The sequence below is a fragment of the Papilio machaon genome, chromosome 28, assembly GCF_912999745.1.
Source record: "Papilio machaon chromosome 28, ilPapMach1.1, whole genome shotgun sequence".
Lineage (NCBI taxonomy): Eukaryota > Metazoa > Arthropoda > Insecta > Lepidoptera > Papilionidae > Papilio > Papilio machaon.
The window spans coordinates 4,514,937-4,575,000 of NC_060013.1; the positions used below are offsets into that span (position 1 = coordinate 4,514,937).

The 60,064-nt window shown below is 37.3% G+C and overlaps 5 protein-coding genes across 5 annotated transcripts; 3 read left to right on the forward strand and 2 right to left on the reverse strand.

The window, feature by feature from the left end:
- The first annotated feature begins 17,913 nt into the window (after window positions 1-17,913).
- LOC106711720 (E3 SUMO-protein ligase ZBED1) lies at window positions 17,914-20,207 on the forward strand. Its single transcript, XM_045684894.1, has 3 exons — window positions 17,914-18,231; window positions 18,530-19,087; window positions 19,281-20,207. Exons 1-3 carry the CDS (start codon window positions 18,055-18,057, stop codon window positions 20,205-20,207), a joined length of 1,662 nt encoding a protein of 553 aa, XP_045540850.1. The 5' UTR covers window positions 17,914-18,054.
- A 2,667-nt stretch (window positions 20,208-22,874) lies between these two features.
- Window positions 22,875-25,322, reverse strand: LOC123722619. Its single transcript, XM_045685016.1, has 2 exons — window positions 23,944-25,322; window positions 22,875-23,823 (listed from the first exon to the last, which is right to left on the reverse strand). The coding sequence occupies exons 1-2, from the start codon at window positions 24,933-24,935 to the stop codon at window positions 23,079-23,081; spliced, it is 1,737 nt and encodes a 578-aa protein (XP_045540972.1). The 5' UTR covers window positions 24,936-25,322; the 3' UTR covers window positions 22,875-23,078.
- On the reverse strand, window positions 25,049-26,378 carry LOC123722604. Its single transcript, XM_045684895.1, has 2 exons — window positions 25,300-26,378; window positions 25,049-25,178 (listed from the first exon to the last, which is right to left on the reverse strand). Exons 1-2 carry the CDS (start codon window positions 26,376-26,378, stop codon window positions 25,049-25,051), a joined length of 1,209 nt encoding a protein of 402 aa, XP_045540851.1.
- A 3,015-nt stretch (window positions 26,379-29,393) lies between these two features.
- LOC123722636 lies at window positions 29,394-30,813 on the forward strand. The gene has a single exon (XM_045685074.1). The coding sequence runs from the start codon at window positions 29,874-29,876 to the stop codon at window positions 30,573-30,575; it is 702 nt and encodes a 233-aa protein (XP_045541030.1). The 5' UTR covers window positions 29,394-29,873; the 3' UTR covers window positions 30,576-30,813.
- Window positions 30,814-37,400: 6,587 nt separating this feature from the next.
- On the forward strand, window positions 37,401-42,178 carry LOC106711678 (eukaryotic translation initiation factor 4 gamma 1). Its single transcript, XM_045684896.1, has 11 exons — window positions 37,401-37,587; window positions 37,826-38,070; window positions 38,496-38,678; window positions 39,453-39,583; window positions 39,886-40,033; window positions 40,687-40,889; window positions 40,970-41,173; window positions 41,265-41,408; window positions 41,477-41,561; window positions 41,650-42,124; window positions 42,175-42,178. The coding sequence occupies exons 2-11, from the start codon at window positions 37,884-37,886 to the stop codon at window positions 42,176-42,178; spliced, it is 1,764 nt and encodes a 587-aa protein (XP_045540852.1). The 5' UTR covers window positions 37,401-37,587; window positions 37,826-37,883.
- The last annotated feature ends 17,886 nt before the right edge of the window (window positions 42,179-60,064 follow it).

A 60,064-nucleotide genomic window follows, 5' to 3' on the forward strand; every position in this document is an offset into this window, starting at 1 on the left:
CCTCAAAGATAAACGAGGCGATCACTTACAGCGCAGCAGCGAGTTCCGACCTAAGGGTCGCGATCGTTAGCGCTCCTACAGGACTCTTAACAAGGGAAGTCGCGAAGAAATTCCTGGAAGAGCTCCACAATGAAATGATCAACTTTGCTTGGCAACCAGAAGGTGCGGGCGAAGAACCGGACATGCCAGTCTTCGCCGGCAAACCAACCTTCGTGGAGGGAGCCATAAGGATCTGGTGCGAAGACCACTATACAGTGACCTGACTCAAGAAAGCGATTGAAAATCCGAAATTGAACCAGGGCAAAACACTATCTGTAGTCCGTCAGGCTGATCTCCCGCGGCGGATCCGTTGCGGTATTTTCATACCCAATGGTGAAGCCAAATGGAAAAAGTCGCTGGACATAGGACGGATGCTATACCGTCAGAACAGATGGATATCCATCAAGGACTGGCTACTTCTCGAAGCCGAACAGCAACAGGAAGGATGGTTCGTTAAGCTTACAATCCCTGACAACCACATACCAACTTTACTAGCCAGGGGCAGGCGACTGGGGTGCTGCCTTGGCAGTGTATATGTAAAATTATTAGGTAAAGGTGGTAGGTACTATGACACACTCCAACATAACACACAACAGCCCTCTGGGAAACCTGCACAAAACCTACCAACAGCCACCGATGTAAAGACGTCAGGAACAAAGAAGGGCCCCGTTGAACCTACACCAGGTCCATCAGGACTGCAAACAGGGTCGGCGCCGTCGGTTGAAGAATCCACTGACTCTCTGTCAGACAAATTTGTATATTGTATTATTTTACACCAGTCCACTTTAGAACGTGAACTTATTAACACGCTTCTACTGTACTTTAAATAACTTAATAAAGGTGCTCAAATAATATACATCTTTGGACTCTACAAACCTTACCCTTGGATTCTAACATTATTTTTGGTCCTTCGAGCTTATTATCGCGTGTTTTTATGTTTCTTACAACAGTGGCGAATCGGTTCGGCTGGCCTCTCACAAGCGAGAATCCCCAGCTAAATTGAGACAAAGGCGCAAACACTGGGTAAGATTGCATCAACATAGTGAGAAGAACATTCAGCGAATTTGGATCTTCGTGTCGTGAACTACATCTAACTGTACTTGCCACCGTCAACATCGTTTCAAGTTTGGTGAGCTATCACTTATAACATATATTTTATAACATGGATAAACTGGAACTTCAGTCAACTTGTTTCTATAATATCAAGACTTTGTGTAGAAACTACCGCAAAGATTCTGCTTCTCGAAAAACTGAAGAGTACCTTAACATACGTTTGTCGTCTCTGGAGGAACAGTGGAGAGACTTCGAGGCGAGAAATGCCTTGTTATTACTAGAGCTAGAAGACAAAACAATAAATTATTTCACTGAAGACGTTTACAGCAAAACGAAAGAGATGTTCTTGGCAATTAAAACAGATATAGACAACAGGCTCAAATATTTGAAACAGCAAAAACATACAGTGAATTTTGATTTAACTAACATGTCTGTTGACGACACCTAAGGCTGCGAGGACGGTAATTCCGAGAAAATTCAACAACTTTTAAATAAACAAGAATGCAATTTTAACGCCATTTATCGTGCGTTGTCCAAAATTGATATCACCAAAATCAGTGAAAAATGGGAACTCTAAGATCATTTGCACATTTTGAAAGCGAAGTGGGAGTTCATCGACAAACTGCACTGGGAAATTGACTTTCAGCTGAAGGGGTCTAACGATCACTACTATCAGATGTACACAGGTATCGAAAAAAAATATGATGAATTAAAAAAACAACTTCAATCTAAAATTTGGGCGAATGCACACTAATTGTGGAATGGAATTTTTTAATATTGATAGTAATCACTTTTACTATATGCCAAAAAGAGATATTGTTGCAAGATGTGCGTATTCAATAAAGATCAGAAGTTAGAGGGAGATGGACGATGTTTATTATTAAATAACAGTAGGGCAGGTAGAAAAGTGCGCACCTGATGAGACAAAACATATCCCAACATCAATTCTAAATTAACTCATGGACAGGTATATTAAATGGAAAAGTAATTGGCCCTTTGAGTTACAAGGGAACTTAGATTGCAATAGTTATTTAAACTTCTTACAAAACGAAACTGGAAAACTGTCAATTGTACTTCTTTCCATGAGGATTACAAGTGTACTTTGAATTGCTACTATTACATAAAAGAAGAATTCTATTAAATATATGATATCCTGCATAATATAGACCATCCGACACTATTAAGCCGTTTGAAGTTTTCTGCTCCAAACCGACGTACTAGAAATATAAGATTGTTTTATATTCCCTAATTATGGCCAAAAATCAGGAAATATATTCTGATAATGGTAAAAACTTTGTTGCAGCTGCCAAAGAAATTGCTTTATTCTTAAAACAAAAAAAAGAATCTTTATCTCAGTTTGCTTGTTAGGAAGAAATAAAATTTAATTTCATCCCTGCTTACGCTCCTCATTTTGGTGGAATATGGGAGGCTGGGGTGAAATCAGCAAAATTTTACATTAAACGCGTTATGGGAAACGCCCACTTAACATTTGAAGAAATTAGTACATTACTTGCTCAAGTGGAGGCTATCTTAAACAGCCGTCCTTTATATCCCATGTCTTCCTCTCCCATTGACTTACAACCCAGGGCCGGCGGCCGCCGGCGCCATCTTTCACTTCAATTTCAACGTCCAACCTTACAAGAAGCAACACGATCAAGTAAGATCTTCCAATGTTAACGAACCTGCACCAACATAATTTCGAGCCGGATTCGAATAATTCGATTGGAACTCAACAATCAAAAGGGGCCAAGAAGAAAAATTTCGAAGCGGTGCGGTCGAAAAAAGAAGATTGATCGACATGGACGCGTGTTAATAATCAAATCTTCAATTCATCAAGCCAATATATACCTAGAGAGGTTTGCGGAGATGAGTGAGTTCGTTCCAATTATTTTCCAACTATTTACGTAAATCTCACTATTGCAATTTTCAATCTATTTGTTCAATCATACCAACTATCTAAAGGTGTGTTATTTCATTTCTTTTGTTAGTAATCATTTCAAAAAACATAATACAATTTAATCATTTCAAAAATTTTAAATATGGCGTAGACAAAATTATTTAAAAATTTATAATTTTTAGTTTTAATTGAAAATTGTATTTTTAACTTTAAGTGCTAATAATTTTATATAAAATGCCAACTAGAAAACGATTTCTGAAATGCGACATATGCGGTTTTCGTTCAGTACGGAAAATAGGCGAAAAAGGGACTTTATGGCGAAATTCCCTTTAGATGAAGACCGGTAACAATTTATTCAGGATTTAATTATTAAAAATACTGTAGATGTAATCATCATAGTACTTATAATTAGTTTTATAAAGTTAAATTTGTGAATTTTATTTTGTGACAGTGATGTACAGTCGCGGAAATTCCCGGTGTTCCACTTAACGAAAATATGCCTTGCACCGTGCAACGAAACAAACTCCGCCCCCTTTTTACGGATAGCCAATGAGTTAGCAATGAGTTGCGCAAGCGACTGGATAATAGTAAAAACAATCAGTTGCGTACTGCTCTGCATCCCTGCGTGTTGTAACTGCCGCTGTCTTTGTTATGCGTTTTAAGTTTTACGACCTCTGCTTGTTTTTTGGACTTTTGTGATTTGTGCCTATTAGTGACCTCTGCTTGTTTTCCGGACTGATAGATCGCCTTACGTTTACCTGTGCTAGAACCCTGGACTTAATTTGTAATCATTTAACATAATGCCGCGTAATCTTCTTGCTGAAGAAAGAGAACAAATCATCGTTTTGCATCGGGAAGGTTTCAACATCTCTCAAATAGCGGATGAACTTAATGTTGCAGTAAGTAACATGTTTTTATAGACAATGAAACGTAATTGATTAGTTATAAATATGTAACTCAAAACTTTTGAATAAATAAGAACTGTATTTATTACTTTGATTCATTGTAGGTTTTTTTTTTGATTAGCGTTATTACTTTGAACGCGTTTATATCTGCTTGCCACTTAGTGTTCTCTGATTGTTACAAATTGTCGTTCAAAAACTAAAAACTACATGTTTTTGAATATGCCATATTAGACTATATACTATATGTTTTTGGAAATACATAATGTAATAATAGATTGATAATATCGATTTTTAATTAAAAGCCATAATATCAGCAATTCCGTAAGTTCGTAATGTAAAGATTACACAGCGTAAATATTTCAAATTTATATGTGTATACAAATATATTTATAACCTTAGGTTTAGCTTAACCCAAGGTAAATTATAACCGGCAACGCAAGATAAATTAAAAAATCTTAAAAGAAAAAAATATCACAAACCACATTGACTTTTTTATATACTTAAACACTTCTTATCTAAAACTATTTTTTAGCCTAGACTTAATAACAAGGCCTTTCTCTATTGTCTGATAATGGCTAAATATAAAAATATCTGTTTATTTAGTTAACTTATTAAATCAATTTTTAAACATATTATCTAAAATAAAAATCAGATGCAACAGTTGGAATTACAGATATATTACGCTACATATGTTTTAATTTAAATTTTTCTGTCTTTCGTTTAATATAAAAGTTATTTTACAGAGAGCTACAGTACGCCGGTGGGTGGAGCGCTACGAGAACGAAGGCTCGCTGTTAGATCGAGTACGAATCATGCCGTTGCGTGTTGCGCAGCAGCCCCAAATAAATCAGATGTTGCAACACTACTCCGAGCAGCCCTTCACTGCTACAAAAGTTTTTGCTCAAAAATTTGAGTGCTCGGTAAAAACCATTCGCAATTATCTACACACAAACGGTGTCCATAATAGGACACCAGCTAAAAAAATTGCATTAACAGAAGAGCATCGCACCGCAAGACTACGTTTCGCTAGAGAGTTTAGAGATTTCGATTTTTCAAACGCCATATTTTCTGACGAAAAATGTTTTAAGTCCAATCAATGTGGACGTCAGAATTTATGGCGAGCAAATAATACAAGGTATGCTCCTCAAAATGTAATTTCAAATACCCAGTCGGGCAGAATAACAGTAAATATGTGGGGTTGGATGAGTTCCGCGGGACCCGGGGAGCTAGTTTTTATACCCGGGCGATCAAATGGCCACGTATACCGAGAGATTTTACAGGACGTAATGTTACCAACAGTGCGCACGGTGTATCCCGTCGAAGATTTTCCTGCAATTAACTTCATACAAGATAATTGTCCGATACACCGTGCGCGCGTGGTCAGGGACAGGTTTGAGTCTCATAGCGAAGTTCAAACGATTTCGTGGCCATCAAAGTCGCCGGATCTCAACCCGATTGAAAATTTGTGGGCGCTCATGGTCCAAAAGTGGGACAGTAGAAATGAGCGCTGCAAAGAAGAGCTAGTAGCCCACTGTGAAAAAATTTGGGAATCATTTAGAGGATCAGACTTATGTCAAAACATAGTCCTCTCTATGCGAGATAGGTGCGATGCCGTCATAGCTGCGAATGGTGGACCAACTAAATATTAGAAACATACGTATAACATAGGAGTCGTATGTTTCTAATATTTATATAAAAAGTACTCGTATAGTAGTATAAAATATTTTTTATTTCAATTTTATTTATATAGATTCATGTTATAATTTATTTAAATGTTAATGTTAAGAACCTAAACATTTTGTAAAAACGATGTCAACCCAATAATACACTTTATAATTATTAACCATATTTATTATATAATAAAATGAATGATATACGAATAAGCTTTTTATTTAAATCTAAATAAAGAAAACCTTAAAGGCCTTACCATTACTAACAAACTTAGTATGTAGTAACAGTTAAGCTTAATCATATGTTAACCTTTTATACTTTGACTCTTTGCTCGATCTTTAGCTTAAGTTCATCTTTAACTTTGGTCCGAAATTTTGTCCGCAGGGAATTGAGAAAAAAGCTTGTTATTAAATTCTACATCTAGGCGGAATTTAATCGAGTTTCTTTAAGATATCTTTTGTAAATATCCATCCATCCGTCCCAAAACTTTTTTAATTGAATGAATGAATTAGTGAGATTAAAGAATTAATTATTTTTGTTTTATTTTTATACTTAAAAATATGTATTTAATAAATTAAAGTATAAACGCGATGATGCGAATTACAGGATATCAATATTAATATTGTAATTTGCGAGCACATCTCTTAGCGTAAGTGTTTATTTTTTTACAACTAAACTAGTTGGAACATTTTTTGTGAATTCTAAAATCCCCCGGACAGATGGTAATTACAATTATTATTCTTATTGTTTAGGCTTAGCGCACCTGAGCGGCATTACGGGTGCTTCATTTTAAAATTGTTTATTGTTTTACGATAGCAGTTAGGACAACACAACCGCACAAAAAATAAAAATCTATTACAACTTCTTGTATACTTTTAATTTTATTCAGAATCATAACAAGTTCAAAATCAAAACAACTACAGTTTATACTTTTTACAGATATTGACATGTTCTTAAATATTGTTTATCTTTTTTTATATTTCCAGTTTTCGCAGCACATGTATGAAACACCTATTATGGCTATAGTTTGCAAATTATCAAAGATTTTGACAATGTGCTGAAGACGCTGAATCAATGTTACTCACATTTTATGTATCATTCTTCAAAAACAACCTTTCTTTCCTCTTTAAAATGTTAATATTAAAGTAGAAATAAATGATTTGAAAAATAATTATATTTTTTACTTAACCAGGAGTCAATACCATAGTTTACTCACTGAAAATTTATAAACGCTTGCATTTATAGTAACAGTAAAATTATATACTATAATGATTTTTTTTTAATACTGAAATATATTTATATTAACTGTTCAATGTTTACTTGGCATGCAATATTCATACATTGGCAACCCGGCACGTCTATTTTATTTTATTCCTTGAATCGGTTGCACTTTGGTAAAAAGCCGCCTCAACAGGTGCAAGTAGTAAATGCTTCTACAGTAAACAATGATACAAGCATGCCGCAGCAATAACAAGATAGTAATCTTTTGTTATTGCTGCGGCATTCTTCGAAAATTTTGCAAATATTTTTCTAAATAGTAATTTAGACTGTCATAAACTGCAAATAGCAAAATATTCTTCTTCGAACACCTATAATATTTTTTGTAGTCTATCCCGTAACAAAAACATCATAATCCGATCCGTATTCTAATGATCACACAGCCGTATAAAACATAATTTGTTGCATCTGATACCAGGAGAAATGTTTCTTTGTAAAAGATTTTATTATCATTCAGCGGATTCGGCTGATCAGACACGATAGGCGGGTTTTAAGATAAAGGGTAACTGTCGTGATATCTAAATTGCAACATAAGGGCAATGTTAGAACAAAGTAAATGGGACTTTCTTCGCGGAACGGAGAATCAAAAAAGGTTTCTCTTATATCATATCATATATTTTTCAATGTTATAGTATGGTCTACATATCTTTGATAAAATAATCATTAAACATATTTTATTAATGACTTGACTTTTATGAATGAAGACATTTTGAAAATATCACCTTTTGATAGGCATGCGCTAATCATGGGCGATTATCAAGTCGTGAAATTATAAATTTAAATTATAAAGCTGCTGCGAGAGCGCTTATTATGATTTTGGTATTAATTGTTAGCGTGACAACATCAACAAGTGACACGGCTCGATCAGTGAAATACCACAACCACACAGAAAAGAGTCTCTAAGTATGATTTTTTATTATATACTCGAATACTATCATTCCTTAACAAAATCAAACATATTCAAGTTTATTTTATAGCGTCTATTTAATGTTTTAAGCTCGTCGTTTCATTCGACATGACACATGTTATGTCACTAAAAATAATATAATTTAATTGAACTCAAATAAATTTATTAAATCAGGTTAAATTTTAAATCATAATTATGTTTCCAAGAAAGATAACACAAGGAAAATTATACAATATTATGTTGCTAAAATGATAAATATTTATTGTTATTTATAATTCTAAAACATATTTTATTTTTTTAATTTATAATTATCATATGACTAAGTAAAATATTGGTAGAAAAAAATTAAAACTTCCGATGATTTACGTTGTTTATTTTAAAATAGAATAATTTTAAAATGAATTAATGGAGTCCGAAGTAACGCTGCTTTCGTTTCGAACGACAACAAAGAAAATAATATTTTTATTGAGTCTATTGTTACAACGCTGACCATTCACAGACCGTGTTCGAACATTAGAGTTAAAGGCTGCACCCTATTGGTTATTGTTTCCGCGTCGTAGTCTCAATGCGTACGAAACGTTTAAACGACTATAGCCCTAGAGGTGGAACACCGGGAAGTTCCGCGATTGTACCTAGTTTACAATTGATATTGTTAATTGATCGTACTATCGATAATTTATTTTACTTATTGAAAATCCTGAACTAATTCAGGCAAAGAGTTACATAAAGCTTAGGAAGTGGTGGCATGACAAAAAAAGTCTTATATACCCGACAATGCATGCTTTGATGTAGATTTTAAACATATTATTTATCTAAGACACATTTCTAATCAGGCTATCACAATCATATTGGCAAAACTTGCTTATTTATCTTGGATATGTGAAGACCACAGAGATCGGCTCCTCCATATAATACTAATTCGTTTAAGTCACCTTCTAACAAGAATTGAGTGTTATCGCATTAATCATTCCTTTGCTTGAAGTAATCAATTCTAATACAAATAAAAAGGCACAGCAAAGTAATATTTTACGTATAATGTTTTTGTAAAATAAACAAAGGATACGTGCACTTCATTGTCATGTCACTTCATTTTTGTCTAGCAAATAAAATAGATTGGGCTAGCACCAGATACTGATGACAAGGCAACTGCCAATGAAGTAATTATTTTATTTACTTTCACTCAAAAACAAAAAAAAACGTATAACAAGCATAATATAATATATGTTGGTATCCATGTTTTTATTGCGTCAGAAAATTGAAGTAAAACATCTATATTCAGTCGAACTCAGTCGAAGTGACGTATGGTTATCTTTAGTGTCAGTTTATCAACTTTAAAAAAAGGTGATAATGCGATTTTTTGAGTATAAAAGTACATATTTTTTAAGTCTTTTTACTTGTTATAGGCCACGATAAAATACCATAATGACGTCACGAATTCGTGTAGACGATGCAGAAATCAGTCGCTTGTTGAATGAAACGAGCGATGAAGAGATTCAGGGTTCCGATAGTAAAACTGAAAACAATTTATTAGAAGATGACGTACAAAGTGATACTGAAGACTGTGATGTGAGTGCTCAATCAGTGGTGAACCCATTGAATGCTGAAGATGTGTCAGAAAATGAGTCTGTACCTTCTGAAAGTGCGTCGCCAAGTGTGCCGAGTTATATTATCATGCCACAGCGTCAAATTCTTAGAGGCAAAAACGATCATCGTTGGACGGCCACTAAAAGCAGAACAAGTGGCAGAGTATCATCTGCTAATATTATACGGACATCTAGGGGTCCCACTCGGATGAATAAATTGCTTTATGAGCCTTTAGAATTGATGGAATAAACATAAATCGTGTCTGTTATTGTGTAGTTACTCTATGACTTTATTTAATGTATTACTCTTTGCCTTTTTGTGTCACTTCCTTTCTGTATTTCACTCTGTTAATTAAAAACGTCATCAAATCTATTCCAAGGTGATTTATTAAATTCCAACAGGTTATGGGCCGCCCCTTATACCTAAATAGTTTTGTGACGACTCGGTATAATTTAATTGTCGAGAAGAAGAAGACTGCATCAATATTTGTAAAACGCATTAATTTCGTCGTGAAGTATTCACCCGCCGACGCTGAGAACAATTGCCGCTCGCAACCCGCAAATAGAAAAATTAGCCGGCCGGGAGAATTACACAACTTGGAAGTTTGCAGTCAGATCTTATCTCGAGCATGAAGATTTATGGGATTGTGTCGAACCGGGTACCGAAATCGACATAAACAAGGATGTTAAAGTCAAGTCAAAAATCATTTTGTTGGTCGACCTAATAAATTACGTCCATATTGAAACGCAGCGGGGGCCATTGATGTGCAGTACATACAAAGCTACACCTTACCCTAAACTAATTTATTGTACTTCCAAGAAGGGTTTTATTTATGTTTAAGGGAGGATGATGGAATAAACATAAATCGTGTCTGTTCATTGTGTTTTTACTCTATTGACTTTATTCAATGTTTTACTCTTTGCCTTTTTGTGTCACTTCCTTTCTGTTTTTCACTCTGTTAATTAAAAACATCGTCATCAAATCTATTCCGAGGTGTTTTATTAAATACCAACAAGAATGTTTCAGTATATTTATTACTGATGACATTGTGGAGGAGATAACAAAATGGACCAACGCTGAAATCCAGCTGAAGATTCAAAGGCCTGATTCATCAAAATGCAAATCAAAGAAAAAATCAAACCACGAGACCTCCATGCCGAAACTGCAAAAAAAAAATTGTTCCGTTAAAATCTCAGAAACGGACAGAGATCATTCACAATCAGTTCTGGAGTATGGATAGACAGAGACGACGTGAATTCTTGTCAAGGCAGTTGCACAAAATGCCCACGGCAAGTAAAACTGCTGGCCCTTAGGATTTAGCAACGATGATGCAGTCCAGGCTGTTCTTAGGCAAAATCACTTGACTCAAAATAAAAATCCGAAAATTAGTGCTGCTCCTGATCCTAGAGGTAACACCACACCTTATAATGCTTATCCTACGGAATACACGGACCTGCTCGGTCCGACTGCTCGACGACCTGGCCGGAGAGGTGAACTCCGACGTGGCGCGTCCCCGGGTGGTGGATAGGGGAACGCCCCGGCATATTGCTCGGGTAGGGCTTTTTTCGCCCCGCGAACCAAACACCAACAAACCCGTAAGTCCGCACTGAGCGGAAACGGGAGCTCTGCGCACTGAGCGCGGGGCCGCGAGGAAGAAAACCTCTATAAAAAATTACCCTGAGGAGGAGGAGGATGTTCCGTAGGGCTATACCGGATAGGGCCACCCATACCGGGCAGGCCTGCGGAACATCGGCGAGGGCGTGCGGCAACACGTAAAAAGGCAGCGGACTTCGGTCGGAGTATGGCGGCCTCCAAGGCCGCGCGTCAGGACTAGGGGACCTCACCCTGCAGTACAAAGGCGGTTTCCGGTGTCCGACAACACCGGTCTTCATGACAATGGCAGACTCTAAAAAAGTATTACCCCAGGAGGGTACCACTGGTTACACCAGTGGAGAATCCCTCCCAGAGGTCACTCTGACGTCTGGCCGGCCCTCGTATTCTGGGGGGGCCAAAGGATGCCACACGACCACTGCACGCAAAACGGAATTGACCTCAGCAAGCGATATGGATTTGTCGATCGGGAAAGGAAAGAAGGAGTGGACGAAGAGAGGAGGAGGAAAGACGGGGAAAGACCAAGTAGAGGAAGATGAGTCGAGCGACGCCGAGTTCCAATCGGTGTCCGAGATTTCCGGGATGTCCGGAATATCCGGACTATCTTCCTCAGACTCGGATAGTACCGTCGAGGGAGTAAAGGACGCAGAGGAAGAGAAGAAGACTGCCTCTACAGCCCCGAGGATTGCCCTCCGATTTGCGGCTAAAATGCCGAAAAAGAGGGCACTCAAAGATGATGAAGCGGCAACCCCGGTTGCCGTGAAAGTATCTACGGCGGCGAGAGGCCGTCCCAGAAGGCCAGGGGCCCACACCACCTATCTGCAGGAGGCAAGAGTACAGATGGCGGAGGAGAGGGAGAGTGGAGCAGGCGGCTCGAACCCCCCCCCCCTACCGTCCTCCTTGCCTCCCGCCCAGGGACCCATCGGAGCCGAGGTGCTCCCAGCCGGCGGCGGCAACTATCGAGGCCCTTGCCGCAAAAGCCCTCCTGAATGTGGCCACCATTCAGGGGGAGGTCAAAAAGAGCGGCAATATAAAGGGCACAGTGCTGGGGCACATAAACCGGGCCACAAAGGAGGTGATCGAGGTGGAGGAGCTCCGCTCGATCACCCCCCAAGAGGAGCAGCGACGGCTCCGCGCGGAAAACGCCAGGTTGGCAAAGGAAGTCGAGATCATCCGCGCGGAGCTGAAGGCATTTAAAGAGGCATACTCGGAGTCGCAGAAGAAAGTGGCCGCGACTCCGAGGGAGGCTCCTCAGGCCCAGGAGGGAGTGGAGACAATGCTTAGGGGCGCGCTTCACGAGATGAGGCGCGAACTTTTAGAATCCGTAGGCGGGATGGTGAACGCCCGCCTCGGAGACCTGGAATCGCGCCTCCCCCCTGAGCCGGTGGTCAGACCACCCCTCCAGGCGGATAGGCTCCACCGGACCGGCCACGAAGTCGAAGAGGAAAATTAAAAAGACCGGACCGGCCGCCCCTCCCCCCCTCCACCTGCTGGCGGAGAGGGGAGCGCAGGGAAGGCCGCAAAGGCCAAAGCTGCAACTGCCAATTCCGCCCCCCAAACACCCGGGGGCGAGGAGACACCGTGGTCCCAAGTGGTCGGCCGGAAGAAGAAGAAGAAGGCTCCGGCCGGGGCCCCGCCCGCTGCACCAGTTTACCCTGGTAGAGTGCAGCGGGTTCCCCCCCCCCCCTCCCAAGGCTGTAAAGATCGTGGCCCCCAAAACGGCGGCCATAACCGTCACCCTTAAACCGGGGGCCACGATCACAAACGAAGCAGGACAGGTCTCTGAGGCCAAATACGTCGACGTCTTGGCCATGGCCAAGGCAGCGATCTGCCTCAGGGACCTAGGCTTGGAGACGGTGAAAGTGAGAACAAGCATGACCGGCTCCAAGCTAATGGAGGTAGGGGGGGACCACCCCGGAAGAGACGGCCGACCGCCTGGCTGCCGAATTGATCAAAGTCATTGGCGGCTGGGCGGACATCGCGCGTCCGTCCAAACTCGCAGACCTTCGGGTCTCCGGTTTGGACGAGACGACGACGCGCGAAGAGGTGGCAGCCAAACTGGCGACAACCGGGGGCTGCCACCCCGATATGGTCAAAGTGGGCCTAATCAGCCCCAGCTTCTGGGGTGGGGGTTCCACTCTGGTGCGGTGTCCGGCAGCGGCGGCGAAAGCCCTCGCACAGATAGGGAAGGTGGCCATTGGATGGTGCATGGCCACCGTCACCGCGGTGAGGGCCCGGCCGCTACGCTGCTTTAAATGTATGCAGCTGGGCCACACCCGGGCCCTATGCCCATCGGAGGCAGAGGATGGTCGCCTCTGCTTCCGATGTGGCCAGGAGGGCCATAAGAGGGCTGCGTGCGAGGCGCCTGTCAACTGCGCCGTGTGCAATAGGACAGGCTGCCCTCACGCACATATAATGGGGGGAGCAAAATGCACCCCCCCCCCACTGTGAGGGGGAAGACCCGCACCATCGGAACTCCCCCTGCGCCTCAAGTGCAACCGCCGCCCAGGCTGCAGCCGCAGCCTGAAGAGGAACGCATGCAGGTGTCATAACCATCTATGCCATCACACTATAATATAAATCATGCGCCAAATAGAAGATATATTCTAGTAGGTGTGGATTTTACAGTAATTTACAAAGAATTTCAACTATACTGCAGCAGCTTACAGAAAAATTTAAAAGTTTGTAGTTGGGCACATTTTCACCATATGATAAAACATCTTAATCTTTCTACAACAGAACCAGCTCAAGATATTAGCACAAAATGTAGAAACGAGACATGCTTTATACTGTAGATATGCAAAAAGCTATTTGTATTCCTCTGTTGACTACAAAAGAATACTTTTTCTCGAGAAAGCTCGTACTTTTCAACGAATCTTTTGTGCCCCCAGGAAAAAAACAAACAAGCTGTCTGTGCAGTTTGACATGAGGGAGAAAGTGGTAGAAAAGCTCATAATATTGCTTCTACATACACTCATTTTCTCAGAAAATATTGCAGAGACCTAAAGTCTGTTACATTTTTTTAGATAACTGTAATGCGCAAAACAAAAAAAAGATACTTTTGTCTGCTGCTTGATAAAATGACAAATTTAGACAAAATTACTCTGGAATACTTTGAGCCAGGACACACTTTTATGGCCGCCGATGCTGTACATTTATGTCTACGATATAAATGATTTTATATTCAATGTCAAAACTTGACGAAAAAACAAGCAAGCCGATTTATTAAGTCACAAACAAATGATCATATTCAGTAATGATTCCAAAGCAGCATTCCCCAAAGGGTATAATATACATAACCTCAAAGTCATAGAATTCAGAAGAAACAAATTAACAATATTTGTCAAGAATGATTATACGCAGATTTTAATGTAATCTCTTTTTTGAAAAAGAAAATAGAAATTGAATCGTGGAAAATAATTAGAAAGGGTGTAACTGATCTTTTGGAAGGAATACCTAAAGAGACTGAACCTAGAGGTATTAGCGAGGCAAAAAAATGTGTTCAAATCAATGCCTCAAACAAGAACAATTTTTTATGAAAATCTTGTTGTCTCGGAATCACCCGATCTTGACGTACACATTGACACAGATTTAATATAGTAGTTAAACTTAAGACCTCAAAGTAGTTATGCAGCTAGTTCCAGACTCCATAACGCCGTCTTCATGTTAAGCACCGAACCTCACGGGCGGGCGACGCTGACACAGCTATTAATTGTTTAGACTAGAGCTGGGCGGAATGGAACGGATGCTACTTTAATATATTTAATGATGCCATTGCTAGAGAGGCTGTGGAGTGTGGTGATGTTGTACCATTTATAAATTTCTGCCACGATTTAGCAAATATGCCGAGAAAAGCCTATATGAGGAGTGTAATAAATATTGGCAAGAAAGCCAAAAAACAAAAGGGAAACTATATTCTGTGTTAGCTAAAAATATCAAACAACCAAAGATCTTGGTTTTTACATTAAATTAAATAAACAAGAGACTAGTGTAATTATTAGAATGAGACTGGGACATCATTGTGTGTTGACACCTGTCCACCTGACCAAACTCAAAATTATAGATACTGATGTCTGTTCTTGTGGTACTGGAGTGGGGGATTTGAATCACATATTTTTTTCCTGCCCTCTTTATGACAGATCTTCCTTTTCGAACAATTTAATTTTGAACAATTACCCACCTCTGTTACATGTCTATTATATAAATGCAACAAAAGTATTTACAAATTATTATCAAAATTTATAAATGAAAATAATATTAAAATTTTATATTTATAATGTACTTAATATGTTTATCTTGTATGTACATGTCTCATTTTCTGATAATTTATTACAATTTATGTTTTAGTTTGGTTATAAGTATTATTGATTTTAATTTTTTTATATATGTATGAAATATTCCTTACTTCCTGATCCTCTTTCCAAATTTCTGTTTCCATATACAACTTTTGCGCAACTTGGTTCCAGAGTTTTTATACTTCTCAGTTGCTTTTCAGAGGCTAAATACACTTATGTGTGAAAGCCAAGAAGAAAAGAAAAAAAAATGTTACCCTGAAGCTATAAAATGTATAAATGTTAGGATTCCTACGTCAAATCTCACCTGTGTCAAAGTTACCCATAAAGGGGGTATAACTTTGACATACAACAAAATTGCCAGTTTTGGATGTATTTTATGATTTTTATGGACATTAAATAACTTGAGAGTGTAAAAATCAACCTCAGAGCACAGATGTAACGTTCCCTTTTGTCTCATATTTAACATTGTAAAAGTTACCTAAAAAAATATGGTGATGATCTATCAAAGTTACCCTGAATATGTTTAAAATGTGTTGGCAATGAGTTTTGCCGAAGACATATTACATCAAGTGTACTCCAAATGCTTGGAGCAGAGGCAACAAATTTTTTGCCAGGGATTAATATTCTCTTTGTCTATAATCACTATCCATTTTCCTTCAAACCTTCGTTCTTTGGAAATCAAAAATATAATAAACATTAATATATAACATAATTTTGATATGACACAACCCTATTAAGAATTATATACAAACAACATATAAAATAATGAAAATAATGTTTGTATCACAAAAATCAACTAGACTCTGCACTGTACTTATATCATGTTGACGACCATCCTGACTCTGAGATGATGGCTGCAATTAGTCCAGGAGTAAGTTCTGCTAAGCATCATTTCAATTGGGTTGATTCCAACTCTAGCCCAGATGATGATGAGTAAGAATATTACTCAGACAAACAATCTCCTAATCCATCCATCGAACATCTAGATCCAAAAGGACGAGATAAACTCTATTCTTCGGCAGGTAAGAGATATTTTCAGACCTGAGCTTCAGAGTCCAGTTTCAAGAACTCCTCAATTGGATCAACCAAACATCATGACAACAGTATACTATGTCTGAGTCATATGACCAATCTGTAACAGTGACAATGTCCATGGATCTAAAAGGGGCCGGTACAGATTTGGAAGGAAAGTCACCCTGGCGAATATAGGGGTTTCTGAGCACAAAATAGTATCTATCTTAGAAGATAACACCCAGATGAAGATGGAGATCTTGTTGAAGAAGGTGTTCATCAAGAAAGGGAGTTGGATGCTGGTACATAATCTCTACGACGTCAGGAACCTTCAGGTAGTAGGGTTCTAGAATTAGGAAATAAATTATATATGAAAAATATGACCTAATATAGGATCTCTTTTATATTCTTTTTTATTTTTATTAATGTCTGGCATTATTTTAAAATGAGTGAGATTAGAACAGTACGACGGAGGACAGAATGACGAAAAGACGAACGACGACATATGGCAGTAGGAAATAAGTAAGAATAAAGAAAAAGTACCTACGAGAGAACGAAGTTTTAATACTAGCCACTCCCTACACTAATGTGAACATTTGTGACATCAATACAAGATTGTGTTATGTTTTTCTTTTCGATCTGAGTGATTTAAGAGCAATTTTGCTTTAAAAAACGCGACAATAACCTATGAGACGTCAGTTGAGGTTGATTTTTGTTTTTTCTTGCACTACACATCGTAATACAACATTTAGTCATTTTTAGAACTAGTTTTTCCATAAAACGACGTATTTTGGCACATATTTTCTAGAAATAAAGTCTTTTATCTCAATATTTCCAAATTGTAAACAAACTAATGCAAAACAACTACCACAAAACTCGTTGCATAGAATGGCGGAACTGGCACGGGCCGTGCCGGGCCTAAAATTTTGACAGATTTCTATGAATGTTTTTTTTTTTTTTTAGCAGTGAGTGGAATATGTTTTTCTCTTTCGTCATACACAATTGTACTGTGGAAAGAAAGAGATGGATATATTTTACGCTTTCTGCCAAAAATGCTTCGAATTTGTAAAAGTCAAATTTCTTATAAATTGACAAGAGCTTATAATTCTTCATCTGAGTTCTCCATAGACTTTGTTGCTAGGCTTGTTGAAAAAATATCGATACATCGGTATATTCGATATTTTTAATTCGATAAATCGATATTTTTTGCCGATATATTGTTAACCGATAAATCGATTATCGATAGATATTTCGATATAAAATATCCAATATTGAAAATTGTATCAAAAACGATATTTTTATTTTATTTATGGATCTTGGCTTGGAAGTGCCTCCACAGCCGACGCCGGTTACCAATCCAATTTTAAAGTCGCTAGAATCCAAAGCCGTAAAACAAATGGAAAAATAACTGTATAGTCTATGACTTCTAGGTTGCTTTGCGTCCGTCACTCACTTTACACCACACTTCACTTTAGTTCTAGGGAAGTGAATAAATAATCGATTTTTATTTTAATCGATTATTTTTTTCTTACGATCTATTTTTTGTAATCGATTTTATTAATTGTAAAAATCGATTTTTAATAAATCGATTATATGAATTAGGCATTTTAAATCGATTTTTGTAAATAATGCCATCTATGCGTTGAATTAACAAATGGGTAAGTAAGTTTACAAAACGTGAACAAGTCGATAAAAAATCAGCGCCATCTTTACGTACAAATATATAATAAGTTGTGATCTTTTGTGTCTTTTTTTATTTCTTCGAAGTTTTGAAGTGTGAAATAATTGTTGTTAACCATAAAAATGTCTTCCACTGGTAAAACACCTAGAAGCTCCTGGCGAAAATATTTTGTAATAAAGAAGGATAATGCCACCGCAAAATGTAAATACTGTCCAAAAGAGTTAAAAACATGTAGTAATACTACAAACTTGAAACAGCACATTGAAAGGAAACATTCTGATATCTTACAAGCTGACGAGGTAACACTAATCATTTGATGTAATAGTTATTATTGATTATGATCCTTATGACAACATTATTCTAACATTTTTAGAATATTTAGAATTTTAATTGCAAACACAAACCAACTGACATTATAATTTTATATTCCATTGCTCATTCTAGTGTACTTTATTATTTTAGAGGTTAATAACGTTTTCATGTTATCAAAATTTTCCCAGATTCCTTATTTAAAAAAAAAAAAATTTTGTAGATAGTAATTTTGATGGTGATGAAAATATTTTTAATTTTATTTTGTTTTTATTTTTATCGCTGCAGAATTCACATGAAGTTGATATTCAGGATACTACAAAGTTGGGGCATAATAATTCATTGGTGCAATCTTCAGCGACAGAAAGTGAGGCTTTATCTTCAACACCAAAACGAGCTAGATCAGACATCGGAGCGGCTTTTTCAAAAATTTCAGCATATGCTAAAGATGGTGACAAAAATAAACAAATAACTCAAAGCATCGCGGAAATTATATGTCGAGACAGTCTTCCTTACAGTATGGTAGAAGGAACAGGATTTAAAAAATTAATGAAGACTGTGGCTCCTCTGTACAAGGTTCCATGTCGTAAAACTATTACAGATCTTATCGACACTAAATATGAAGAAAAGAAAACCCTTATCAAAGAAAAATTACGGTCTGTTAAAAACGTCTGTCTCACAATAGATGAATGGAAAGATATGCAGTTAAGAAGTTTTATAGAAAACTTTGAAATGAAATCAATAAATATTGCGTGTGAACCGCTGCATGATATTCATACAGGGGAATACTTATCGGAAGTGATTCTTAAGGTTTGTGAAGATTGGGGTTTGTCTCATGAAAAAATTGTGAGTGTTACTACAGACAATGGCAGTAACATAGTTAAAGCTATTGAAATTACTTTTGGACGAGCAAAACATATTCGATGCTTAGCCCATACATTGAATCTAGTAGTTAAAAATTCTGTGAATTCCTCTGATGTTAAACTTTTTTTGGATAAAGTCCGAAAAATCGTAACTTGGTTCCACCAAAGTGGTGTAGGTGCTGAAGAATTGCGACAGATGCAAATGCAGCAGTGTTCCCGAAGGAAAATTAAAGCATTTGGTTGGAGACGTATCTACAAGATGGAACTCACAATTATTCATGATTGAACGTTTTGTGTTAATGAGCAGTACAATAGGATCTATTTTGATAAACCATCCGAATGCACCCCAAATGCTTCAAGCAAATGAAATTGTTGTGCTGAAAGAAATTGGAAAAGTTTTAAAGCCTTTTCACAATGTTACTGAAGAAATGAGCGCCGAAAAATATGTGACAGCTAGCAAAGCCATACCCATTATCAAGTGTTTAAGAACATTGTTAGACGCAATACCGATAACCAGTGATTTGGCAAACCAATTAAAATATTCACTACAAACTGAATTAAATAAAAGATTTGAAAATATCCAAAAAGTTCACCTTTTCTCGGTCGCAACGTTTTTGGATCCTAGATTCAAAAAAATTCATTTAGATGAGCCATTATCTCTGTCAAAAACAATTAATTATACCAATCGATGTTTGAGTATAAATACCAGAAATGATGATACTCTAGCAGTGACCCATTCTGAATCATCTCTTTCATTAGAAGTGGCCAACGACGGACAAGATATATGGCAGGTACACCAGCAAAAAATAATGGCTGCTCATACGTCAATGACCAAAAATTCAGAATTAGACTTATATATTGCGGCACCATTATCAAATCTTAAAATGGACCCTCTCGATTTATGGAGAAGCTCTGAAGGAACTTTCCCAAGGTTAACTGCCTTGGCTCTGAAACACCTCTCAGTTATGGCCACTTCTGCACCAGCTGAAAGGTTATTTTCGAAAGCGGGAAACATTGTCAGAAAAACTAGGAACCGCATTTTAGGAAAGCGATTGCCAAAATTATTATTTTTAAACTCTTTGACTGAAGACTTATGGCAATAATTTTCTTAAGTTTTTTGATTTAATTTCATTTAAAGTGTGAAGAAAGCTTTCTTTTCTTTTTCAATATTTATACCTAGCAATTATCGTTTCATTTACTACTTAAACTAATCGGTTTATTTCACTTTGATTCTAGTCGATTGTTTAGTGATACAAAACATTTGTGACAATTATTTATTTTAGTTTTTATATTATTTAAACTCAAAGCTTGAAGAAAACTTTTTTTCTTTTTCTAAGTTTGATACTTAAAATTATCATTATGTTTACTACTTAAACTAATCAGTTAATTTTACTTCGATTCTAGTCAAATGTTAAGTGATACTAAACATTTGTGGCAATTATTTATTTTAGTTTTTTTTTATTATTTAAACTCAAAGTTTAAGAATAAAATTATTGTGTTTTTTTGTTTTAAAACATACTAAACATTTGTCATTTTATTCATTATTTACCCTTATCAGTTTATTTTATTTTTTTAAGTCAAATTTTAAACAATACTGATGAATAATATATCGAACAAGCATTTTTCGTATGAAAAAATCGAAATGTCTACAAAAATCGATTATTTCCTCGAAAATCGATTTTTCACAAATCGATTTATCTTGAAACAAAAAGAATCGATTATTAAATAATCGATTTTTTCGACTTGAGGTCACATCCCTACCGTCAACTATTCACGCTCAAAAAACGTATAATAAGATGTAGATCCCACATAAATAAAATAGATGTATATAGTATATATAGCATATAGTATATTAACAGCTACTTTCTGGATGTTCACAGGGCTATAAGTTTATCGCCTCTTATATCTACTTGCTCATTGCTGGGGGTGGGACCACAGCCTTTCTATGCTAGATAAGATCAACATTCTGATATCTACACTGATAGTGTAATTTGTGGTCAGAATCCAGTGCTTCTAATAACTAACCTAAAATGTTTCAGTTGGTGACCACATAAGCGACCACAATTACTGTTTACCAATTGCACCTGAAAGAGACATTGAGGAAGCTACTGCTCTCAGAGTTGATGGTTGGTATTGTAGCATTGAAAGATTAATATAATTATTTGTATTTATCAATTTGAAATGGATTCAGAATATGTTTATGTATGTTTTTAAACAATTATTTTACTTTCCAGGTGATTATTCTTATCATAAATCAGTTGAATCACAAGTTCCTGAACCCATTGAAATAGCTTCAACAACCAAGTGTAGCCATGTAGTATCACTAATATTAGTTGAACCAGCTCCAGAAAACGATATTAGTTGAAACAAGTTTCTGACCAAAAATATGGTTTTTGATGGTGCCATTGCCACATGGGATGATATTCTGACAGTATGTAGAGCTGACTGTCAACTTGGACACACCAGGATGAACAAAAAATTAACAGATCATCATGTGATTGCATCAAAAATAAAAAAAATGAAAGTCAGTGTAGCTGGTCAAGTTCTCAGCGCACAAACCAGTGCCATGCTGAAATACACCTCATTATACAGTATGTATTTTATCCTTCAAATATGAAAGTCACTAGAGGTGTATGGATTTTTGTTATACTTTCACTCAAAAACTACCAAATGTATTTGATGATACTATGGTAATATAACTCATACTTCAGAATAAGACATAAGTACAATTGTATATGATAGGTTACAATACATAGTACATTTATCTTTATACTATAATTATATATATATATAGATACTAGCTGTGGGTAAAATACCTAGGCGCAGGTAGTGCAATAATATTTAAGTATTATTTCTATGTTTTGATATTTTAATTATTATGATGATTTTGTATGTACATACAACTCATAACTATTTGGTTTTGCTTTTCAGGTACAACTGTGAATGGTGAAAATGTTAGTAAAACCATGAAGACAACAGGTGAAGCTGTGGAATTTATGGACAAATTATTTGACAGCGTAAATGGCTCAAAGCGCAGCACAACAAAAGGGAAACTAAGAGGGCCAGTCAAACCAAATTCCGAACATTTTTGTTTTTGGCATGAAGCTATAGAGACATTAAAAAATCTTAGATTTATAGACTCTGCCAGTAAAAAAGCACTAATGAACAAAAAAGAATATTATATAAGGGTTCCCTCTCTTGATGGGTGGGTCACAACACTGGAAAGTTTTGTAAGGATAGCCAAATTGCTGTTTTCAAAATATGGTTTAAAATATTTTTATCCTCGCTTTATAAACCAGGACCCGTTAGAATTTTTTTTTGGCAGAATAAGGGCTATAAATTATAGAAATGTAAATCCTGACTCATGTACATTCATAAATTCATTTAAATCTCTATTGATCTCCAATGTGATGGGTCCTCATAGCATATACTCCAACTGTGAAGATGACAGTGAAACTATAGTAGATTTTTTCAATTTATTAAAAGAAGATATCGGTACTGATGACAAAGAAAATCTGCCAGTAAATTTTAATTGTATGCCTGGTCTGATTTCCTTGCCATCAGATCAACAAGAGCAGGAAAATAACACATTTTGTGCAGCAAGCGCCATTAATGAAAGAGTGCGTGTTCATTCCTCAGCTTACATAGCTGGATATCTGTGCAGAAGAATTTCAAAAAAATTTAATTGTAAGGAATGTCAAAAAACATACATAGGAAATAAAAATGAAAATATTAACACATGGATTGCACATAGGGAGTGTTTGATAAATTGAGTAAAGTTAATTAAAATTGAAAATAAACTCACGGCACGACGTTAGGTGTTTTGCAGACTCGTTGACAGTTTTTTAAAGCGGCCGCGACCGCTTCGTTGGTTGGCGACAAGAAAATTTGTAATAACGCCATCTCGTGGCAATTTAGGTGAACATCCCGCCCACCAAGAACTCCGTTCTTCCTGTCGCCGCCCACCGTAGTTGTTAATGTGAAGAAGGTAAAGCAACCAGTTTCGAAACTGGCCGCTTCAGTAAGCCTGACTTGGTTCGCAGGCTTACCACTCGCACTTCTCCATCTTGACCTGGATGTGTGTCTATAATTTGTGCCATAAGCCATTTAGTAGGAGGAAGAGAAGGTTCCTTTATAAGAACAATGTCACCTATCTCTGGAGCCTTTGATTTTGAGTTCCATTTATGTCGTTGTTGCAAATGATGCAAGTATTCTACGCTCCACCTTTGCCAAAAATGAGCAGTAATTTTTCTAACCAATTTCCAACGCTCCTGTGGCGTGATATTAAATGTATTTTCTTGTTTCTGTGGTACAGCCACCAAGGGTTCCCCTATTAAAAAGTGTGATGGGGTAAGTACGGCCACATCGTTGGGATCATCGTTCAATTCGCATATGGGACGAGAATTAAGACAGGCTTCTATCTGGGCTAGCAAGGTAATCATTTCTTCAAATGTTAGCGTTGTATTCCCTAATACTCTCAATAAATGGGTCTTAACAGATTTGATACCTGCTTCCCATAAGCCTCCAAAGTTGGGTGCTCTTGGCGGTATGAAGTGCCACGTAGTTCCATCGTTGGCTATCATTTCAGCTATCTGGGGTTGTAACCCACCTGAAGTCGTCTTGAATAGAAATTCTAACTCCTTAGCCGCACCCACAAAGTTAGTGCCATTGTCACTCCATAGGTGAGCACAATGACCTCGTCTGGCCACAAATCTTCTAAATGCAGCTAAAAATCCTGAAGTCGAAAGGTCACTCACAGCTTCAAGATGTATTGCCTTTGTTGTAAAACAGATAAACAGGCATATGTAGCCCTTGTAGGATTTGTGGCCACGGCCTTTAGAAGTTCTAATTTGGATAGGTCCAGCATAATCTACCCCACTTATCTCAAATGGTCTTCCAGGATGGACCCGTTGAGCTGGTAAATTTCCCATAATGGGTTGTTTGGTACTGGCATTATGTCTCACACAAGTGACACACTGGTGTATACATTTCTTGACAAGAGATTTTAAACCTATAACCCAATATCTGGACCTTATGTAATTGGTGGTGAGTAGATTACCTCCATGAAGCAGTTTCAAATGTGCATCTCTTATAAGTAAGTGTGTTAAATGTGAGTTCTTGGGTAAAATTATGGGATGTTTAATTTCTTGAGGTACTTTGGCACCTTGTAGACGTCCACCAACTCTCAAAAGATTTTGTTCAATGTAGGGTGACAACTTTCTTAAGCTGCTTCTTTTCTTAACTTGTCCTTTGTTTATGATGTCACTAATTTCTTCGTTAAATTGATTTTCTTGTTCAACCTTGATGAGCTGGAATAATGTTTCTTGTAATTCTGCAGCGGACAAGTAACTGGTGAATTGTTTATTATTGTTTTTGTTTCTTTTCCAATTAATAAATCTCCTACAGTAAGTTAGTACTCGAATCATTCTATTAAATGTTGAAAATCTCTTCAGAATGTTGTCCTCTACATTGCAATTAAATACCTTAATTGTTTGTTTTCTTTGTTCTAATTCCGTCTTAAGAATGTGAGGTTTGCGTTGCTCAATTTCACTGTTACTTAGCCATTGTGGGCCAAACCACCACAATGTTTTGTTTCTTAATTCACAAGGAGGCACTCCCCTTGAAGCCAAATCTGCAGGATTATTTTCTGACTTTACATGACACCATCTATCATTGTCTAATCTTCCTTGTATTTCTGCAACTCTGTTAGCAACAAATGTTTGCCACCGAACTGGTGGTGACTGGATCCAAGCTAACACCACCATTGAATCTGTGTATGCATATACATTGTTTTTAGGTATATTCAGGACTTCTTTGGCTTCCGAAAGCATCCTTGCTACCAATACCGCAGCACACAACTCCAGCCGAGCCACTGACACTTGTTTAAGTGGTGCCACCTTAGTCTTGCTTTCCAGAAGTGTTACAGTCACACCATCTTCCTTAACTACCCTGATATACAAAACCGCTGAGTAGGCAGCAGTAGATGCATCTGCGAATCCATGCAGTTGTACAAGTGAACAGTCAGGTTGTATGTGTAGCCACCGATCAATCTTGATGTCTTGCAGTTGTTGAAGCTGTTTACGGTAAGTTACCCACTCATCTATTAAATCTTGCGGCAACTGCTCATCCCAATCTGCGCTACATAACCAAAGTTTCTGTATTAGTATCTTGGCAAGTATTATGGTTGGTGCTAACCATCCAAATGGATCAAAGAGACGAGCTACATCTGATAGAATAGTGCGTTTAGTAATTTCTGATGGAATTTCTGGTAAGTTTACAGTAAACTTAAATTTGTCATCCTGTCTATCCCATGATAGTCCAAGAATTTTGATGATTTGATCAAACTTGATTTCAAATCCATGGTGTTGAGATTTGCTTTCTGCTATAATGTCTAAGACTTCCTCTTGGTTACAAGACCATTTTTGTAATTCAAAACCTCCACTCTTAAGAAGTTGAGTGAGTTGTTTATAAGCTTCTAAGGCTTCAGAAGTGCTTGAACAGCCAAACATTAGGTCATCCATATAAAATGATTCCTTTACTATTTCTGCGGCCATGGGAAACTTGTGTTTTTCATCTTCAGCTAGTTGTAATAATGTGCGTACTGCCAGGTATGGAGCTGATGCGGTTCCAAAGGTGACCGTTAGTAGTTTATATGATTGGCAGTTTTCCTCCGGGTTATCTCTCCATATAATGCGTTGATATTCGGCATGCTCATCAGCTATCAGCACTTGTCGATACATCTTGACTATGTCAGCGACCAATACAATTCTATGTTTTCTCCACTTCATTAGTAGAACTCTAAGGTCGCTTTGCAATGCAGGTCCTATGAGTAGAGTGTCATTTAGTGATGAACCTCCAGTGCCCTTGCATGATGCATCAAAAACTACCCTGACCTTGGTAGTGTCCTTGTCTTCTCGAATCACCGGATGATGCGGTAAATATATGGCATTGTCGCTGTCTTCGTTGGCTAAAGCCATATGTCCTAGTTCTTGATATTCATTTATAACATTTTTGTATGCTTCCTTTAACTTTGTATCATATTTAAATCTTTTTTCTAACGTAAGAAATCTTGCCGTAGCAATTTCCTTTGTTTTGCCACATTTTTCTACAGGAGTTTGGATATCCTCTTTAAAAGGTAAGTTAACCTTGTATCTTCCAGACTCCATCCTGGTTGTGGTTGTTTTATAAATGTCTTCACATTGTTCTTCCTCCTTTGTCTTCTTCCTCTCTGTTGTAAGAAATTCATTTTCTATTTCCCAGAACCTTTTAAGCATGTTGTTTTCACATACACAAGAATGCATACTTATAATTCTGTTGTTTTCTATAGTTGTGTTTGTATCTCCTGAAATAATCCATCCCAGTTGTGTTTTCTGCGCTAAAGTACCAACCGGGCTCCTTAACAAACCTTCCTCCATAATCTTGCTGGTAACACTGGCCCCTAACAGCATATCAACCTTTCCTGGTATTCTGAAATTAGGATCTGCTAGAGTTATTGATTCTATCTCTGGCCAGTCCAACGAGTTGATGTGTTTTTGAGGTAAGTATGTTGTTATATGACTTATTACATATGCTTGTATCCATAAAGTATAGTTTGACCGGTATCTTGACTTCAATTCAAATTCCACTGTATATCTAGAACTTATTGTTTTACCTTCACTAAGGTGGAATTTGCAGTTATTTTTTTGTCGCCTCAAACCTGTAGTTTGAACAAAATCCTCTGTCACAAATGAACTTTGCGAGCCCTGGTCTAGTAGAGCCCTATAGGTTTGTATCTGCCCATTCCTTGCGGGAATGTCTACTAGAGCCGTTGCCAATAGTACTTGGCCAGGGTTGTATGAATGATGTGATACCGACTTGTGTTCATCTGCTTGTTTTACTTCATGCCCTAACGTCTGTGGAGTTTCACTAAAATCTCTTTTTTCTGGGTGTAATAATGAATGATGTTTCTTCTGGCAAACCCTACACCTTGTGTTTCTCTTACATTGGAAAACTGAGTGATTTGGTATAAGACAATTATAGCAAAGTTTGTTGTTTTGAACAAATGTCTGTTTGTCCTTGTAATCCTGTTTTGCAAAATCCTTACATTGGTATATGTAGTGATTATCCTTACAAAATGAACAACTTAATATTTTCTCTTCATCCACCTTTGAAGAATGAAAGGATTTTGATTTTACTGGTTTACTCTTGTATTCAATCATCTCTAATGATCTAAATCTCTTTTCTAAAAAGTTAAACAAATTCTCTAAAGTTGGAAATTCATTAAAGTCGCAGATGTTTTGTTCCCACAGCCTGTGGCTCTCAGAATCTAGCTTGGAGACGGTGAGGTACACTATGATAGCATCCCAAGATTGTGTTGGTAGCCCTAAGTTTCTTAAAGAACTGATGCATTCTGAAGTTACATCTAAAAGTTGTTTTATGCTTTGTTCCGACTCAACACTTAAGGGCCTTAAGCTAAATAGTTTCTTAAAAATACAATTAGAAATGTACCTTTTGTTGTTATACCGCTTCTTGAGTGTCTCCCATGCTAATGTGTAATTACTGTTAGTTACTGATATACTTCTTAAAAGTGTCTCTGCTTCTCCGCTAAGGCTTGTTTTTAAATAATGCAATTTTTGCACATTATCCAACTTGTTATTATTGTGAATTAAAGATTCATAAATATCATGAAATGATTGCCACTCAGTATACTTTCCAGTGAAGGTTGGTATGTTTATACTAGGAAGTTTAAGCTCAGTATGTTGTGATGAATTGCCATGTGATGAATTACCTTGTGATGTCTGTTGAAGTGTTAATGTTGCTGCATGTTCATTTAATTTGGTTTTCAACTCACCCTTAAAGTTCAAATAAATTTCTTCACACTCATAAAAGGTCTCCTTGGTAAAATAGGCTATACTTTTTCTTTGATCTTTGTTTACGCATCTTATTATTTCGTCGTGAGTACTATTAAATGACTCCCAAATTTGTTCTAAATTTTGTAATCTTGTTTCTACGTAACAATGTGTTAATCTACTTTTGGGTGATTTGCTAAAATTTACTTGATTCTTTTGTATTTTTTCTAATTTATCTAATTGGCACAATATTAATTTGTCTAAATCCATTTTCTTTGTTGTAAAATTTTAGTAAAATTTAGGCGGTAGTTCTGGTGGGTGTCGGGAATGTTCGATAGTTCCAAGTAACATTAACTATTGAAGAAACACGTAATAAACATAATTTTTACACTTTTATAGTTCACTAATTCACAACCGAGCCGAAGGACCACTTTTATGTATGATAAATTGAGTAAAGTTAATTAAAATTGAAAATAAACTCACGGCACGACGTTAGGTGTTTTGCAGACTCGTTGACAGTTTTTTAAAGCGGCCGCGACCGCTTCGTTGGTTGGCGACAAGAAAATTTGTAATAACGCCATCTCGTGGCAATTTAGGTGAACAGGGAGTATAAAAAGCTTAAAAACAGCAATTTGGCGTACCACTCAAAGCGTTTTCTTATAGTATACAGAGATGTATCTAATTTGATACATAATAATTTAAATAATTATGCGCATAGCAAAAGCATCGGGAAATGCATTAAACACGATATTTTAAAGAAATCCAATTTTAACTGGCTGGGTTGCAAAGTGCATAAAACATGTGTACGTGAATATGTCATACGTTTAATATTAAGAATTCAAATACACAACTGGTGCAACATAATAAATAAAATACTAAAAGGGGACGTAGAAGAAAAATATGTGTTAAATATGAGCAGACCTCAAATTATGCCTTATAGTAAATTTAAGTCATATAGGTTAAGGAGGAAAAATAAATAATTTTTTAAAAAACTTTGTTTTATTATACGAGATCAAATTGTAATTCTATAGGAATCTCGAATCTTATCGATTGTGGTACGTCACTATTAACAAATATATCGATAGATTGAGTTCGTTTAACCCCTTACTACCTGAATACCAAACAGCTCATATAAATATGTATGATGTATAATTTCTGTTATATTGTAATGAAAAATATAAATTCATAGATAATTATAGATTCAATTCATAGATAATTGTAGTTATTGTAATTCGATATAATTGTTCGTTAATATTTGGGAAAGCCGTAAATGTACTAAATTTAATTATATTAGTGTTTAGCATAGCTACAGAGTAAAATAAGGAATTTTAAGGAAACCAAGGTTGCTGCAGAACTGATAGCAGCAGGGATAAGGGAAATTTAAAAAAAAAAAAAAAAAAAAAACCCCTTACTACCATCTTTGCGACGCTAGCGCTTTGCGCCAACGGTGGAATTAATCGTAAAAACTATACAGAATAGAAGTGTCCAATCTGTCTCTGACTAGTATAGTAGATATCTGTGCTAGGCTTGTTGAAAAAATATCGATATATTCGATATTTTTAATTCGATAAATCGATATTTTTTGCCGATATATTGTTAACCGATAAATCGATATAAAATATCCAATATCGAAAAGACAAGTATCCATTCAATGACCACTGATGGTGCCAGTAATATCGTATCTGCAGTGAAGAAATTCATGAGAGACAACAAGAGAATCCCTTGTATGGCGCATCTAATCAATTTAATAGTAGATGCCGCATTGACGAAAGATGCATCCGTTCTGGAAATTGCTAATCAAGTTAAATCTATTGTGACATATTTTAAGCAATCTGTCAACGCCATGGACGAATTAAGAGCAGAGCAACAAAGTCAAAAAAAGAAGGGGAAGTGCTAACACTCATTTAGTCGGTCAGCACTCGATGGAATTTGTGCCTAGATATGTTAGAAAGATTTAATAAGTTGTCAGCTATAGTGGCTAAAATTTTATCTGGCAGGAGAAATGCGCCGGATATGTTAACATCATCGCAGCTGAATGTCATCCGAGAGCTAATAACACTGCTTAAACCATTTAAGCAGGCCACTGAAGACATCAGCGGTGATCATTATGTGAGTGCTAGTCTAGCAATACCAATTACTAATTTGCTGGCGCAAGGACTGGAATACGAAAAAGCCTCAACAATATTAGGTATTGCCGTAAAAACCAGTTTGTTGGAAGGGGTTACTACACGACTAAGGCCCCTGGAGGAAAATGTATACTTGGCAAAAGCTACAATTTTAGATCCGCGTTTCAAGAAGATTCACTTCAGTTCCGCACTGGCCGTTTCAAAAGCAATAACTGAGCTTTCAGATGAAATACGCGCAGAACACAGGCGACGAGGACAGCTTTCGTCTAATCTTAATACTGACACAATGCCTGAAACACAAAATTCTTCAACGTCAGAATTATTATGGTCTCGACACGAAAAGCTCCTAGCTGCTGCAGCCAGCAACAATGCAGCTAATCTAGTCTATCGAAGCAACAGAATGCCGGACGAGTTGAAGCAATTCCTAGATGCTCCAAATCTATGCCGTAAGGAAAACCCGATAGTTTTGGATAGACACGAGACATTATACTCCAGTTCTTTCGAATCTGGCACTTAAATACTTGACACCTACGGCTTCCTCTGTACCTTCAGAGAGAGTGGCGTCTGCCGTAAATCTTGCGGTTCCTAACAATAGAAGCCGGCAGACAGCGGAACATGTAAAAAGCAGAGTTTTTCTACTTTCACTATCGGACAAATACTGGTTTGCCTGATTTATTAAAAGTTAGAAGATCGCTTTTTTGTGTCTGATATGTATATTATTTTGTCTAATAAAAAAGAATAACTATAAAAATACCTTCGTTACTATTGATACTAGACTATCATTGCGCTAGGCTAAGCTAAATACACTGTTATTTTAAAACCACAATTTTCAATTTTTTTTTCTCGATATTTTTTTCACTTTCGACATCCCTATTTGTTGCTCAGAGCTAGGAACCATAGACCTTTATAACATTCATACTATGACCAAAGACATAAGAGGACTGGAAATACTTACCAAAAAAACGTGTACAATATCTCATAATCTCATAGATTCGTTGCTAAAATGGCTGCCATTGCCTAGGACTGCCACTACCACTATATTAAATATTGTTTTTAAAATATTAACCTAGAACATAACTTGTTTTAAGATAGTCAATTATTATCTTTTCTTATGAAGCCTCCGATGTTGTTTACGAATAAAACTATTGTAATCCTAAGTATACACCAAAGATTATTCAAAAGAAGCCTTTATCCTAGCTTTGCGTCGGCTAATTTCTCGAAGAGGGATACCGCAGGAAATTTATTGCGATAATTGCCGTAACTTAGTTGCAGCAGCAAAACAAGTCGGTCAATTTATTAAGAAAAATCTTTTAGACAAATTCTAAACGAAACTTAACTAAATTCTTCGACTAAGTCAACTTTCAAAACTTCAAACTGTCAAATTACAACCTTCATATGATCCTCATTTTCGGGTCTGTCAGAAGCCCACATTAAGTCAGCTAAGCACTTGATCAAAAGAGACAGAGGCAATTCCCATTATACTTTCGAAGAGACATGTACTTTATTAGCACAGGTTGAGGCGATACTGAATAGTCGTCCTTTATCCCCGTTATCCTCCACTCCTGACGATTACCTTCCTCTTTCTCCAGGACATTTTCTGATCAGCCGACCGCTGACATCTGTACCATCTAGACCCTTCAGAACCGGAACGTCCCTGCCAAACACGCTACGAGCTGCTTGAAAGAGTTCGTCGACAGTTTTGAAAACGCTGGCAGACAGAGTATATTTCTGAACTACAGGAACGCAAAATGTGGAAGAAAAACACATCAAGCTTGGCAATCGGGGATCTTCTCATCATAAAAGAGTACAACACTCGACCACTGGACTGGCGCCTTGGATGTGTCACCCAACTATTTCCGGGTGACGATGGCATTGCACGCGTCGCGGAGGTGAAAACTACAAGAGGGATTATACGTCGTGCGCTCACTCGCTTGTGCCCCCTGCTGGACAAATCAGGCCCCGAGCATGTTCGCGCTTAACCCCTTCAGACCTGGCGTACACAAATGTACACATAAAATATAAGATAAAAGTGCAATTGAGAACGCTTGTGTTCATATGTCCACATTATAAACTACAAAAATGTATACTATTAACGCCATCTCTTGGCATTCTTTGTGACTTTTTCGACATGGTTTGATCAGTGGCTGACCGAAGTTGGAGCTCTGTAGGTAAGCTCGTCATTTTTATGTCTAAAAAGTAGGAAATAGCTAAATATACGCACTGCAAAAATAAGTAACATATAATTTGAGTTTATTATTCTATTTTTGTATCAATTATCACAATTTTTATATTTGTACCCAAATGTTCACATCAGGCCTAAACGATGTATTTACGATTGCTGAAGTATTCTAGCTGTATTTGCAAAATCTATTTTGAATATGTTTGTAACTATATTATTATTGTGGTTGTTGTTGATGCTATATAAAATATATGTTGTATGTAGAGATAATTTTTTTTTACATTTTCAGATAAAAAAAAAACACCAATATGTTTTCACCGGACGCCTTGGAAGCCATATTGGCTGGAACTCTTTCCGATATGGAGCTATCGTCTGATGACGAAGAGCCGTTTAGATTTACATCTGAAAGAGAGTTGCAGTCTGTCCGAGTTGGCGCAGATGTTATCAATCAAAACCAACGAGAGGTATTCCCACCCGACTCTGACGAAGATGAAGGGCCCAGCTCATCGTGGATTGGAACGAATGATCCAGGAGTTACTGACACCTGCGATGAAGTGGTTCTCGAAGTACCACCGACAACAGAAATAGAGTCCTCTCATGAAAATATACTTCAGAATATTACGCCTAAACAAAACAAAGATTGTGTTTAGGAGTTCCCTATGTCTCCACCTAATCAGATTGGTTTCCACCAATATCAATTGACCCTACGGTTGAAGCCCCAGTTGATTATTACTTTCGGTACGTGCCAAAACAATTATTTGAAATTATGGCTGAAATGACTAACATATTATACGCAATACATTCAAATAAAACCAGGTATAAACCTACTACTACACAAGAAATAGAAATTTTATTTGGGTTACATTTAGCTACTGGAATATTTAGCTACCCTTGCTTGAAAATGTACTGGGAAACTGGAATTAGCATACCCTTGTTCTCAGAGAATATGGCACGGGATCGCTTTTTTGAATTACGTAATACTTTACACCTTGTTGATAATACAATAATACCAGCTGGTTGCAAAGATGCATTTTTCAAAGTTCGACCAATATTTGATGCTGTTAGGAATCGATGTTTAGAGTTACCGCTTGAAAAAGAACTTTGTGTTGATGAGCAGATGGTTCCTTTCACTGGGAGACATGTTGCCAAACAATACATAAAAGGTAAACCTTGTCCAGGGGGACTGAAGATATTTTTTTTATGTGGTAAACATGGGCAAGCCTATGATTTTCTACTTTATCAAAGCTCTAGTCCAGAACTTGATAATAATTTGACGAAAAAAATTTGATATGGTGCAGCTATTGTCCTTCATCTCAATAAGAGAATTGGAGAAAGCAAGGGCCACGAACTGTACTTTGACAACTACTTCTCGTCATATCATATATTACAAATTATGAAACAAAAAGGCATTATGGCTGCATGCTCAGCTCGTATAAATAGATTCTCCAAACCATCGCTACTAAGCGATAAAGACATGAATAAAAAGCCTCGAGGATTCTCTCAAGAAGTAAGTAGTTTTGACGAAGATGTAACTGTTAAAGAATAGCAAAAAGATTTTACTCAACGAATATATTCAAACCAAATATCGAATGACATATTTTTTTATAATTTGTTTTTTCTATTGTTTTCCTTTGATGTATATGTGAAAAAATATATAGTCTAAAATTGGATTCAAGACGAATAAGTTGTTTTCATTTTATAAATAGTTTCCACAACATCTGGCGACCCTGCCAATAGATTTTTTCAGTTTAAAGAAATGGCTGAGAAAATAGAACAAATAAAAAAGGTATGAATAAAAATAAGACACTTAACCAAGTCCGAAAGTGTACTAGATTCGTTATTGTGTTCTACAGAAAAATATTTAAGCACAATATACCAAGTACATGCCAATTACAAGACCGTTAAAAATATTTACGATCAGCTTATAAAATATGACTCCGGAATAAAAGAAATATTAATTGTGACCGAGCCGTTCAATGAAGAGAAATTTGAGAAAGAGTTACATGAGGGAGATAAATATTTTAATAAATGAAACTTGCTCGACGTAACGTACAGGTCACTCTCAGATGAATATGTCGGAGATCAGAAGCAAAAAGTAAATATGAAGTTGCCAACGCTGGAGAATGCATCAGATTTTTGTAATCATGAGATTTTAGGCATTCAAGATCCGGCGCACGTACAACAAAACAGGAAAAAGAAGAAGAAGTCCTGAACTATCTCGGTAGATATGGAGTTATATCTCTTAGAACTTTCTTCTCCTGATATTTTGTTTGCGTTTTATAAATGTTTATTTTGTGCATAATTTTATTGTAAAAGTTAGTGTCCATTTTGGTTTGAATATTATGAGGAATTTCTTTTCGCGGTGTGGAGGATGTTAAAGAATAGCAAAAAGATTTTACTCAACGAATATATTCAAACCAAATATCGAATGACATATTTTTTTATAATTTGTTTTTTCTATTGTTTTCCTTTGATGTATATGTGAAAAAATATATAGTCTAAAATTGGATTCAAGACGAATAAGTTGTTTTCATTTTATAAATAGTTTCCACAACAGTAACTGTGGTCAAGTGGCTGGATAATAAGATTACCCATCTTGCTTCTAATTTTGTTGGTATTGGTGAAAAAGACTTAGTCAAGAGGTGGTGTAAGAAAGACAAGAAATTTATTGACGTTGAACGTCCCGAAGTGGTCAGGAAATACAATCACGCAATGGGGGGAGTTGACCTTTTAGATCAATGCATGAGCTACTACAGAACCTTCATAAAATCAAAAAAATGGACTCTTCGGATGATATTTCATGCTTCTGATTTAGCTGTAGTGCAGGCGTACCGAGAATACCAAACTGACAATGCGTTGCTAAACATAGCAAAGAATAAACAACTCACGTTGCTTCACTTTCGTCGTCAGGTGGCTGAAAATCTGGTGTTGAGGAATAAAATTATCATCGGTAAAAGAGGACGGCCCAGTGGCAGTAGCCCAATACCGCAAATTATTCCCAGAAGACCAAGAGAGGTTCGCCCTGTAGCGGATATAGCAAGAGACGGTGTTGGGCATTTTGGGACACGGTGCAAAATGGTCGGATGCAAGGGAAGAACCAGGATTAAAAGTATAAAATGCAAAGTTCACCTTTGCCTTACCAAAGATAAAAACTGTTTCTTAGCATTTCATACGTAAACTTATGAAACATGCTTTTTGAATGGGTCGAATGACTGATTTACCCATGTGCCAATTAGTTGCCTATCCCAAAGAAGAAATCTTTTTTTGGTAATAATTATAAGAATTGTACTTAAGTTTTGTTAATTTTATATTTCCTAATAAAACATTGATAAATTAAACTTTTTATAATTCCAATGAAACCTCATAAACAGTAGTCTGAGCATTACGTAAGACGGATGTGCACATTTGTACACAAAAAGAAAAACTATTTTTTCTGAAAAACCTGACAACCAGGTCTTTTTTCATAAATTTTTATTCTACTCTAGCTACAATTTTTTTTCAATGGACACAAAAAAATAATTCAGGTCTGAAAGGGTTAACCGCGCTTTAGACTGCCTCCCCTCGCACCGCAGGCGCCACCCCTACCAAACGCGAGCGCAACGACGCGCACGCCCCGCTAACCAATCTGAAAATAGTCTGTAAGCAAGCAACAGGGGAATGAACTTACAGTAAAATTTGTAATTATTAAAACATTAATAAGGAAATTGATTCAACAACATCATTTCGATACGACACAACCCTATCAAGTATGGTAAATAAAAGACATATAAAATAATGAAAATAATGTCTGCATCACATTAATATGACCTAATATGAACATTTGTGACATCATAACAAGATTATGTTATGTTTTTCTTTTCAATCTGAGTGGTTTAAGAGCAATTTTGCTAAGAAATGGAATACTAACCTATGAGGCGTCAGTTGAGGTTATTATTTTTTTTTTTACACCACATCATAATACAACATTAAATCATTTTTAGAACTAGTTTTTCCATACAACCACGTATTTTGGCACATATTTTCTAGAAATAAAGTCTTTTATCTCAATATTTCCAAATTGTAAACAAAGTGATGACAGAACAACTACCACAAAACTCGTTGCATAAATGGTGGAACTCGCACGGGCCTAAACTTTTGACAGATTTCTATGAAATTTTAGCAGTGAGTGGAATATGTTTGTCTCTTTTGTCAAACACAATTGTACTGTGGAAAGAAAGAGATACGGATATATTCTAGGACCGAGTATATAACCGAGGGCATGTTCCGATATGCACTGCGACCACTGTACAGTGTGACGTCAATTCAGTATACTGTGAAGCCGTTCCTTTATAGCCAGTTATACTGGTTACGATTTAAAACGGAACGCAATCCCGTATACTGTCAGCCGTATTTTTTGACGCAGCATTCAAATGAGTGTATTCAAGTTTTCTAGTACATTAAAAAAAACTGTTTTGAAGTACTGTCAAATTAAAAATGTTTTAATTAATATTAATTGTAAATTGAATTTACAATATAATAAAAGTAAGTACTTTTAAAAAAAAAAGAATATGTTTTTCATTATCAACACAGTCTAATAAGGTTAATTTTTGCAATTCTTCCATGGTTTTATGGTTTTATTTATTAATCCAAACTAATTACAGAACTTTAAAATTTTCTGATTAAACTGTAGCTTTGTTTATAAGACGTTAGGTACTCGAGTGGTTTTGACTGATCACGTGATCAAGGTACTGCGAGTACTTTACCTCGAAAACGCCAGTGCTCACAGTAGAATATGGCGGCGATTTATGACGTCATATATTTCCCTAGGGTACTGCGGCAGTGTACTGGCAGTCCATAACGGAACGAATTTTTCTACAGTGATAGCACTGTGTAGTGCTCGCAGTGCATATCGGAACATACCCCGAGTCTATTCTTTATCTGAGGATATATTTTACGCTTTCTGCCAAAAATGCTTCGAATTTGTAAAAGTAAAATTTTCTATATGTTGACAAGAGCTTCTCCATAGACTTATAGCTCAGAGCTAGGAACCATACAATTTTATAATATTTATCAATTCATTGCTAGCAAAAGCTAGCAAAGCCCATTTTTGACATTGACAGCTGTTTATGACATTTGACAACGTCAAACGGTGAGGCGAAACTTCGAGTTCGTAGTTCGTTCGGCCAAAAATACTTGTTTAGCTGTCACATCTGTATTCCGCTATACAATTCGTTTATAAAATAAACTACCCTTTTTATTAGCATATTGCCACGTGAAGGTAACGTGTGTTGCAAAATTGTGGTGAAAGACTTGGATTTGAAAACTGAAATATTTATGTGCCTTTGGAATGGTCGTTTCGTCTTAGAATGAGGTACTGTGAAATATTTTATGAACCCCCACGTGGAATAAGTACCATAATAGAGTTAAAATATGTTTCAGTATAAATCACTGGTTAAAATTTACTAGTGCCACGAAATCGTACAGCTCATAAAATAATTCTACGGCGAGTTGAAATACATTAATACAATGTACTAGTTGCCATAATTTTGCATACGTTATTTTTATTCATCTTCAATATTTTTATGTATAGAAGACATTTTGTATTGCAGTGAGAATTGTCATCGGATTTAAGAGATGCGACACAAGTAACAGCTCCTCAAGTCCACAATGCCAACTGCCACAGAGTTACACTCTACTAATATAGAGAGTTCTCGAGAAACTGCTCCTACGAAAGGCAGTGTGGAGGTTAAGCAAGCTGTCACAACGGAGATTCAGAATAAACTGAACCAGAGTATACCTGATTGTGAGGACACCCTGTCTAGTATGAAAGACATAAACCTCAATGAAACACCAGGTTTGTTAGCTTTACAATTACATTACAATTGCATAAATTGATTAAAAAATTGATCATAATCTGTGAGCATGTATCATTTTTAATTTTACCAATATTTTTAAATGTAAAAATTTAGTTGGTTTAGTTGAAGGTATCCCCGGAACAGATCTTGATGAAATTTGTCACAGATGTAGAACTTAGTGTGGAATAACATATAGATTACTTATTATGTTTATATTTAAATTTCTTGTCACGGGATTGCGGGCAACAACTAGTGATTTATAATTTCTCGAGCTACAGTTTTGTGAACATCATATGTCCAAATTGTAAAAGGAAGTGTAGGTTTTGTTTATTGGAAGTTAATTTTGTTTTTGATATCTGGCATATACATTTAGTTTATTTTACAACTTGAGACTTTTAAAAATATAAAAAATATGAATTAATAGATTACCAACAATATCATCAACCCATCCATTTGTCTCTGAGTGAGAATGAATCTGAGGACTGCATGGAACAGAAACCAGCAGACATGTCTTCAGCAACTGAGGAGTCCAAGGTGTCTCTGTCTGAGGATATCAACATGAAGTCGGCTTCCATCATACCAAAGCTCAAATACAAATATGACAATGGTAAGTCAATAAAAAAAAAATCCTTTCAAACTTTGGTCTTTAAATGCAAAAATTTTCCTTTAGTGTTATGGATGTGATTGTCAGGATGTTCCTGCTGCTTGTATGCTACATTTCTTATGAAAAGCTAAAATCCCTTATTTCTATTCTTAAAGAGCCACATTTACGTAATTTTAAAGTTTCATCCATTGTTAATTTTGTGAAGGTAATATGAAATAAAGTTGGTTAACTCTAATTTTTTACAAAAACAAAAAATGTACATCTCATTTATAATGTTTTGGTTGGTTACTGACAAATGACGAAGTCTTAGAGGGTAAACATTTTATTGTAAAAAATTAAATAAATCAAAATCTATATATATAAAAGAAAGTCGTGTTAGTTACACTATTTATAACTCAAGATTGGTCGAACTGATTTAGCTGAAAATTTATGGGGAGGTAGCTTAGAACTAGGAGACGGACATACAAACTTTTTTTATTTTGTGTGCATTTTTTTTATTCCGCGCGGACGGAGTCGCCGGGAAAAGCTAGTTTTACATAAAAAAATAGTTACAGAGAAATGACAACTCGAACATGACATCCATTCTGTACTATTGTCCCTTCTATGTCATAATTTTTTATAAAACTCATAAGTCGCTAGATGACAGCACATGAAGTTTTATCTGTGGATATTTATACTCTGCAATATGCTGTTTGTCTATGGTGAAGGGTTTGAATCGGAACAAGGTATTGTTTTTAGATAAGATTTCCAGTTTGTTAAAAGATAATTTTATTTTAGATCAATGGTCACCATTAAACCAGTCAGGTAAGAGGTGCTACGACATCCGGCTGCTGATGCAGATCAAAGATGATCCACTCTCAAAGACAAAACCCATCGGAGTGCATCTGGAACTGAGTAGCATTGTGAAGGTGAGCAACATGACTCTGTGAGGTCCACGGGAGACCCTGTGAGACTACATGTTGGTTACGTTAGGATATAAATAGCAATATGGGAGAAATGTAACAGCAAGGAAATCAATAACATTTTGGAAGGGGTCTTTGATAAAAATATTCCGACTTTTATGTTATAAATTTATATTTGATGTCATCACAGCGTAACTTTTACATCTATACATTTAATATGGATACATTTTTTATATGGGATGGTGTTATGCGTTACATACTCAATATAATAAAAACATACGACATTTTAGTTATATTTTTGTTTCCAGCAACATCAAGAACCTCAACCATTCAACCCGGTGCTGAGACCTATCAATGACTCTCTGTTCCCCAACTTCGCAAAGAACACCAGCAGCACCCCGAGAAACACAACACCGAGGGATCCCAAGAAAGATAACAGAAACATAAATGCAAACAGTAATTATAATTTATTTTTTGTTTAAGTATGTAAATATTGTAATGTGTTTTGACAGAGGCATAGTTAGAAAAAAAGTTGTCAACTTAACAGGGGAAGGATAGAAAAGGGAATTATTTTGATTGCTGCATCGTATAGTCAGGAGTAATTGAACTAGAATTGGTGATCTCTGTATCATCTCATGGTTTTTTTATATTATAATGTGGCAAAGCGAGCGAGCGCTCACCTGATTTCGCCGAAATAGCAAAACGACAGCTGCCCATAGACTTCCTCAATTTTAGATACATTGCCTACCTCTAATCGACGGAGGAAGGAACGCACAGATAGAGTATATATCCTCTTTCTATACATTCTATCCTCTGTCAAATTCACTTCCCCATCCTATCCTTATAAGAAAAGGGTAGGAAGAGAAACAGGACTAAAATGAACCTATCAGATGTGTAAAAAAGATTAGTGATTCAGTTTGCAGCTCAGCTCAGTTTGTACCATGATTTAACTTTAGAGCAGCTCGTCCGCTCACACAGTTGTACATTGTGATGAGTTGTGTGTCTTGCCGCAATCAATTTGTTTGTTGAACTGCAGCTCAACGCTTGATGTCTATGAGAACCTTTGAACGGTTCAGATCTGATTTACTCACATCTATGATTGTGCGCAGGCAGACCAGTGGGGGGGAGGGTGACGTCATCCCCCGCCCGCCCGCCGCCCCCCGCACCCCCCGCGCCCCCCGCGCCCGCCCCGCAGCCCGTGATCCGCGTGTCTCTGGCGCGGGAGGAGGTGCAGCTGAGCCAGACCAAGAACGCCTGGAAACCCTCGCGCCTCAAGAACGCCGGCCTCAGCGAGGAGGAGCGCAAGACACAGGTGGGAGGTCGTCAGGTGGCACTCCTCGATGACATCGTGTGCATGTGAAGTGACCACTCCGGATGTGTGTGCATGTGCAGGAGCTGTACGCGACATTCCGCGGCATCCTGAACAAGCTGACGCCGCAGAAGTTCGACACTCTGGTGGGCAAAGTGCGCGCGCTGCAGATTGACACTCGCTCGCGTCTCGCCGGTGTCATAGACCTCGTGTTCGACAAGGCGGTAGACGAGCCCGACTTCGCACAGACGTACGCCAACTTGTGTCACTGCCTCGCCTCACTCAAGGTACTCCCCCCCTGTCCCCCCCTCACCCCCCTCTCCGGACACCGGGTCGTACCGGGGGGTCGTTCGTAGTACAATGTGTGTGATACGCCAGGTGCCGTCGGACTCGGGCTCCCCGGACCAGTACGTCAACTTCCGGCTGCTCATCATCAGCAAGTGCCAGAACCAGTTCGTCACCGACAAGGTCGACGAGAACGTGTTGCGGATTGAGACAGAGCTCGCCGAGTGCACCGACATTGTGAGTACACACACAAGTATTTATTGATATTTAGATTAGTTTATTTAATTATACATTTAATATTTCAGGTCAAAAAGAAGGAACTTCAACTGCTTTTAGAAGAAGAGAATAGAAAAGTACGGATGAGATCTGTTGGGAATGTCAGGTTTATTGGTAAGTAGAGAAGGAGAGTGATTATACTTGTATGTTTATATTCAAGTATCGCGACAGTGAAAACTCACAGTTGTTGTATAATTTTCAGGTGAACTGTACAAGCTGAAGATGCTGACGGCGAAGATAATGGTGTTCTGCATGAACTACCTGATCGACAAGCAGGAGGAGGAGAAGCTCGAGTGTCTCTGCAAGCTGCTCACCACCATCGGGGAGCAGGTCGCCACCACCACAACATACCATCACTCAACACAACACGACACAACTCACCTGTATTACTTATTGCAGGTCGAGAGCGAGGTGAAGGAGCCTCTGGATGCGGTGTTCAAACGTATGCAGAACATAGTGGACCGCCGCGGGGGGTGCGGGGGGTCCGGGGGGTGCGGGGGGTCGCTCAGCAGTCGCGTGCGCTTCATGCTGCAGGACGTCATCTCCCTGCGCCGGCGTCGCTGGGCCCCGCGTCTCGCCGCGCAGCATGCACATCCCACCACCATGGACCGCATTCAGCGCGAGGCCGACCTCCATCACAGGAACATAGAGGTGACACCTCATCACAGCTATCTCTCGCACGCACCTCGCAATGTACTAGTTCTTATCTATGTAAATGTGTTTCCAGCTGATGAACTCCATGCCCATGTCTGGGGGCTACGGGCGGCGGGAGGAGGAGGGCGGGGCGCGGCGCGGCGCGCGGGGCGACGGGCGCGGCGAGCGGCGCGGGGCGGGGGGTGCGGGGGGCGCGGGGGGCGACGGCGGGTGGAAGTCGCCCCGACCCTACACCGTCGACGTGTCCAAGATCAAGGCCGGCTCGCTCAAGGTACTCACTGTGAACTGACAAAATATTTAAGACCCCCCAGGGGGTCGCAAGACTTCACAGTAAGGTATTGTAACCCCCCAGAAGACGGGTACTTATGAGTAACGTTACCTTTTCAGAACTTGAACAATATAAAGCTGGCGCCGCAGCACTCCGGCTGGAACCACGGCGCGCGCTCCTCGCCCCCCGCACCCGCCGCCGCACCCGCCGCCGCACCCCCCGCCGCACCCCCCGCACCCGTCATCGGCACCAGGAACGAATACAGCCTGCTGGAGAACTCCTCGCTGGACCCAGCCTCGCTCAGATGTAAGTGTACAATAACTAGGCTGTATCTAGTCTGTTACAGAAAACTGTCTTCATTACCAATTATATTTAATATTAATGTTTAATTATTATTCTGTTTTCAGCAAATTCAGACACATTGAGTTCTAGGAAAGGATCGAGCGACAAGACAACGAAAATAGACAGCGAGTGAGTGAGTGAGTGAGTGAGTGAATACAAACAACGTCACATGTAAATAAATATTGAACAAATGATAAGGCTGCTAGGAATCAATTAAATCTCATTTAGAATAAATATTGAGGACTTTGAGGTCACAAAATTGTCACAAACATTTCGATATAAGATCTTCCGTAAACTGACATTAATGTAACATGTAATTTTATTAATAAAAACAAGTTGAAACCGGTTTAAGTAATAGGTTGTAACCGGTTCATACCGCTTCATACCGGTTAACTGGATTCATCTTTATATAATTCATTTAGTACATAACAATGTGATATATAAATAGGTCTGCATAATTTGAGGTCCGTATTTTATATCAACTTTTGTCAAGTTGATGTTATATAAAGATCTTCTGAAACAAGTCAAATTGTCAAAACATTCCTGTCTATTTGATAACGTCAAATTAATATTAAATAGCTTGTCATTCAGTGACAAACTTGTCTGTTACTTTGGCTACAACTAATACTAACCGTTGATTTCTGAAACCAACATCTCTGAATAAAACATATCCTCATCCCTGTCATTATCTTTGACAAAACAATGTTTTTGGTCTGAGAAGCCCATAGTTATTTTCACTTTCACGATATCGCTCCTTTATATGTATGTAAATATCTGTAACTAGTTCATTCTGAACTGTAACTTCTCTTGTTCTTATCATTTCTGGTTTGTTATTTTCTATGCTTATGTAAGTTTTACATATTTTCCTGCCACAGAAGAGATAAGTGCAATATAAATAACATTTAATTAGAGATCATAATTTGATGGTTGTCTCTGAGAGCTGTCACCTGTCACCTGTCGCCGGATACAAAGACGAGAAATATCAGAGATGAAATTGAATATTCAGTGCATTTGATTTGAATCATTTTGGATGACATTTTTTCTTAACCCTTTATTAAAGTAAACTTTATTAAGAAAAATAATTTGATTTCAGTTATTATTTTTTATTATAATATTAACTTTAATTTGTGATATCCGCTGTTTAATATTTTGATATTTATCTAGTTTACTCGTACAATGTAATTAGTTGTCTAGTTTTTAGCGAAGTGCAATTTATTGTAAGAATAGATTATGTAGTCGAATAAATTCACCTAAAGTTTATAAAAGAACGTAAGGTAATTGAATTAGACATTTTATTTTTTTTTTTTTTTTATTTGCATTTTCTTTAAACTAACTCAAGGCGGCATTTTATAGATCCAAATATTGACTCATTTTTAAAATTTTTTTTCATTTAACCAACAAAATACTTTTTTTTTTTTTTTTTTTTGTACAAAATTTATAAATTTATATAACCATATTTTCAAAAAAGTAAAGTAGCTCACTTTAGAGACTGATTATAAATCTGTATTTGCATTCATTAGAGAATTTTTTTTGTTGATTTAGTTTTTTTTTCGTAGTAAAAAGTTTGTAATCTTTAGATCTATATTTTGGATGTCTGTTTTATGAATTTTATATGATCTCAGTTAACTTGTGTCAATAAATTATAAATTACGTTTAAAAATTAAGGAACAATGTTGTTATTTCGTTGTGTAACTTCCTTCTCGTAATGTAAGCAGCCGATAATAAAGTGTTAGCTGACAGTTGTTTGCGTGTTTTTTTTTTTTCACTCTATCCCTTTACCAGTTCCAACTCCTCACACAGCGTAACGCCTGGTTTACATTATTCCAGTACAGTAGAACAGAAGCGCTCAAAATCAGCGCTGAAACACAACTGGCGAATGTAATCCCATACATGCCAGGCCAGCGCTACTGTCCAATTGTACTGGCATAATGTAAGCCAGACATAACTGTCAATGTATGGAACAGTCTGCTGATTTGACGAAATATTGCTTTTGTGATTACATGTTGATACTTGGTCAAAAACTAGCTGGTAAAATCTAGTAGCAAACTGGTGGACTGCTAAACTTAACAGCAAATTCATTCTTCATTGCATCATCAGATCTCGAATTAGAAAAGCTAATTGTTACTACTGTTACAGAGAAAACCAATACTGTGCCCAACACTAGACATACAAAAATATAATGCTTAGGTCCCCCCACTACATCGATCTGACACTTGGTTTTGGTAATTTGTAACAAAACGCGCCATTCGCCATTCGCTCCAAACTATCCTAATGAGTATCATCTAAAAGTTTCAGAAGTGAGATATTACTCAACCTTTTTTTTTTTTTTTTTTTTGATATGAAACATCTATAGGATCACTTGTAAACCGAATTGTTGCCGTGGCGACGGGTCGTATACATATATATTATCAATAATGATAGTTTTGCCAAGATTAAAAAATAATTATTTTGATAATTTAAAAAAAAAAACTTGTGAGCCGTCATGGGACACCTGCCAGATGTGAAACATCGTGTGTGTACAAGTAATATGCATAAAATATTAAATATTATAATTAAATAAATAATAATAATGATAATGATAATTATGATAATAATTATAATAATGACAATAATTATAAAATAATGATCAAATAAAGATAAAATAATGATTGAATAATGATAAAAAATAAAGATAATAATTACAATAATGATAAAATAATAATAATAATGTATACCTCAGTACAGCGTGGCGACCCGTCGCCACACCGTACACTACTACTAGTGATGCAACGGATGTCTGTTTCCGTTTCCGCAAGTGCGGAAGTTCCGCACCCTTTTCAACATCCGTTTTGTTTCTGTTTCCGCAACTTTTATAACGGAGATAAAACGGAACTTTACGACACCTGAGAGATCCAAATGCGCGGCGCGAGACGCGCAGTCCGCGCGCGGCCTTTCGGCACTTGTCGCATTTGTTTGTTTACGTACTTTTTCGTGAATTTAAGCGCGTAATATTAGGTCCTTACATATGAAATTGGCGTTTTTCGTATTGGCCACTTTAATCACGAATTTCTCCTCTTTGGTAAGGAATTCCAAATTAAAATTTGTACAGCTATAGACTCATGTATTTGTGGTTCGATGACCGTCATTCGTTTGTTTTTTTTTCTTCTGTTTTTTTCTGTTTGCGTCACTCGTTTTACAAAGTGGAAAACTTAAAATATCGCATTATTTACGAGTACGAGTTCCGCCGAGCACTAGTGCTGCGGAAACGACTCGAAGGGTGAATGATGTGTATGGCGGTCGTGTTGCAAAAGAAAACACAGTTCGTTTTTGGTTCCAACGTTTTCGTTCTGGAAATTTCGATCTGCAGAACAAGCCCCGTCGACGGCCTGAGACTCAAGTTGATAATGAAGAGTTTAAGGCTATTGTGGAAGCGGATCCATCGCAAACCACGTCCGAGTTAGCTGCAGGCTGCGATGTTAGTGATAAAACTGTTTTAATTCACTTGAAGCAAATTGGGAAGATTAAAAAGCTTGAAAGGTGGGTACCTCACGAATTGACTGAAGCAAACCGGCAAACGCGCGTCGACTGTTGCGTTACATTACTAAACCGGCACAATAATGAAGGTATTTTAAACCGAATCATTACCTGTGATGAAAAATGGGTTCTTTACGATAATCGGAAGCGCTCATCGCAATGGTTGGATCCTGGCCAGCCAGCCAAATCCTGCCCCACGCGAAAATTAATCCCAAAAAAGTTACTTGTAAGCATTTGGTGGACTAGTGCCGGTATTGTTCATTACAGTTTTCTCAAATCTGGCCAGACTATTACGGCTGATGTCTATTGTCAGCAATTGCAAACCATGATGGAAAAGCTAGCGGCTAAACAACCTAGGCTGGTCAATCGCTCCACGCCACTGCTGCTTCACGACAACGCTAGACCACACACTGCGCAACAGACGGCTACTAAATTAGAAGAGCTTCAATTGGAAAGTCTAAGACATCCTCCGTACTCCCCGGACCTTGCTCCAACAGATTACCATTTTTTTCGAAATTTGGATAACTTCTTGCAAGGGAAAAAATTCAACTCCGATGGGGCAGTCCAAATCGCCTTCAAAGATTTTATTGATTCCCGTCCGACTGTTTTTTTTAGTAAAGGGATCAATGAACTACCTATGAGATGGCAAAAGTGCATAGAAAATAATGGTTCATACTTTGATTAATTAAATATATCATATTAAAAAATGTTCGACTTTTTGTTCCTCCCATACAAAACGCCAATTTCATATGTAAGGACCTAATATTTTCTGCTGCTCTTTGAAACAATCAGCTTCTCTTGCTGGAGTTGACTGTCTAGTTGTTGTCCATATAAAATTTGACAACTGGCAAATTGTGACTATTTCATACTTACGAGTTATTAAATGTGCTTTTGAATAAGTGATAACCATGCAATATATCATCATCATTATTATCATCAGCTCACTATACATCCCCACTGAGGGGCTCGGAGCCTACCCCAAATTTGGGGTGATTAGGCCATAGTCAACCACACAGGCCCAGAGCTGGTTGACTTCACACATATCATTGAATTTTTTCTCAGATATGTGCAGACAGCATCACTATGTTTTCCTTCATCGTAAAAACGTCGGATAAATGTACATATCTAAATCGAAAAACACATTGGTACATGGCGGGATTCGAACCCAGGACCTGCAGATTGCAAGTCAAGTGCCACGAGCCACCGACGCCTAATAATTATATCTTTTTCTAATCTAGATTTGGTGTATTTGATACTTAGCACATTCACTGTTTACAAAATAAAAAAAGGTAACAGCTGGGAGCCAAAACTTTTTATGGTGAATTTTTATTTAGTATCTGGGAATGTTTGAACATATAGATAGAACACATTTTTTGCATTTGAGCACTAGGGATCATCATCTTGAGCACTAGGGATGGCAATGGTTTAGTTCACTAATATGTAGATATTTGTTCCACTATTGCATTTCTATGTACTTCACTATGTTTTTCATTAAATTCCAGAATATTGAGTAAAACATGTAAGGATACTAATCAAAACCAGCTTTTATCTTCTCGGTTCAAGATCTTGTAACATTTCATACACACCCACACATACACACATGTGTCATAGCATTGTCACTACATTATTCCCACAACAAGAAGACCTGGACTACGAAATACCCGCAAACGCCGCCGAAGTCCCTGCAATCACGAACGAGGAATTCGTAGGCGCATACAACGCAATAAAGAATAAGAAGGCGCCGGGTATGGATCGCATCCCTAACGTAGCTCTGAACACGGCAGCAGTCAGCAGTGAATGTATTAATTAAAAAAATATATTTGTTGTTTTTCAACACGAGTGGTTTGGCGAACATTAATTTTTAAATAGTGTAATTTTGTTTCCTGAAAATAAATTAAAAAAAAACACGTATTTAACTTATTGAAGCACAGTAAAAATACATACATTGAAGGCTAAAGGACACCGATATTCAATGCCTTAATAAATTAAAAACGAATACAAACTGATTTTCCAAAAAATTTTTTTTTTGTAAATATGTTTTTTTTATTATTTACACTTCTGTTTCCGCATCCGTTTCCGTTTCCGTTTCTGCTAAAATTTATTTTTGACATCTGTTTCCGTTTCTGGTTCCGGTAAGACACTTCCGTTGCATCACTAACTACTACACATAAAAATATATATATATATATGTATACCTCGTATAATCGATCTATAATCGTCAACGACCGAGTTCTTACTGACCGGCTCGACACTCTGGCGTTGCGGAGGGACGTTAGTTCCCTCTGCATTTTCTACCGTATTTACCACGGGGAGTGCTCAGAAGAGTTGTTTGGAACAATTCCTGCCGCCGAGTTCCGTCATCGGACGACCCGACAGACCGCCAAGTTCCATCCACACCACCTCGATGGCTGGCAATCCACAACCGTGCGGTTTTCGCGTAGCTTTCTACCGCGTACCGCCGCGTTGTGGAATGGTCTGTCCTCGGCGGTATTTCCAAACCGCTACGACTTAGGGTCCTTCAAGAAGCGAGCGTATCATCTTCTCAAAGGCCGGCAACGCATTTGCGATTCCTCTAGTATTGCAGATGTCCATGGGCGTCGATGAACACCTTGGTGTTCCCGCTGCTCGTTTGCCCCCTTCTCTTATAAAAAAAAAATAATAAAAAAACCTTAGTATAGCGTGGCGACCCGTCGCCACGGCAAGCGTCGCCACGCCAACGATTCGGTTTACAAGTAATCCTATAGATGTTTCACATCAAAAATCTTTCGAAACAAAATTCGGTAACAAAATAAGAATTCCGTTTTGGAACTTTTTATAGGAATAAATTATTATTTTTTTTTTTTTTTTTTTTTCTGAAATATGACCATAAGCTTTGTTTTGAGGCTATAACATATGTAAAAGTTCTTAGAATGTAATTAAAATAAATGAGTTTGAAGTCACTGCGGTCACAATGGGACAAATCCACATCCATACTACGAAAATTTCGGTATTTATCAGAATATTTTTTTTTTTTTTTTTTAAGTACTTCAGGTTAATGGTATACTAAAAACGCTGATATGCGTGAAAAATCTTCATATTTGGTGAGATTGTTCTTTGTTCCTAATTATCCGTCCGAAACTGGGGGTGGCGCACCGACGCCCCTAGCACCCGTTACCTCCGTGCAACCTTCAAAGATCTCATCGGCGCTATGGGTTACGTTGGCCACTAGACTGGAGGGCTTGCCTTAATTAGCCGGCCGACGAGAGGGACAGCTCTATAAAACTCGACAGCGATGTCGCTTAAAACCTGTAGACACCTTTCTTGTAGTAGGGCAAAAGCCCCGCAAACCAAACACTAGGCTCGGTCTAGCTAACGTCTGTCATTTTGTACCAACTTTTAATATTACAACTTACAAGTTATCATCATCAAACCCGTCTTCCATTCCAACATACAGTCCACACGCTCAACAGTTACATAATACGAGGCTAAATGAAGACTAACTAACATACAAAGGGAATACACACACATAGCCAAGAATCCTCATTGTATATATATATATATATATATATATATATATATACACAGGTGGGCACAGTTAATCAAAAAGTTAACTTCGTTAATTAACGATTAACGGATTAACGAGTTAATGCCCAGCTCTGTATATATATATCTTAATATATATAAATCTCGTGTCACAATGGACTCCTAAACCACTTAACCGATTATAATAAAATTCGCACACCATGTGCAGTTCGATCCAACTTGAGAGATAGGATAGTTTAAATCTCAAATTATAGTCGCAATTTTAATTTATTGCTAATTATTTGTCTGTTATTATTTGACAGTCACAATTATCTGTTAACTCCAAATGATTCTAACAGATGTCGATACCTTTCGACTGGGTTGAGTAAGCAATCAATAGATGGCGCTGCTATGGTAAATCTACGAACGTGTCATATAAGCTTATTAACTGCGCGCGGACGGAGTCGCGGGCGACAGCTTTATTAATATGTATGCATATGCATTTTGTAAAGACACACCCCCCCCCTCACAGACAAAAGACACATTAACCTTGTTCAATAGCCTATCTAATCTAATAACAAACTTTTAGACTATTTATTATGTACTTAGAAACTCATAATAATAATAAATAGTTATCACAACAGATATGGTTTTCTCTCAGTAAACTGGTAATGAGCACACGTTTTTTTTTTTTTTTTTTTTTTTTTTTTTTTTTTTTTTTTTTTTTTTTTTTTCTGCGTTAAAGCGAGACAGACAGACAGACAGACAAAATAAGACAGAGTAACTTTCACACTTATAATCTTAGTAAGGATTATTATGTTAAGAGGTCGTGTATGTATGTGTGTGTGTGTGTGTGTGTGTGAAAATAATTATTGGATAACATCCAGAAAATGCTAAGTCCCTAGCACCATCTATCGGAAGAGATATACATATTTTGGTTTCAGTTGTTATCAATAGGGGGCGAACTGCGTTTAGGGAATGCGATATAGACTTTCCCGCCGGAGGACAATTGGGGTGGTAGGTTGTTAGGTGGGCGGGAGAGGCGGGGTGGTAGGTTGTTAGGTGGGCGGGAGAGGCGGGGTGGTAGGTTGTTAGGTGGGCGGGAGAGGCGGGGTGGTAGGTTGTTAGGTGGGCGGGAGAGGCGGGGTGGTAGGTTGTTAGGTGGGCGGGAGAGGCGGGGTGGTAGGTTGTTAGGTTAGGTTAGGTTAGGTTAGGTTAGGTTAGGTTAGGTTAGGTTAGGTTAGGTTAGGTTAGGTTAGGTTAGGTTAGGTTAGGTTAGGTTAGGTTAGGTTAGGTTAGGTTAGGTTAGGTTAGGTTAGGTTAGGTTAGGTTAGGTTAGGTTTTTTTTTTTTTTTTTTTTTTTTTTTTTTTTTTTTTTTTTCCGTGATCCCCTGATATGTGTTTTTCAGAGACTTTATTTACATTTTTAATTCTATTCTATTTACATTTTTACTTGTTCTTAATTTAATTTACTACTAAAAAGAAACAATGGTGCACATATTATCACTGTGTGCGGCATTCTCTCTATGTATGCTAACATACATATGAGGAAGCCGCACAGGTACGTAGCCTCTTGCCATAATATTTGCACCATTCTTTTACTTTTACAGATTTTTGGACTACAAACATTGGCTCTACATGTCTACTTCCACTTCTTTCATCTTTCCTTCGAATGTCTACTGTTACGGTAAGTACTAAATTTTTTCTTCCTTCTTCTAATTTTATCATTTTCATTTTTATTTTATTTCCGAAATACATGCCAAATTCCCTAACAATATCCCTAACTGAATTCCCAGCATTGCTCCCATCCTTTTTCATCCCGGTGTTCGTCTCCGGAACCAGGAGCAGCGTAGACGTCGCAAACCACGCATGGTTGCCCTCCGTAAGTGTTTGGTGGCATGGATCACCATGCCACCCCCCATTTATCTTCATTTTGTTTTCAAGTCTGAAATTCACCACGCTGTCCCTGGGCCGTTGATCTACCCAATGGTGGAGCTTGGAGTGTGTCCTGGCCAATACTCTTTTCCTTAAGGTCTGGCCATCGTATATGATGGGCGAGACCTCATGCATGTATGATTTTCTGATGTTTGTGCATGAGTTTATGTAACCTAATCGGCCAGGATTTACCCTCCCTGCCCCATTTTCTTCCTCTTTTGCTCCACAATGTCTCCTCCGCTTACTGTGGGTGCCCGGTACAACCTTAACAATACGCAATTGCAGATCGCGCAATTGCGTCCCATCTCTGTCGCACCGGGCACTGCTCGTCGAAAGCATTGTGGTGCAACTTGTCCATTCTTTCGACGGTACAATGGTAGCATACCGGGTCTTTTCCATTTATCCAGTCTTCACACTGTGCCTTTTTATGGTCTATGCTCCCACAGTGGCTGCATATTTCCGATTTCATCCTGCACAACCGCTTCGGGTGGCCATACCCGAGGCAGTTGGAGCATTGGACGAGGGGCGACTGGTCCTCGACCCTCACCCGCTGCAAATCCACCTGCACTTTGCCTTGCTCCGTCATCTTCTTCCACAACTGTGGGGAGACTCTCAATATAATATGCCTTGTGTGGGGATTCCTGGCCCTCTTTTTATACGCGATTTCCATCCTGTATTCGTCAGCATCGTTGAAAATATTTTTATTCTGTCTTTTTAATGCGTTGATTACGTCATCGTCGGTATTATAATTAAAAACATCCTTCAGGATAACAAGAGGGTCCTCGTTTTTAATATCCTCCACATTCAAGTATTTTCCTGCGCTCTTCAATCTGTCCTTTAACTTATTCCTCTCCTCCTCTGTCTTGCAGCCAATGATTATTTTCCGATCTTTCGCCTTCCTTATTTTTTCCACCGATATTCCGCCTTCTTTTGCGTTTACCGCTACCCTAATTCTTTTCAAGACCTCATCCCCAGTTTCAATTTCGTCTTTAGATGTTACTACGACAGAATGTAGAGTCGGCTGTTTTTGTATTTTTGGCCCTTGTGCCACAGCCTTTGCGTATGTGTAATTTAATTTTTGTGTCTCCTTTTCTTTTTCCAAAAAATTTTGCAGTTCTTCTATTTTTGTGTTACTCTTTTGTATCAGCTCTGAATGTTTTTCCATTTTTTGGACTAACATTTTTCCGATTTTTTCGATCTCCTTTTCCTGCTCTCTTTCTTTTTCCTTTTCTGGTTCAGGTTCTCTCTCTTCTCTCCTTTTCCCCCCTTCGTTTGCTCCCTTATCCTGTATTTCCTCTTCTAATTCTTTTATAATTTTGTATAAGATGTCAATAGCTAGGGTGACATCATTTTTGATTTCAGTCTTGATGTTTCTCGACTGTGTCAATTGGCTTTTAGCCTTGACCACCCACGCTTTCGCTTCCGTGGCTCTGTTTCGATATTTCGGCGAGCCATCGGAGGTGTCTTTATTAATATTCAATTTAATATTTAGTTTTTTGTGAGCTTCCTTGACTAGGGGCCCTTTTACCCTTTCAGGTGGAGGAGATCTCTCTACGGGGGCCGCTTTAGAAGTTCCCGGCCTCTCCGTGTCAGGGGAGGAGGCCCTGCCAGCCCTCTTTTCCGGCGTGCGAATACCGAACATTATCGGGGGATCGTGTCAATGTATCAAACTTAAATACAATGTCAATTAATATTAAAATACAAATAAAATTTTTAAGATACAAGTTTGTTTTGTTTTAAAAGTCTTAAAATTTTACAAACTAAGGGGCAATAGGCCCTGTCAAAAGACTTACACTAGTATTGTGGGCAATAACCCTTACAATACACTATAGCTAACTTATATCTAATATAACTATTTAGGCAAAAGCGCCTGTCATAAATTAATAGTTAAAACTTAAATCTAATATTGATGGCAAAAGCCAGGTCAATATAGTAGTCGGACACTCGACTTTGTTAATTTATATTCACTGCCAGTTCCGAGAGTTTCGCCTATGAAATAATTTAGTAAATAATAAAGAATAAAATAAAATTAAAATGAAAATAAAATAAAATAAAAATAAAAATTTTAAAAACAAATTTTAAATTTTAAAAATTTAAAATAAAATAGGAATATTAATGAATTAAATTGAATTTAAATTAAAATTTAAGTAAATTAATACTTTTATAGTATTAGTTAAACTAAATAAGTAAGTTTAACTTAAGACTAATTCTACTAAAAAATTAAAAGTCTCAATAATCTGAAAGTAAAATAAAATAAAATAATAAAATAATTAAATTTTTAAAACTTTTAAATTTTCCTAAAATATTAAAATCAAAATTTCAATTAAAACTTATTTCTAGGCCTAACTCTATTAACTACGCAGTATATCACAGTTTGTCTTAGTCTATATGCACAAAAGTACCAGTTATAATAATAATAATAATAATTAGATAATATAATAAAAGTAAACAATAAAAGATAAAACGATAAAAACAGTCTATTTACAATATGACTAAGACGTCAAGTCGATGTCCTATTAATTAAATGTTTATTTTCCCACGAGCAGGTGCGCCGGTTCTCACACTAATTACCCCGTGGGAAAAAATGTCTCGGCGCCGGCGTGTGAAAGAATGTTAGCGCCGGCCGGCACGCGCAGGAATGTTGGCGCCGCCGTGGGAATAATGACGCCGGCGTGCGAGCGGTGCAGGTGCGCGATGACGCAACTTGTTTACGTTTTAACTTTGTCGATTTACGTAATTTGATTTCCAAATTCACCTGTTTAAAACGTCACTTTTTCACTTTGTTTTTTAATTTATATTGTTTATTTGTCTCTAATTTTAAGTATACAACACTAAAAACTACACTTATTTTACACTTAGTGTTCCTAATTAACACTTAAAGTTTTTCTAAATTTAGTCCTTTTTTAAAAACGTTACCGCACCGTTATTTCTGAGCCGAAAAATCCAAATGGGGTATCACTGTGATCGTCTTGAACCGCTCTTTCTTGTACAACAGTAAAAAGTATATGTCACAGATCTTAATGACGAGTTTTGATTTTTTGAAAATCGGTCAAATTTTGGCCCCACTTTCTCGTCCTGTAGCTTCGCAGCTGGTCATCCGATTTTAATTCTGAAAGCAGCTCCTTGTTCGGCTCGTCAAGGGCTTTCAGATGAGGTGTGTCACGCTCCTCTCGCAAACCGGGATCTTGGACCTCGTGTCCACGTGGTTTTTGAATTTTGGTTTTTGTTGTCTTTTCGGATCCAAAAAATTCCGAAAACCACTCAAAAACCTGGGTCTTAACGAGGCCTATCCGGTAGTAATTTAAAAAATATATGTTCTCGATCTTATTTCGATGGCGGGAATTTTTGAAGATGTAAGTTTTAACAATTTTTGTGTTTTCTGTCTATATCTTCTTTATTCCTCGCCTGATCTTCAAGATATTAGCACCGTTGCACTCGTGTGATTTTTCCGCATCCAACGATATATCGCACTGGTATGTTTGCGAAAATTTTTCCACAACTTTGGATTTTAACACTTTTCTCACTCGCGGAGCAACTTTTTGCGACTCTGGGCGCGTGGTGGTGCCAGGGCGGGCGGCGCGTGACTGGTTAGGTTAGGTTAGGTTAGGTTAGGTTAGGTTAGGTTAGGTTAGGTTAGGTTAGGTTAGGTTAGGTTAGGTTAGGTTAGGTTAGGTTAGGTTAGGTTAGGTTAGGTTAGGTTAGGTTAGGTTAGGTTAGGTTAGGTTAGGTTAGGTTAGGTTAGGTTAGGTTAGGTTAGGTTAGGTTAGGTTAGGTTAGGTTAGGTTAGGTTAGGTTAGGTTAGGTTAGGTTAGGTTAGGTTAGGTTAGGTTAGGTTAGGTTAGGTTAGGTTAGGTTAGGTTAGGTTAGGTTAGGTTAGGTTAGGTTTTTTTTTTTTTTTTTTTTTTTTTTTTTTTATGGGAGGCCACTTTTGTGCCTCCCGGCTGATACCCCCTGACATAGTGGGTCAGAGACTTTATTGTTCCTTTTACATTTTTCTTGCTCTTTTTTATTTAGGTTTAGGATAGGTTAATTTTGTTTGTTTCATTATCTTATTGGTGCTTTTCTTTTTATTTCCAGGCTGGGTGACGCTTCTCTCTGTGTATACTGGGATACATTCAAGGAAGCGTCAACAGTTGCGGCTTTGCGTCGCAAATACCGAAGAATAGCCGATAAGTATCACCAACTTGATTTTACTGTTACTATTTTGCCAATTTTATAATACTTTAGATTTTGTTCTATTTCTATATCTTTAGTTTTTCTTTTATAATTTTTACTTTGTTATGTTTTCTTTTCAGGTTTGCCGGTCTCGGCAGTGATCCAGTAGGACTGAATATTTTAATTTCATAAGACGTCCACATCGATTTGTCTGCGCGGTGAGGAAGACAGGTACTTCTATTTTTACTAGTATCAATAACAACTTTGTATTTGTGCTGTTGCCGCACAGCAAAAGTCAGCAGTCGATCCACTAATTTTTGGAGCTTTATTGGGCTTTTCGACGCCGCTGCCCGCTCGAGTTCGCCTCTGATAAGTGCCGGGTGACATGCTTCATTATGCGACTCGGCATTTGATTTCGCGTATTTTGTCTATCTATTCTGCTGGTCTCGGCGTCGATAAAACCTATGTCCTTCACAGCCTTTTGCTGTTTTTTCGCAGCCCACTCTCGGCTGCTCGGGGCGGCGCTAGATGTTCGATTCCTTTTTTCCAGATCTTCACGTTTTTTGTTAGTAAGTACTTTAATTTTAGTTTTAGTCCGCAATAACAAATTTTTTCTTTTTTCTTTCAGTAATAATTTAGATTTTTCGTTCAAAAGTTTTATTATAGCCTTAATAAAATTATGTACTATTTTATTACGACTATCGTTAATTTTTCCAAATTCTATATTATTATAAATTTTATTTTCTTCTAATCTTTTTTCCATTTTGTTACGAAATTCCCTCTTGTTTGCCGTTCCCGTATTGTGCATAATCTCAAGAAGAGCAACCGAGCAATTGTCTACTTCGTAACAGCTATTTTCTATCGCGTCTCCCCGAATATCGAGAGTGGGTTCAGGATGAGTGCCCGGTGCGCCTTTAGCAATATGAAATGGCAGACCGCGCCAAGGCGTCCCACCGCTTTCTTATCGGGCACTCGTGGCTGAAAGTGTTATGGTCCGCTCTGTCCAACTTCTCATGCTTGCAATTACAGCATGTTGGATCAGTCCCGGCGAGCCAGTCTGTGCAGTCCACCTTTTTGTGCGGTCCTCCGCAGTGGCTGCACTTTTCCACCTGTTCCTTGCAGAGTCTTTTCGGGTGTCCGTAGCCTAAACACATCGAACACTGTATTACCGGCGACTGGTCTTCGACCCTGATTCTCTGCAAGTCTACTTGGACTTTTTCTGCATCGACCATTCTTTGCCATATTTGAGGGGCCACTCTCATGACAATATGGTTTGCATGTGGATTTCTGGCACGCCTTTTATATATAATCTCCATCTTTTCTTCTTCTAGATTTTTAAAAATATTCTTATTCTGGTTTCTCAACGCGGCTAATATATCGTCATCACTATTATATTTAAATACATCTCGCAGGATAACTAGCGGATTTTTATTTTTAATCTCTTGTACTTCTAGATGGTCTTTTACAGTTTCTAGCCTTTCTTTTAGTTGTTTTCTATCCTGTTCCGTCTTACACCCTACTATAACTTTTCTATCCTTCGCTTTTCTTATCTTTTCAACCGATATTCCGCCGTCCTTGGCGTTAACTGCTGTTCTTATCCTATTGAGGACCTCTTCCCCTGTTTCCATCTCATCTGTTGCCGTTACCACAACCGAATGCAATGCTGTCTGTTGTGGTCTTTTCATTCCCTTCGTCACGGCGCTAGCATAAGTATGGGTTTGATTTTGAATTTCCTGATGTTTATCCAATGTAGTTTTTAAATCACTAATTTTTAAATTACTCTGTTTTATTAACTCCTCATGTTCCTCCATTTTCTGTATTAAAGATTTTTTCATTTCATACATTTTTCCATACATTTTGTCCTTTTCCTCTTTTTCCAGTTCTTTGTTGTCGTTCTTCTCTTCCTTCTTCCCTTCTTCCTTTCCTTCCCTATTTTTATCTCCCTCTAATTCTTTAATTATCTGGTAAAGTTTGTCAATAGCTAGCGTGACTTCATTTTTTATTTCCGTTTTAGTATTTCTGGATTGACTTAAATGTATTTTGGCTTTAACGACCCATGATTTCGCCTCCATGGCCCTAGTACGATATTTTGGCGAACTTTCCGCTTTCTCCTTGTTTATTGTCAATTTCTTTTGCGCTTCCTTCACTAATCCTTGTGTTTTTTCAGGTGGAGTTTGCAGTGCTGCACCCGATGTGGATGCCTGTCCAACCTTATTCTCAGGTGTGCGAAAACCGAACATCTTGTATTCAGGGGATTGTATCAGTTTGTAAAAATTTTATACAATACAATACAATACAATACAATAGGCAATAAACCTGTAACGAACTTACGCTAATATTGTCGGCAATAAACCTATACAATATAATTAAAACTATTATTTTCCCAAAATATAATTTTAGGCAAAGCGCCTGTCAAAAACTAATAACTAAGTCCCAATAGGGGAACAGTCTTTAAAAATTTAAAATTTAAGTTTAAAATATCTAAGTGTCCCAGTAGGGGACACGGTCTTAGTCTGTCTAAATTACCTTAATACTAATATAATTACAACTATTTTCTTTTATAATTTTAGGCAAAAGCGCCTGTTGGAAAAACAATAGCAACTTATTTCTAATACTGACGACAAAAGTCTAGTCAGTATGTCTATTTAAAAACTATAAGGATCGACCTGTTTTATTCCAATAGTTATTTTAAAACTTTGTTCCCGACTCAGTATTGAATTAAGTATTAAGTGTAAGTATTGGGTTTTAAGTACCAATACTTATTCACAAATAGAATCTATACAAAGTTTTAAAATTTTTCAGAACTGATCGTTTATATTAATGTGGATAAGACCATACGCTTGAATTTTAATTTTAATTTAGTTCGTATTTTTAGTATTTTTAATTTAAGTTACGTTAATTAAATAGAGTAAATTCTAATAGACTGACATATGATCTAAATCTAAATTAAATTTAAAATTTTATTTTACAAATTAAAGTTGAGAAAATTTTTGAATCTCGTCCACTGAACTATTACACGATTTTTAATATAATTTTAACTTACAATAACAAAAGTAATATAAAAAGTATGTAATTTTAATTGAAATAAATTTAAAAATGATATAAAATGAAAATCTTAGTTCTTATGTTTTGGTCTTATCCTTGTTTTTCAACTAATTACGCCCTATTGTGTTCCAGCAATGCCGCCGCCGCGCTCCTTTGTTTAACTAATGACCGAGCGAGCGAGCTCTCGGAAAACAATGGGCGTGTACAATAGATAATGTTGGTTAAAATGTAAACAAACTATTTCTTATTTTATTTCGATTTACGATTTTGAAGTTTTTTGATTTGAAAAATCTTTGCGAAATTTTAAACAATTTTTTAAAATATTTAAATATTTAATAAATAAATTTAGTTACTATGGTCGTTTTATCTATTAAATATTTATACACTTGTAAGTGTCAGTCTTAATAGTGTGATTCCAATAATAACAGTAATAACAGTTATTACGTCTAATACAAAGGTCAATGATCCTTGTCAAAAACTGCTTCACGTCTAGGGCAATGACCCCGGACCGTTATCTTAATCCTATTGGCGGCGGGCAACAACTCCGCCAACCGTTAAACTTATACTAACTTATAACTAATATTGTCGGGAAAAGCCCGGGTCAATAAGTTGATTCTGACTTTTTCCGACTTGACCAGTTTTACAAAATTTTATCTTTATTAATTATTTTATAATTTAAAAACACGTTTAGACAATTTCGTTAACTTATTTTTATGATATAATTTACGTTACTTTAATTTAATTTGCGAATTTTATAGTTTTTACATCAATTAATGCAATTTTTAAAACTCTAGTAATTACTATTTACTAAATTTTTACACTTTAATATTATACACTTTTATTCTAGTCCTTTATATTACAATAACAACACATTAATACAACTACTAAATATTTCTAACTAATTCAATCGTCAAGTCGGTTTGATAATTGTCTAGTTCATAATTTATCTGCAGCGCAGGTGTGCAGTTGCGTCACAAGCTCCGCCTTCCACGGCCAGCGAGGTGCGGCGAGGTGCGGGCGGCGGAGGAGGAGGGGGAGCGCGGCTGCAGGTGCGCGCTATGACGTCACTTGTTTACGAGATTTGTAAAACTTTATAATAACTTAACCGGATTTAACCAGTTATTTTTCCAAATGTTTCCAAAAATTTTCTTACTTTTACACAAAATGTTTTATTAAAAATAACTTTATTGTACGCTTCACTCTT

Bases quoted from the DNA above. Each gene is read 5' to 3' on its own strand.
- LOC106711720 (XM_045684894.1), top strand. From the start codon at position 18,055: ATGTCTTCCACTGGTAAAACACCTAGAAGCTCCTGGCGAAAATATTTT. The intron at 18,232-18,529 runs GTAACACTAATC...TTATCGCTGCAG, and splicing joins ATATCTTACAAGCTGACGAG to AATTCACATGAAGTTGATAT. The intron at 19,088-19,280 runs GTGAGTGTTACT...AAAGTGGTGTAG, and splicing joins GTTTGTCTCATGAAAAAATT to GTGCTGAAGAATTGCGACAG.
- LOC123722619 (XM_045685016.1), bottom strand. From the start codon at position 24,935: ATGCTTTCGGAAGCCAAAGAAGTCCTGAATATACCTAAAAACAATGTA. The intron at 23,824-23,943 runs TAAAGGCCGTGG...TTTAGCTGCATT, and splicing joins CCTATCCAAATTAGAACTTC to TAGAAGATTTGTGGCCAGAC.
- LOC123722604 (XM_045684895.1), bottom strand. From the start codon at position 26,378: ATGCTTAAAAGGTTCTGGGAAATAGAAAATGAATTTCTTACAACAGAG. The intron at 25,179-25,299 runs GTTAGCACCAAC...TACCGTAAACAG, and splicing joins CTCTTTGATCCATTTGGATG to CTTCAACAACTGCAAGACAT.
- LOC123722636 (XM_045685074.1), top strand. From the start codon at position 29,874: ATGTTAGAAAGATTTAATAAGTTGTCAGCTATAGTGGCTAAAATTTTA.
- LOC106711678 (XM_045684896.1), top strand. From the start codon at position 37,884: ATGCCAACTGCCACAGAGTTACACTCTACTAATATAGAGAGTTCTCGA. The intron at 39,584-39,885 runs GTGAGCAACATG...TTTTGTTTCCAG, and splicing joins AACTGAGTAGCATTGTGAAG to CAACATCAAGAACCTCAACC. The intron at 40,890-40,969 runs GTGGGAGGTCGT...GTGCATGTGCAG, and splicing joins AGGAGGAGCGCAAGACACAG to GAGCTGTACGCGACATTCCG.